A 72,089-nucleotide genomic window follows, 5' to 3' on the forward strand; every position below is an offset into this window, starting at 1 on the left:
AGTATTGTAATCAGGTATATTAGTAGAGTGACCTGAGTGTTTGGATGATAGGTAACATACCCCAATCTTCCGTAAAGAAGTTCTGTGACCCACATCATAACCACTTAGCTAATAATCCTTTATGTCTATATACTTTAGACGCATGCCTCTAAGCTTACGCATCCTGGTCGATAATAAATATGGTCTTGTCTAGTACCCTAGATAGAACACTACATTTTGGCGCCGTTGTCGGGGAGGCGTACTTAAAGGATTCAAACAAAAAGAAAAAATTTCAATACACGAAAATAAACAAAAACACAGTTAGAAATCATGTTTATTTATGCCTAGATTTAGAGATAGTCAAGGTAGATTTGTAAAAACCCCCCACCATCTAAAAACTAACCCATCATCATCAGGAGCAGACTCTCTAGGGAATACAACACTAGCTGAGGAAGTTATCTAAGCATTGGAAGAAAAACAAAAGTCAGGACAGAGACTTACTCTTATTGAAAGGAAAACTTTATTTACACATAAATCGCATAAGAAGCACTTTCCTAGACCTTCCACACAAGGAGAAAGTAGCACAGTGACCGAACAATCTTTCTTTAATCTCCTTTTTCAAACAAGTGACACTGACACAAAGAGACCTATTAGAATGGCTGAGGAAGGATCTGGATCAGTACCACGTCAAGGAGATGAAGAGGAGTCAACTTTTAAGTTTCCTATACATGAACCACAAGAAGATGATGAGATCAAAATGAAAAACATACCCCCATCCGTGCTACCAAACTTCTATGGTATGGCTTCGGAGGATCCAGACTCATTCTTGTTCGAGTTTGACACTGTATGTCGAACATATGGCTACACAGATGATGCTCATAGGCTTAGACTATTCCCAGCGACATTAAAGGCATCAGCCTTAAGATGGTTCATGAGGCTTGGTGAGCATGCTATAGTTGATTGGGATGGCATGAGGAGAATATTTCTTAGGAAATATCAGCCTTATTGCAGATCCAAAGATTCTAAAGATGATATCTTTAGAATGAGCCAGCAAGAGGATGAAACCTTAGAGGAATATTTAGAACGGTTTGTCTATAACTTACAAAAATCTAAACACCGAACTATGCCTCTTGATCTGATCCGCACAATATTCTTGAAAGGTATCCGAGAGGAATACATGGATGACCTCAACTTGATGGGCAAAGGTGACATTTCTGCCTTACCCTTTGAAGAAATCGCTGAGTTGTGCGAAAAGTATTCAAGGAGTAAAGCTAAAATGGGAAAGAGAACCCTGTCATCCAAAGTCACAAAATCTGCCTCTGCAAGTGTCACAAGGGCTGAAATAGGGAATCTTCTAGAAGAGTTTAAAACAGATCTGTTAAGCACCCTAGGGAACCAAATTGACACTTTAAAAGCCAAGAAGAAACAAGAAGATGAAGATCACATAATGGCTATCTTCTGCCCAAAATGCCGGAAGAAACATGCATTAAAAGACTGCCCTCTAGAAAACATCCAAGTTTGTGCTTTCTGTACTGAACATCATGACATGTTTAACTGTCCTAAAGTTAAGGTTTTGCAGAACTGTAATATGGCAGCCAATGCAGAGATGGAAAATGTGTATTACATGGGTGCAAAGAGACCATGGCAGCCAAGGCCAGCACCTCAAGGTATGTTTCCAAGTCAAAATTTGCAATTTCCTATGAATGATCAAATGTATGCACAAAACTCATGGAATGTACCCATGCCATGGCAGCACCAAAACCAATCACAACACCAATGGAGACCGTCTCAACAGTACTCCCAATCTTATCATACATACCCTCAATCATACCCACCATACTCACAACCATATCAGCAATACCAACAGCCGTATTCATCACATTCTCAACCATATCAGCAGTATCCTCAGCAAGTTGTTTATCAGCCCCAACCTCCTCAACAAGCACTGCCTGCTCCTCCACCAATAAATCCACCACAACTGCAATTTCCAGCTAACTCACAACCTCCCAGACCCACTCAAATTCCTGCTCAAACTGTCCCAAATCAAAATAATAGAGCAGAGAGGCCAGCCTACAATGTAGAAGAGGGAACCTCATATTCCACATTGCCTTTGCAAAATATTAACTTGAGGTCTGGTAGGGTACTCCACAAAGGTTCTCCAATAACAGATAAGCAAGAAGAAAACACAGAAAATGAAAATGAAATGACAAATCAAAGAACACCAAACAATGATACCAAAGATAAACAGATGCAACCACTGCATCCACCTTTTCCAGACCGATTGGTCCAAATAAAACCTCCACTGTCTATACCACAGTTTGATGTCTTAGATGAACTTAAGAATGTCTACATAAAAATTCCACTGCTGCAAGCTATAAAAGACATTCCTATCTATACCAAAGCCATCAAAGACATGTGCCTCAAGAAGCCTGCTAGAAAAAGGATTGATCCTCAAACCATTCATGTTTTAGGAAATTTAGCAGGCCTTATGACCAATACCATCTCCATGGAGAAGTATGTTGATCCTGGCATCCCCAGAGTGACCACCATCATTAACAACATACGGATTCCAAACACTTTGATAGATCTCGGGGCCGCAATTAATGTCATGACTCTTGAAACCATGAGAACACTCCAGCTCATAAATTTGCAACATACAACGATTGTTCTAGAACTAGCTGATAGGTCTAAAGTGATTCCTGAGGGGATCTTGGAGGACATCATTGTCTCATTGGACTCTTGGGAGTATCCAGTGGATTTCTTAGTCCTTCAACCCAAATCCAATTTAGGAGGACACCCTATCATCCTTGGTAGACCATGGTTAGCGACTGCTGATGCATTTATAGGATGTCGATCAGGCAACATGATTATTTCAAGGGGGACCGAAAGGAAACAACTCACCCTTTATCCATCGTCACAATCACCAACAGTAACACACAATCTGTGGCTTGATGATAAATTTAATGATAAAGAAGAAGTACAATCTGTTTTTAGCATTGACCAAATCTATGATTTCCAGGAACAAGACAATAATGATTTGGTAGAATTATTCCTTTCTCAACCTGATATGTCCGAAAATTTGAGAAATGAACAATATCATGCTGCAGATGTACTTTTGGCCCAAAACTTTCAGGAAACATGCACCATTCAATCTTTGCAAACCACGTTCCACGACATTTTTCCAGTTCAATCCATCACCAACACACAGAGTCAGATCATAGAGATTAGTCCAGGGAAAACTCTGAACATAGGCAATCACCTAGACTCATCTCAGCAAGAGAAATTGATTAGACTCTTGAGAAAATACCAAAAAGCCTTTGCTTGGGACTACACCGATATGCATGGGATTCACCCCAACACATGCACTCACCATATCTATACAGATAGCACCATTAAACCAGTGAGGCAACCACAGAGAAGAATGAACCCCATGCTCCAAGATATTGTCAGAGAAGAATTGCAAAAACTTTTGAGAGTTAATTTTATATATCCTATTTCTGACAGTCAGTGGGTATCCCCATTGGTTATAGTGCCCAAGAAAAATGGTAAGTGGCGCATTTGTGTTGATTACAGACAGCTGAACAAAGCAACGCTCAAAGATTATTTCCCACTACCATTTACTGACCAAGTGTTAGACACCCTAGCTGGCAAATCATCATTTTCTTTTCTTGATGGTTTCAGTGGCTACAACCAGATCAGGATCGCCTCAGAAGACCAGGACAAAACCACATTCACCTGTCCTTGGGGCACTTATGCTTACAATGTTTTTCCATTTGGACTTTGCAATGCTCCAGCTACATTTCAGAGAGCTATGCTAGCTATTTTCGCTGATTTAATTCATGATTGTGTTGAAGTTTACATGGATGATTTCTCAGTATATGGCAATTCATTTGAACATGCATTAGACAACCTTGAGAGAGTTTTGAAAAGATGTATTGAAGCTAACCTATCCCTCAGCAATGAAAAGTGCTTTATGATGTTAAACGAAGGGATAGTGTTAGGCCACTATATTTCTTTTCAAGGCATCAAGGTTGACCCAACAAAGATCCAGATCATTGCTGATTTGCCAATCCCACAGAATCAGAGAGAGGTAAGAAGTTTCCTTGGGTATGCAAGCTACTACAGAAGATTCGTTGAACATTTTAGTAAGATAGCTTTACCTTTGTTTAAACTTCTAACCAAAGATGTACTTTTCAACTGGAATGAAAACTGTCAACAAGCATTTGAACAACTCAAAAAGAAGCTATCAACCGCACCAGTCTTGAGAGGGCCTAATTGGAGCCTACCATTTCATATCTTCAAGGATGCATCTGACACTGCAGTGGGTGCATCCTTAGGCCAAAAAGAGGAATCTTGTACTTATGCCATTTATTTCATTAGCAAAAATCTAACATCTACAGAGTTAAACTACACAGTTACAGAAAAGGAAACACTTGCCATCATTTATGCTATGAATAAATTCCGACATTATATAACTGGTTATGAGGTCTTTGTACATACTGATCATTCTGCCATTCGACATTTAATGAATAAACCAATAACTAGTGGCAGAGTTACCATATGGTTATTATTGTTACAGGAATTTAACATCACAGTGTTAGATAGACCAGGCAAAGAGAACCAGGTGGCAGATTTTCTTTCTAGACTACAAAATCCAGGTGAGGTTGTTCCAGTTGAAGATTCTTTTCCAGATGAAAACTTATTTGCAATTTCCATAGTAACTCCTTGGTATGCTGATTTGGCCAATTATTTGTCTACAGGAAGGACACCTCCACACTTTACTGCAAAGGAAAGGAAGAGACTAGTCAAACAAAGTGCTAGATATTCATGGCTTAATGGCGATTTATTTTACACTGGTTATGATATGATCATTAGAAGATGTGTAAGAAATGATGAGGTAATTGATATTTTAAAATCTTGCCATGATGAATCGTGTGGTGGGCATTTTGCAGCTAAGCGGACAACATTCAAAGTTCTTACTCTTGGATACTATTGGCCATCCATTTTCAAGGATGCCAAGAAGTATGTAAAGAGTTGTGACAGCTGCCAAAGAATGGGCAGGCCCACAGCTACCGATGAGATGCCCCTTCAGCCCCAAGTTCACTTAGAGCCATTTGACAAATGGGCTCTAGACTTTATAGGACCAATTAACCCAACCTCCAATGGTAAGAAGTACATCTTAGTATGTACTGATTACGTCACAAAGTGGGCTGAAGCAAAAGCACTGGTTAGAGCCACCGAACACACAGTAGTAAATTTCCTTTTTGAAGAGATTTTTGTGAGGTATGGAGTACCAAGGGAAATTGTGACTGATCAAGGTACTCAATTCACCTCAAAGCTAGTGAAGGACATCACAAACAAATACCAAATCAAGCATAGGAAAAGTACCCCTTACCATCCACAGGCCAATGGGCAGGTGGAATCCACAAACAAAACTTTGGAGGGGATCATTACTAAAACTGTGGCAATGAACAGGAAGAATTGGGAAGAGAAGCTCAAAGATGCACTCTGGGCTTACAGAATTACGTGGAAAGATACTACCGGATTTACACCATATCAATTGGTGTACGACAAAGAGGTAATGCTTCCTATTGAGTTTCAAATACATACATTTAAACTGGCTGCAGATTTGCAAATTGACTTGGACCAAGCACAAAAAGAAAGAATTCAGCAGTTGAACCAGCTGAATGAAATGAGGCACCAAGCAGAGGAGACCACAATCCTCATGCAAAAACAAAGGAAGCAGTGGCATGATGCACATATTAAGAAGAAGCAGTTCAAGGAAGGTGACTGGGCTTTACTTTTTGACTCCAAATTCAGAGATCATAAAGCCAAGTTCACCACCCATTGGATGGGCCCATATGAAATTATTCAGGCTTACGACAATGGTTCAGTCAAGCTCAAAACTATTGATGGAGAAGGTCACTCCTTTACTGTCAATGGTCATCCCCTGAAACTATACACCAAGCCCATCAGCAAGCAATATTTTCTCCATACAGTATCTCAGCAAAGAGAGGTTGAGGTATTGCAGCCCTCAGCTGCAGTATCACTGCCTTAGTTCATTTTCTTTCAATTTCAGAGTCAAAAAGAAATAAAAAAATAAAAAATAATATAAAACAAAAACTAAAAAAATATATATATAAAAAAAAAAAAAAAAAACATATAAAAAAATAATGGGTTAGATGTGAAAACCAGCCTCTGGCACACTCTAACCCCGAATTCCTACTTGAAAACCAATTCGTTGGCGGGTATGAATTCTCTTTCTTTTGTTCACTGTTTGATTTATCAACTGAATCATGACTTGAGGACAAGTCAAAATTTTAGTCGGGGAGAGAGGCATCAGCATTTTGTTCTTTTATCTCTCCATTGTAAATTCTTAAAGATTTCTTATCCTATCTCTTCACTGTAAATTTCCAAAGCAGCTTGTTCCAGCATTCCAGACTTCAATAAATAAGTTGTTTTGTCATTGTTTTATCTCAGAGGGACCTGGTTATAAACATTATGCAGGGGGACCTGTTCTGTCCAGACGACTATGCTACCAACATCAGCAGTAATGGGACCTGTTTAAGACACCTAGAAGGGACCTGTTAAAGAGATTGACACCAGGGCTACTTCAACAGAGTTTCATCAAGTTTCTACAAGGATTTGGGCACCAAGATTCCATCAAATGCCCAAGCTCAATGAACCTGTATACATATAAGGAGCTGCATGAACATCTTCAAATTTTTCTCAAGGGACCTGTTGCATTTGATCTTTCACAAGGGACCTGTTGCATTCAATCTTTCTCAGGGGACCTGTTACAACAAGCAAAAGAACAGTCAAAAAGGGACTAGTCCTACTCAGCATGTCAATACAACAACAACCAACAAAAGAGTAATATGTTTCTTATTCTTAACATTTAATTTCTTAGATTAATTTTTAATGTAAATTTGATGACTGTGACTGTTATGATCGATTTCAAGGACACCTACATTTTCCATCATCCCTTATCCCACCGATTCTTATCATTTTTCATACTTCAACCTATTCATACCTCTAAACCCATTACCAACACATCAACCTTGTCATGCTAAATGCATCCTACAGCCATACCAACATCTTCCATTTGACTGAATGCCAACCGAAACAGGACACGTGGTGGATTGTGTTTTTAAATAAAAGGGGAAAGAAACAAATGTAAAGCAGCCTATTCATTGTATTCCACACGGCCAAATCATGACTCCACCACCCGACGTAGCCAAATGATTCAAGGGACTCCCCGAAATCATAACCAGTATTGCATATACGCTCCCAGCGCTCTTATGGTGACATCTATACAAGCGTACAGCACTCCTCTGTTCTAAAAAAAATGAATACGCTATGAAGTAAGTACAGCTGGGTATCCCGCCATCATTTTCGGTTATCTTACGCTGGAATTTGATTTCCCGTGACTTCCACAGTAAGAATCAGAAGCAGTGAGCGCCGAAGAAAATATTACCATTTGGGTTCGACTTACACAGTGAGGATTGGAAGCAGTGAGCGCCACAAAAAGGGAAACATAACCACTCGGTTTCGACTCCCACCAAAGTCATAAGACAGTCGACCAACCGAGCATCATACTGAAGATTAAGGGAGCGACACACCAGGTAACAAATTGAAATTTCTTTGTTAAAATTGTAAGACATAAACAGAGAAGGGTTAGAGCATGACCCTCTGCCACTATGACTAATAGGGTCGAGCCGAATGTGTTCGATAGTTCTCAATATCATGAAGATTTCATTGCAATTCTTAGAGAGATACAGTGGTTACCTTTTTTAGAAAAATTTCATGGAAGTAATGAAGAGGTTACCAAACAATTTGCTTTCACCTTCAATGGAGAAAAAGCCCTGATAGGTAACTTCTCATTCAGGGTTTCATAGGATACTATAGCTCAGTCAATAGGGATTAGTCCAGAAGGGGAGAAGTACTTTAAAACAAAGCAATTTAAAGAGAAATCGTGGACACAGTTTATGTCTAGATCCAGAGTCTCATCAGTTAACTGGAAGAAAGGTGTTCCAAGAAGTTGGTTGATGCATCCCTGGGATGAGATGGTCTATATCCTTCAAAAATTCATAACCTGCGAAGGCCGTTACAGTATTGTCTATCTATACCATATTAAACTACTGCTCCACTTGAAGAAACAATGTGTTATCAGTCTACCATATTTTCTATTACAAAGCTTAACCAAGATGTCCAAGACCATCCAGAAGTAGAAGGGGAATGAAGACAAGAGCCTATATCACTTTGGCTTAATTAAAATTCTTATTGAGCATGAATTGCAGAAAAGAGGGAAACCGTGGAAAGAGTTCCTAGCTGCTAACCAAATTAGAGATGAGGAAGACAAAGAAGAATTGCAGGAGGACTCAGGGTTCATGAAAGATATTGATGAAGAAATCCCAGTATCCAAAGCCAGCAAGGCACCTCTACCTGTGGGAAGCATAAGGACTAGGAACATGAGAAAGGAAGATGCTAAGAGGGCAGAACAAGATAAAATTTTCACCACTTACTCACGAAGAACAAGGAGGACACCAAAAGCCCAGTTACAAGAAGACCAGCTTGAATCCAATGCACCTGCACAAATGGATGTTGAGAGTGGTGACCACTCACTACCAGGGCCAGGAGTTGATATAGAGGTAGAAAGCAATAACAGGAAGGAAAAATGTTCACCACCTCCCATTAAGAGACAAAAGAAATTGGAAAAACAAATTGAAGAATTAAAGGAAGAGCTCATGGAGGCTAATATGCTAGAAAAAGTTATCAAGAGAGAAAATGAAATGCTCCGAGCGCAGAGTAAAGAAACTCAAAAGAAGAATGAAAAGTTAAGGGAGAGAATCAGTGAACTGGAGGCTGAGCAAACGGAGATTTCTAACTGGGCCACTAAGTGGTACAATCAGAAGAAGACCCTCAAAGAAAAATACAAAAGATTAAAGCAGGAGCTCAAGGGTTAGAAAGATACCCAGGTGAAAAAGAATGTGGACACATTGCTAAAGGCAGCAGAGATCCAGGCAGGGACAGAGTTCAAGGGAAGCACTTCGGGGTTAGCATGAGGACATGCTAATTCCTTAAGTCGGGGAGAGATGTTGGTACCATCCCATGACCTCCTTTTTCCTCCTAAAAACATATCTTTTGCCTAATCCTTTTCATCATATATCTCTTAGAATCCTTGAAAATTGATTAGTTAATAGTTCTATAGTTATTAAAATGCATTGAAATTGATTTAGGAGTTTTATGTTAAAGAATTAGAAGTTTTTGGTAAAATGGTTACAGGAAGTTCCAACATCCTGTAATTAGCTCATTGTTTGACATGTGGCACAATAGTTGGGCTAGAGCGAAAGGCATGGATGAAAAGTAGAATGTCCAAGCATGGACGAATACCTATCCTACAGCAGAATCGACCCTCCTACATGCGCGGTCAACACAGGTCAAAGCATGGCACACTGGCGACAAAGGCAGCAACAGCAGAGCATTCTAATTTGATTTAGTTTTTGTTCTTTTTGAAATCAGTTTAGGATGGAAACATTTTAAAAATCTCGATGTAGTAAAAGCGGCAACAGCCATATCATGTATGTACATTCGTGTTTTTGAAATGTGTTGTAAAAAGACATATGTAAATACAATTCGGGTAATGAACGATGGTTAATCGTTGTATCATTTTGAAACAGAGTTTTTGAACTTAATATTAAGAATCCAGTTACAGTCACGACCCTTGTCTTGTGCGTTGATTTGATAACTGGTTGAATACAGTCCAGTATACCTCTGGAATGCGGACGGGCCCTGCGTTAAACTGGTATACTGTCCTTTTCATTTTATTTGCACTTAGGGTATTATATGGTTTGCACAGTAGTTAAGATTGGTTTCCGATTTCAATAGTTAGGATTGGTTATTGACTTTCATCGAATACATATGGTTGTGTTTGTGATAATTCTTGAATAGCCCATCGCTGAGATCGTGTATCGTGTCCTGTAAGGGATTCAATCCCTGTGTTGTCTTTTGAAGCAATGTCATGAACTTTGCTTTTATTTCAAAATCTGTTTATGATCTCTGTATATTTTTATCTTGCATAAATATTAGTGAATGTTGGGTGTTTGCTGAACAAGGGTTTTATGTATAATGTCTCTGTAAGGAGATTGAAATCTTGGTTTGCAGTAGTACACAGTGTTTAATTTGGTAAATGAATTTAATGTCAGTATTGTAATCAGGTATATTAGTAGAGTGACCTGAGTGTTTGGATGATAGGTAACATACCCCAATCTTCCGTAAATAAGTTCTGTGACCTACATCATAACCACTTAGCTAATAATCCTTTATGTCTATATACTTTAGACGCATGCCTCTAAGCTTACGCATCCTGGTCGATAATAAATATGGTCTAGTCTAGTACCCTAGATAGAACACTACAGGTATGCTAGGACCTTCCATATTCCAGCTCTGTGAAGCCCAAGAGAAAACAATGGAACATCTTCTCAACAATTGTATTTTCACATGTAGGTTATGGGATGCTTTTGCCATAATTTTCCAACAGTTCGACAGGGACAAAGAGAGTATTATTAACACCCTAAGCAGATGGAGAAGAAACTTTTCAGATAATGAAGTTCTCAACCTAGCTTGGGCTCTTATGCCAAGTTTTATTATTTGGAATATTTGGAAAGAAAGGAATAAGAGAATCTTCAAAAATGAAAAGAATCCCGCTCTTTGCCTGTTTGATCAGATCTTAAAATAGATTAAGGAGACGGTCAGCTCAACAGTCAGGAATATTCCCAAAAATCCTCCCTCAGGAGCAGACTTAAGAACTCTCAGGCTGTTAGGTATGCAGGGGATCATCCCACAAGGCCAGGACAGAAAAGCAAGCAAAAAGGAATCTGAAAAGGAGTACTGGAAACCTCCTCCGAGAGGTTTTTGAAATACATCATAGATGGAGCCTTAAAAGGCAACCTGGGTATTGCTGTCTTTGGTGGGGTTCTTCAGGATGAAGCAGGTAACATCCTCTTCCTCTTCCATTGTCATTTAGGACGAGCCGCCAACAACATGGCAGAATTAATGGAGATGGAGCAATGCTTAGATTTTCTGAGGCAGGAGAATTGCCGAAATGTGATCATAGAAGCTGACTCTGAGTTAGTCGTTAACTCGGTAAAAAGAATCAATTGCGGAACAGAATCAGAGAAAGTCTCACAACACTGGAAGTTAATCCGGGTTTTCTAGAGAATTCAGGGTCACCTTCAGGGGCTATACTCAGTTAGGTTCAACCATGTGCGCAGAAAGGCTAACAAACTAGCGGACATCTTGGCCAATCAAGGTGTTAGTTGCAAGGAACGCAGAGTTTCGACAGGGTGGCAAGCAATGCCACAAGGCAACCTGAAAATTCTTTGTCATAACCAAGCAGAAGAGGATAAAGAAGTGTTTTGGGATAAAACTAAAAAGGAAAGGTCTCAATGATCAATTGTCGGCTAGTTTCTCTCATTTTGGTCAAACAGGTTGTAGGTGGCAGGCAGATCATGGTAGGTTTTAGCTGCACTAATAACATTAACTTCAGGAATCAACAATATAAGATAGGCAGTTGGCTACGTTCCGAAAATATCAAAGCAAATCTTGGTTGCAGACTCAACAATTACGACAAGGAGGAGTGGGACAGTGTGATCAGTATCCCAGAGGGAAAGAAAGGGTTCAGGATTTTACCGTTAGCCAATTTTCCCACGATTTCACCTTTCGGAAGGAAAAACCGCTTCCTCAGCGATTTGAAGGTTATCGCACTACTCTCAATCAAAAAGTAGTTTTTGTCAAATGGAAGCGATTCCATACAGCTTCCAACACGTGGCGGAGGGTGGGTGTGGTAAACCGCCCTCATCGCACTGTAAAGTTTGAGCAAATAAGCAGTGTGATATGGATCTCGTCCGTTGGATGTCGCGGAGTAAATCAACGATCAGGAATGAATGTGCAGATTGGTTAGGACGGAGCGTTATCCAGTGCGCGGCTTCTCGATGCGAATTCCTCCTCTGGTGTCGGATTGAACAATTGGATTGAACGGTCACGATTAAGAAGAAATTCTAAGCTCGGATGGTTGGGTAAGGAGAGGGATTAAGGTTTTCTTAAGAGTGAAGTGATAACTTTTGTTATGTGGGGAATCTGGCCTTATGTGGTAAATCACCTCCCTCCCCTCCCCGGGAGACAAAACCGCTCTCCGAGTGGTTTTGGTTTGATCGCTCCCCTCTCAAGCAGAAAGTTGTTTTTGTGTTTTGGGAACGATCCCATACAGCATATAATGCACGGCGGGGGGGCCAGGTTTGAAAACCACTTGCATCGTACGCTATAGTTCAGCATTTTGGGCCATGCGATATGTTTTTGAGCCGTTGGATTTTGAGGCAGGGTTCAACGATCCGAATTGATCATGCAGTTGTGTGGGGCTGGGGAGTTAAGTTCAGTACGAATTCTCGGAGCAAAATTCACCTCCGCCGTTGGATCTAGATGTGAAGTGGAAGGTCACGATTTAATCAGTTGGTTTAGAGTGTATTGGTGTGGGCTTTGCTTGGTTCATCATTAGTCCGGCCACTCTTTCAGAACTTTTTGGGTTTATGTCCCAAAGGCTTTGTCGGTTTTTTGTATGAGGTTGGGGGAACTAGCCTTTGGCGGTTTGCACCCTTGTTCTAAGTCCACATTGTCTGGTGGACAGTTGTAAATTTATGTAAATTATTTTTGGTTTATTGAATATAGAAGGAACGTCTCTTGCCTTAGCAAAAAAAAAAGATACTTTATAACTATAAAACTTATCAAATAAATTATTTAAATGAACTCTTTTTTTAGATTGGATTTTTGAAAAATGTTTAGATTACTAAATAATTATTTCTCTAGGTTGCCTCGCCATTGGGAGGTCACAGGGTCCATTTTCCTCGAAGCTCTTGGGGTTAGGCCTAGATAGTGGGCCACGGGGCTAGATTCCCTTCGGGGTCGATCAGCCCAGATTTTTCCGTGGACGTAGCGCCACCTGTTGACAAAAGTGTCCGTAAACCACAGCCTAAAAAAAATGCTATTCCTCTAACGTTATAACTCTAATATCAATTTCTTATTCTATAGCTTTTTTCTAAATCTGTAATGTTATTCTATTCTTTAATTCTTTATAAATAACCTCATCCTTAAGAAAGTCAACATCTCTTTCGCCAATTTAAATTAACAATCACATAAATACAAACTACAAATTAATTTACTTTAATTAATTTTTATATATTAGTGAAACATTATACATAAATATTATAACATTAGTTTTAAAATAAAAGTGGAAGTAATTGACATAATGATAAACATATAGTACTAGTTTAATGTAGTAATGTTGCGAATGGAAACCTATTTTTCTCAATGGCTAAATGTGTATCCATGCCATGTACACATGAATATAAATATACTTATTTTAAGTTGGAATACATTTGTTCAAAGTTTCATATATTTTTATTATATTTGTGGAGTAAGGTAATATGCATTTAATTTATATAAATTTTTATTATATTTGTGGAGGTAATATATATTCATTTTGCTTTGCCTGTGTATTAGTTTATTTTTACCAAAAATTTCTATCACTTATTCATAGTTTAATATTGGGAGTTTAATTTTATTATTATTATTATTTAAATTTATTTATTTGTAAGGTAATTGGTTGAGGTTTTATTATAGGTTGTTTAGTAACTTCCATTTCTATTAGTTACATTTTTTTTTTGTTTTTTCCTTTTTTTCCCTTTTTTATTAGTTCTATTTTCATGAATTATAGTTTTTCTCTGTATTTTCAATTTAAGATGACTTATTATTATATTAAAAAAATTATTTTAATAAATTTAATTATAAAAAATTATATATATTAATAAAAAAATAAAACACACACACACACACATATATATAAGTGTAAATATGTTAAGATAAACAATATTAGTTAATTATATTTTTTAATTTTTGGTATAGTTTTATTTTTGTGATGAAACTTTTGTCTTTATTATTTATTAGTTTAATTAAGTTATATTTAAGCTAAGTTGTAGGTACTAGCTACTATGTAGCTCTTGTTTTATTGGTGCGATTATTAAGGACAGGAAAACCAACTTTGATAATAAAAGGATTTGTTTTTTTATATTTCATAAAAACTTGAAAAGACCATAATTTATGATATCACTCTTTTTTTTTTTATGTATTATGTTTACAAATTGTAAATATATCTTTTATAAACCTTGATCTTTAAACAATGTAAACTATGAAACGGGAACTGATACTGTTACCCGTTTCGTAGAGGTAGCAAAAAAATGACCCAATTTTCAAAAGTGGTGATGCAGAATACACATGTTTTTTTTAGAACATGGTTTTTGGAACTTTAATTTTTTTCATGTGCATTAAGTTTTAGAATGGTAGTGATTTTCATGCTGATTTAAAAAAGTGAGCATTCTGCATCACACTCCTTTTTTAAAAGCCCTGTTTTTTGGCTTTAAATTTTTTAATGTATAAAATGTAAATAATTATTTAGTAAATTTGATAATTTTTGAAGTGGTCGTTTTCTCCACATTTTCTTGTTTTTTATTATAATTTTAAATTTTTATTTCGTGAGGTTTTTACTGTTTTGCATTTTTAAATTAGAAGGTCGATATTTAGACTTTTCGATATTCTACATATTTATACATCCTTAATTAATTTTTCAATCGACATGAAATAATTGTTTCTAAAAACCAATATTTTTTAACATTGGCCATAAAAATAACAATTTTTAACATAAATATAGCTAAAAAACTACAGTTTTTATAATTTTTTGTTAGAATTGACATGTCAAAATCACAATTTTTATACGATAATTTTAACTAAAAATGGTTAAATAATAGCTTTTTCTATGAATTTCACGTCAAAAAAATAATAAAAATCACTTTTTTTTTTCAAAAAATAATGATTAACTTAAAAATAGTGATTCTCAGATATGGCGGGTGGTGGGGGCGATTCTCAGAATCGCTTATTTTTAATTTTAACGTGAAAAACATATATTCATTTAAATTTGTAAAGTAATTTTATTTTAATTAATACAAGCAAACTATTTATATATTATTAACAATATATTTTAGATTAGATAATAGTGATTGGGGGCGATTTTGAGAATCTCCGGATGGTGGGGCGATTCTCAGAATCACCTATTTTTAATTTTAACGTAAAAAGCATATATTCATTTAAAGCATATATTCATTTAAATTTGTAAGGTAATTTTATTTTAATTAGTACAAGGAAACTATTTATATATTATTAACAATATATTTTAGATAATAGGGATAATAGTGATTGGGGGCGATTCTGAGAATCGCCGGGTGGTGGGGCGATTCTCAGAATCGCCCAGCCACCATGGGCGATTCAGGAACCTGCATGTGAATGATCCTCGGCTGTGATCTGTTTATTATCGGCATCGAAGAAACCGCTCGAACTACAGAGGCGGGCTTTCTGATCCTGTGAGAGTCCCTGCAAATCTTCAGAGGAGAAGGCCGGGGCCCCTGGAGTTGCTTTGCAGCCGATCCTGAGCTCGATCTTTGAGAATTCATGATTGCAATATAATTCAGCAAAATTAATCGTAATTTTGTCGATCTACAACCAGCAAAAGCTTTATTATTATGTAAAGACGGAACAGAAGTCCACAATGCTAGTCAAGTCAATACCGGTTCTTCCCCTCCAGTTATAATTTAATTCTCATGTTCACAACGTCTTTGTGGTCAATGTTCACTTTGCAGAGTGAACAAAAACTCGTTTTCCACATGGTCAGTTTTCGCCCCACGTTCCGATAAATTCTCCTTTGACATTTGACTCACAAACTGTAGACGCAGTATAAGCCATTATCATTTATTTGACGCTGAAAATAAGATGGTGGAAGGAGATGGCCGTAAAAGTTTAAGATAGAAGTTATATTCATTTAAGTATTTCTAAAAGCATAATTAAGTGCATTAGTTAGAAGTGAAAATATCCTTATCTTGTTGAATCTGGACCGACACGTTCTTTGACCTCCGTGTACGTGGTTTCAGAGGTTTTCGTTGATATTCAATATTTAACACAACAAATCATTTTTCCAAACCATTTTTCTGTATTTGAGCGGATACAATCATCAGCAGAGGCAGGGTGTTTCTGATTTCTGAGTACCTTGGTTAATTTAAACTTTGAGTTTCTGCATGACAACATTTCATTGCTAGAAAAAAAAAAGAATGGCGGCGGAATCCAGCTCCCAAAAACAGCAGGAATTTTACTTTAATTAATACAAGCAAACTATTTATATATTATTAACAATATATTTTAGATAATAGTGATAATAGTGATTGGGGGCGATTCTGAGAATCGCCGGGTGGTGGGGCGATTCTCAGAATCGCCTATTTTTAATTTTAACGTGAAAAGCATATATTTATTTAAAGCATATATTCATTTAAATTTGTAAGTAATTTTATTTTAATTAGTACAAGGAAACTATTTATATATTATTAACAATATATTTTAGATAATAGGGATAATAGTGATTGGGGGCGATTCTGAGAATCGCCGGGTGGTGGGGCGATTCTCAGAATCGCCCAGAATCGCTTCATAACGCAAGAAGCAGTAATCAAGCGAAATTAAACCGCCGGTGGAATTCCCACAGTCTTGTCGAAGGGTAGTATTTGCTTGTTGCGAACAATTGTAGCATTGTTCGATTGTTGTGTCTCCCCTGCATTGGAGGAGGCCATATACTTGGTCGGGACTTTGGCCATAAACAGAAGTGTTAAACCTAGTGTGGTTGGTGTGTCGAACAAGATTATCCAAGACTGCATTCAGATTGGTCTCAAACTTACTGCCTGTTATGGAGGTAACGTTGGCGCGGCAAGTGTGCTGTGCGTGGCAAATATGTGCATGAATAGTAATGAGGATTAAGATAACTATAATTATGTAGAATAGCTTAATACTTTGCCCCAACTGGATAGTGGAGCACCAAACTCTGCCATGGGGGATTGTCATGGCGATTAAGGGACAATGGAGAACCCACAGTGCAACCATGCCAACACTAGTACTCCCGAAAATTCTAATCTATTCTACACAGATATCATATGCTAATCAATGATCCAGACTCGGACCATATTTTCAAGTTTTGGAAATTCAGTGCATTGGCGAGGCCAGTATGGCTAAATAGCGTACACGGACCATCAGGAATCAATGTAACCATGTAAAAAACAAAAAAATGAAGAACGGGATTGAAGCACAGGTCACCAAATATTCAGCTGTTTGTTCTACCATTTCGTGTACAGGTAAATGTGAAGTGGTGACTACCTGACTTATAGGGATAATAGTGATTGGGGGCGATTCTGAGAATCGCCGGGTGGTGGGGCGATTCTCAGAATCGCCCAGAATTCTCAGAATCGCTTCATAACGATAAAAGTCCTTGCGCATTAACAACTTTCATTACAATATTTAAAGATTTCTGACAGAAATCATTTTATTTCAACGTGTAGAATAAGAATTGGCCATGTAATTTGTACTGAGCGTGTTTGAACGTATGGTGCTGTGCGATGAGTAGTATCAGTAAAACATTAACTTTATAGGTATTACGTAAAGATTAAGTGTTTAGGATAAGAATTCCGAAAGATGCCGAGAAGCCTCCTTGTGCCGACCTCACAATTTTTTACGCGGTGAAAGTGAACATTTACAGTGTCTCCCCAGGTAACGTGTGCTACGAAATTGAAATAATCTCTATGTGGTAGTTTGAATTCCGTTACAAACTAGTCAGGATTGCTCATCTCATGATTTGGTTACGAAAAATACTATAACTTCCATTTGCATCGGGTGTTGCATAGGCCCTTCCGATCCGGAAAAAAAAAAAATCTACTATGAGAGGGGAAATGAAAGAATCCACCAAGAGAGCACCGTACTACAATCAGTCTCCAGTTTCCTGTAAATGGAATCAATTTATGAAGCGAATACGTGTTATTTGCAATCTTCTAATAAACCATTTTCGTCAATCAATTCGAAAGATTCAGTTAACGAACAAAGTTCTTGGTTTTCACCGTAGTGGCAGATAAGGGTGAATCATTCATGCAGGTGTGACCAGAACAACCAAAACAATCTTTACAAAATAAATGAATTATCGTTATCGTTATCGTTACTGCTTCTTGCGTTATGAAGCGATTCTGGGCGATTCTGAGAATCGCCCCACCACCCGGTGATTCTCAGAATCGCCCCCAATCACTATTATCCCTATAAGTCAGGTAGTCACCACTTCACATTTACCTGTACACGAAATGGTAGAACAAACAGCTGAATATTTGGTGACCTGTGCTTCAATCTCGTTCTTCATTTTTTTGTTTTTTACATGGTTACATTGATTCCTGATGGTCCGTGTACGCTATTTAGCCATACTGGCCTCGCCAATGCACTGAATTTCCAAAACTTGAAAATATGGTCCGAGTCTGGATCATTGATTAGCGTATGATATCTGTGTAGAATAGATTAGAATTTTCGGGAGTACTAGTGTTGGCACGGTTGCACTGTGGGTTCTCCATTGTCCCTTAATCGCCATGACAATCCCCCATGGCAGAGTTTGGTGCTCCACTATCCAGTTGGGGCAAAGTATTAAGCTATTCTACATAATTATAGTTATCTTAATCCTCATTACTATTCATGCACATATTTTCCACGCACAGCACACTTGCCGCGCCAACGTTACCTCCATAACAGGCAGTAAGTTTGAGACCAATCTGAATGCAGTCTTGGATAATCTTGTTCGACACACCAACCACACTGGGTTTAACACTTCTGTTTATGGCCAAAGTCCCGACCAAGTATATGGCCTCCTCCAATGCAGGGGAGACACAACAATCGAACAATGCTACAATTGTTCGCAACAAGCAAATACTACCCTTCGACAAGACTGTGGGAATTCCACCGACGGTTTAATTTGGCTTGATTATTGCTTCTTGCGTTATGAAGCGATTCTGGGCGATTCTGAGAATCGCCCCACCACCCGGCGATTCTCAGAATCGCCCCCAATCACTATTATCCCTATTATCTAAAATATATTGTTAATAATATATAAATAGTTTCCTTGTACTAATTAAAATAAAATTACCTTAATATATGCTTTAAATGAATATAGGCTTTTCACGTTAAAATTAAAAATAGGCGATTCTGAGAATCGCCCCACCACCCGGCGATTCTCAGAATCGCCCCCAATCACTATTATCACTATTATCTAAAATATATTGTTAATAATATATAAATAGTTTGCTTGTATTAATTAAAATAAAATTACTTTACAAATTTAAATGAATATATGTTTTTCACGTTAAAATTAAAAATAGGCGATTCTGAGAATCGCCCCCACCACCCGCCATATCTGAGAATCACTATTATAAGTCAGGTAGTCACCACTTCACATTTACCTGTACACGAAATGGTAGAACAAATATAATGCATCAATAAAAAAAAAAGTGTATAGTTATCCACTAAGAACTTTGTTGCTAAGGCATTGAGAAGCGGAAGTGGTATGGTATCGTTCAATAGATGGGTACCTATTCAAAGAAATATTGATAAAGTATTTTAGATTAACTTTAATGTCAGGTATGCTTGTCAAGTTTTCCTGCTCTTCATGTTACTCACAATAATATAAAGGTGGTCGATAACCGATGATTATTAAAGGCGGCTTGGAGTTAGTGCTCTCAACCAGTTCAAAGGTATAAATTATGTATTTGGTGCATTGGATGGCCTCCGAAACATTCATGAAAAACATGGCTCTCTATTTACCATGTTAATTCAAGATCAGTTAACAATCAAAGAGAATTCATCGCAGAGGATAAGCACAATACCAAGATCATATCACAAGCTCATGATGAGGACGCAATAAATTTATCACACTTTGACGATAAAGAGTAGTGAGATGCATTTATAGTTAAGTATGGTAGAGATGTTGTCATTTGGAAAATGCTTACATTTTTATATGTCATTTACATTAATAGATGTTGTCTAATAATTGGTAATTGTCAATAATTGGTAAATTCACTTCGAGACCAGTAAACTTGAAATGAATAGCCAAATTGAAAGCTCATGACACAACATTGATATATAAAGTAGATTCTGTATAAGAGATTGTAGGAGCTTGTCACGTGCAATAGATTTGGATTATTGATCCGACCATTAATTCAATGGATGGTGTTTGACATGAAGAGATTGAAATATGTTACTCATGAAGTAGATGGTGGGATTGAAAAAAAAAACATAAGAGCAATAGCAAGTTTTATTTTCCTCTTTATTCATGGTTCCATAAGGGATTGACCATGGTGAAAAGTTTTATCATTACCCTTTCCATATGGTTCCATTTAAGGCTTTAAATTAGATTGTGGTTACACATGGAGATGCCAGTTTTATTTATACCCTCTCTTTATGTTTCAACATAAGGCCTGATCCATTTTAAATAAGAATTGAGTTTCTATTTATACCATATTTTATGGTTATATCAAAGGTTTTTTCATTTTAAAGAAAAGTGAAGTCCTATGGATATGGCAAATTTTATTAATAGCTTTTTTTTCCATGTTCATTTTTTTTAGATTGAATTCTAATTATATTTTAAAAAATAGTATAATTTAGTAAACATGAAGAGGAGTATTAGTTTTATAAGAGTCATAATTGTTAGGGTGATTATATGAATAATTATTATATCTAATAGTTGGATTTGGTTTATGGAATTAGGAAAAATGTTGTTATACTCCTACAGGTCAGAGGCCCCGAGGAATTCCGCAAAATGTTGTACATCTCTAAAGTATGTTGTAAAATGTTGTTATGTCCCTAAAGTATGAGCCTCTCTACAATTTAGTTTGAGAACTTAGTATGGAGTCAATGTATAAGTGTTAGATGGTTAAATGTTAGATATGTAAGAGATGTGAATATCTTTTAAAAGTTAGGCTCATAAGTATACATATGTTATCTTTTAAAAGTTAGGCTCATAAGTATACCTTATTTTCTTCCTAGTGGTTATACCTTGTTTCTTTCAATAGCCCTTGCAATTATTTCATAAAAAGTAGTTGTAGTAAATTTATATAGCAACATTGTAGCCCTAGTAATAGATTTATTTTCTACAAATAGTATATTTGTTGAATTGAATTTTTGCAGACATAAAAAACTAGTTTTATCATTGTAAGAATTTTTAATTGTTAAATTGATTTTAAACTATTGTACATATTAGTATTAACTGTTGACTAGTTTAATTGAGCCAATTATAGTATGTAATTACCTCTATATCACTTGTTAATAATTGGTAATTGTTAATAATTGGTAAATTCACTTAGAGACCAGTAAACGTGAAATGAATAGTCAAATTGAAATCTCATGACACAACATTGATATACAAAGTAGATTCTATATAAGAGATTGTAGGAGCTTGTCACGTGAAATAGATTTGGATTATTGATACGACCATTAATTCAATGGATGGTGTTTGACATCAAGAGATTGAAATATGTTACTCATGAAGTAGATGGTGGGATTGAAACAAAAAAAAAACATAGCACCGTTGATGTTGATGTTATGGTTGAGAACATGTTGAATTTATACTTAGAAAAGAAAAATGATATTCTACCAAAAACATTAATGTGTTTTTTCCTCATAAACAACTTTGTTTGGCACATAAAAATTTGGTTTTACTAGCATTTTTTTAAAAGTTTTAAAATTGACCCTAAAAAAAAATCATCGTTCCAGTATCATCACTTTTCGTTTTGAAGCTATATTTTGCACAAAAATTTCGTAGTAAATTTCGTAGTCACTGCCATTTTTAAAACATGTTCAAAATTGACCCCTAAAAAATAAAATCATTGTTCCAGTATACACACTTTTCGTTTTTAGCACTGTTTTTGATGTTTTTTCGGGGTTTTTTGGCCAGAGTTCTCGTTTTGAGTTTATAGTTCCCGTTTCATAGTTTACATTGTTTTTAACTTAATGTTAGAGAAAATATATGTTACTCTTAAAAAAAATGATATTTACATATGCACATCAAACTAAATATTTCTTAGTACCTTATTGATAGATCATTTAATTTATTAAAAAATAACAAGAAGAAATAAAACTTATATTATATCTCATATATATAAATTTTTGGAATATATCCCCACTGTAATGAAATCTTCCAAAACCAAATTTAATTAATTGATTCTGATTATCAATAAAATAATAGACTTTTTAATTTTATAATTTTAATCTTTTAAAAAAAATATTATTACTTTTCACTAATAGACTTTTCAATTTTATAATTTTAATCTTTTAGAAAAAATATTATTACTTTCCACTAAGATGGCGTTAGTATACTTTTTGTGAAATTTATGTTCTCCATTACATCTCTAATTAACAACTTCAAAATAGCTCAACCATAAGTAGCATTTAGTTTCCACTTGCCTAAAAATGCCGTATAATGCATCACTCTTCTCCATCTAAAACACTTTAGTTGCAAAGATTTAGCACTTTGCAACTGTGTACATTAGTGCAAGACCAGAATGCATAGTGCCATTTAGGGTTGAAGGGTCAATGCCCCTAGTTACTTCTCTCATTATGACTAAGTTGGATTAAAAGAGAAGCAACCTTGTGATAGAGTGGGTAATGCCTCTAATGCCCATAAAGCTTTCAAAACATTTGGTACATGAATTTTCCATTCTATATACCAAGTTTAAAATAATGAGTGTTCAGGTCAATATACTATGCCTACACATTTTATCATGCATAAATGCACGTGTACATCTTATATGCACTAGATTGTTATCCTTGTCAACCAATAATGGTATGAGACACACTTAGAGACCAATAATCACTATCTTATTTTTCATGTAAGCACCCCATTCTCTATTAAATAGGCAAGGGTCAAATGTTCTTTAGGGCTCGAGGTCATTCTATAACAAAGCTTGAAGCCATTATAACAATATACTCAATATAAATGCAACAAATTAATTATGAGAATAGAATTTGAATATGAATAATAATAATCATTCCTCTCAATCATATAATATAAATCTAATTAACTGTTACTATTATTACTTTTATAAACCAAATAAATATTTTATAACTAATTTAAATTCCACACATAAAATATATGTTTATATTTCACACACAATTCCATAAATAAAATATATAATAAACATATACCAAATTTTTCTAGTTTTCTCTTTCTCATAAAAAAAAATGATAAATATTTTTAAAACATCATATATATATATATATTTATTATTTAATTTTCTTTATGCACATTTTATAAAAAAATTATCTTCCTCCAATGTTATGTTACCACAATCATACATATTACATTATTTTTATGTCTTCCTCCCGTTGACATCCTAAATTTATATTAACGATATTGTAATAAAATATTTGAAAAGTTTAAAGATGTTAAATTAGCACAACCACAATAATAAATGTAGTTAATATACCTTGTATATTTATAATTAAAAAATAGATATAAGTGTTTGGATAAAATATTGTCATTAACTTATATAGAGTATTGCAAATACAAAATATATTACAATATTTGTCCATTCAAAAAATAACTTACCATATTTTTAATTAATTAATTATGAATATTAATTTACAACTATTGCTTTAAATCATCATTAGAAAATTGATTTAAAACCACATTAATTTAAATTTAACATTGAAATATTGATTTACAACCACTTTCCTCCGTAATTACATTTGGAAATCATGAAAAAACACGTTCTAAATGATTTTTATAAAATAACAAATCACCTTAAAGGAAATATAAAACATTAATAAAATTGTTTTTATAAAGCAACAAATTATCTATTTACCTTTTTAAAACTTTTTGCTAGCTGATAAGAGCATTTTTCAATATCTTCGAGTAATAGTCTACATCCTCCATAGGTAGGATTTTAGTGAGACTAAAGACCTCTGAACGTAAAGTTTTTCTCGTGACGAGGTCCGCTACACAACACTTGAAAACCATAAACAAGATAGTAAGGTTCGTCGACTAAACTGACATTTCTGATTATACACAAAATAGTCCTAACAAAATAGTTAAAAATAAATTACATTATATATGTGTTTTAAGAATAGTGAGGAAATTCAATGGTTTGATTTTTTGATAAGCAGTTCAAAACCAATCCTATGGACGTTCCCAAATAAGTCTCTACATTGAGTTTATACTTTTGTAGTATAGATCACAAATAGGATATCTTGCTTTATAAATGACATAATGATATCACAGATTATAGTTTGCTCGAAATCCTTTAAAAATAAATATACTAAATTCCCAAATAAGCCTCTACATTGAGTTTATATTTCTTGAAGTATAGATCACAAATAGGTTATCTCGCTTTATAAATGACATAATAATATCACAAAGTATAGTTTGTTGGAAATCCTTTAAAAATAAATATACTTAAGTGTCTAAGATGATTAGGAGAATAAAACAAAAATAATTTTCCAAAGAACTATAGATTAATATACAACCTCAAGATTAGAAATAAGTAAAAATATTAGATTTGATAACAAACTTTGAAAGTTGAATAAGGGTTTACCACTCAATCAAGTATAGAAATGATGTTTTATTCAACAACATGAATATCCTTAGCTTCCTTCTATTGTAAGGTATCAACAACTAGATGGGAGTCCTTTTTTTGAGAGAGACGTCTTCAATGTTGACTTCTCTATAAATGCGAGCAAATGAAATTGAGTTAAATAAAAATAAAGATCTTTTCACCTCCTCAAATATAATATTCAAAACCATATTTTCCCTAATTGTCCTCTCATCTAATTTATTATCACCAATGAATCTCCAAAACCTTGAAATTTTGATGCTCACCTCTTTGCAACCAATTTTTAAGGAAACTTTAAGCAAGAAGTTCAACATAGTTATTTGCCCCCACTCCCAATCTATCCTTAAAGCAAATATAATGAGAATCATCAAGGAAGAAATACCACTTGTCATGTAATACAATGGTGTGCCATGACTAACACCATTGAAGTACCAACCTACCTCATGCTTGTTAATGGGTTTATGAGATAATTATCTCCAAGGAGCGATTTTCGTTATATATTTTTTATCTTTTAAAAATAAACCCATATCGACAAGTACACTAGAAAGGAGGCATGCATATATTCTGAAAAATGTCCACATTTGTAGACAACCATATGATTGAGAAAATAATCAAGGGAAGGGATTTATATTTCTTTAATTCTATCTTGTGTTATCATTTCTTAAAACAATCTACAATTGTACTCGCACACTAGTGATCCCTTACTCTAGTAAATAAATCCATTTATTCCTAAACCTTCGTAGTATATGACTATGATATACGTAGATGGCTTATAGTTCACCTTCTCCTTGCATATTGTACATCTACTTGGGCCTTTTCTATTTCTTTTTCCTAATACCTTCCTAGTTAATGATTTATTCATGATAATTAACTATATAAATATCCTAGATTCAAAAGGTGATCTAATCTTCCACGGTGTTTTCCACCACTATTGAATATCATTAGCCCTTTCTAGAATAAACATGGATTTGTATCATAATATTTAAATGTCCATATCCATATTAGGATTCCTAGATTAGACAAGCTCCTCCTCCACCACTTTAATACACAAATGTTACTTACCTTAATCCTTGTTGTGTAAGTCTCCCGCTACTCACTTTCAATTCCCTCTAAGCCTAATTATTCTATCCTCTTCCATTCTTGCTATCATATAATAATGAGTTCTTATGAGATATTCAAAACCAAATTATATATGCTTTTCCCTTGAAGAGAAATAATTAAATAATCATGTAACTTGAAATTATCTCTACTCATGACCCATGGATTAGGTCATACCCTTAAAATTTTCCCATTTCCTGCCTACCAAACTAACCAATTCTCAATTAGAGGAAAATAGGAAAATATTTTTTCAAAATATGGATGCGTCATGGATTATTAACTTGACTGGTCCTCTCCCACCTCATTAAAATAGATACAAGATTTTTGAATATTAACATCCATGCTATAACTATATATTTTCTTTAAAATTAGATGCATTTATCCATGAGCCAAAACAAAATCACAATACAACACCCACAAAAAGAAAATGAGTCAAATAAAGAGGTCTTCCTATATTAATACCTTTCAATTATCTTGGGGTGGTTGGAGGGGGAGGGATTCTCATTAATCCCGAAGGAATCATTGAAGACATACATGCTTGAGGCCTGGGTAGGAAGACAAACAATCAAGATGAATCTTATGGTTTGTTTTTTGGTCTAACATTGGCTCAAAAAAAGGGCATAAGAAAGATCTAGGTCTTAGGAGACTCAATGTTTATCATAAAGCATATGAACTATATTTGATCAGCAAAAAATATGAACCTAAATCAAATTATTAATAGATCCCAAGGGATGATTCCCTTATTTAAGTTTGTGTCATTTTTTCATGTCCTAAGAGGGAATAACCAAGAAGAAGATAAGCAAGAAAATTTGGCTTTCCAGTTGAATGCATAAAAAAGTATAGTGAACGAGGTTGAGGAAATGATATGCATTCCCTAATATTATTCATGGGCTTCAACTATTGGTCTAAGGATGGCATTCTTGGTGCATCCAAGAGGATAGAAAGTATCAAAAAGTTGGATTTTTCTAGGTTAGTTGGTCTTAAGCTTTCCTTACCCCGCTCCCTCGGTCCCTTCCTCCCCCTACCATTTTCTCCTTTATACCCCCCCCCCCAATCCTTCATCACCTTTCTTCCTCTCACCCCGCTATACCTCTCATTCTTATCACTCCTCCTCTTCTCCACCTTTTCTTTCAGCCTCCCGCTTCTTGGTCCCTGTTGCATTGGCCCATGCTTGGCCCGTTATCTCCTTGTGCCTCGTGGCAAGGGTTACCTTAGTCTATTGCAACAAGGTGTTTGCGTCCTTCATGATGGTACTACACTTGGGCTTTCGCAATCACAGTTCGTGAGAATCCAGCCCCCACTACATGAATTTTGTTGCAAAGGTCGGCATTCCAGTACAGGTGAAGGCAGGTTAATGGAGATTGAGAGAAACATTTATTTCCTTTGCTTAAATTTACTCTGGTGCTTGTGGGAAGAAGTTGTCGGTGAGGATGAAGGAGCGGGAGAAGAGTTGGGAAATTATGGTTGTTAGTTGGGAAAGTAAGGAGGAGCATGGGGATCACAAATCCATGTGTACTGATCTCCAGTACAACATTAATATCCAGACCTGCACCTTCTATTTAAGGAGTAACAGTTTGATATTTTATTATGGTTTAAGGTTAATCTTTACTCAGGTGGCCTCTGCAAAGGCTTGATGACTAAAGCTCAGAACTCTAAGCATCTGTAGCGGGTCATCGTCAAAGCTCCAGCATTTAGGGGGGTCTCTAGATGTGTTGGTTGTCGCAAAGGGAACCTGGGTGTTAATTTACCTCTATGTGTCGATTTACAGAGTGTTGGATGTCTGAGTGAGGCCAAAACTTATGTGGAGAAGCAGCGCCAGGTGGGGGTTTTGGAGCAGAATTTCGCGGGCATTCTGGAGTTGGGGGTCTATGGTATATTGGATTTGTGGGTCTATGGAATTTTGGAGTGGGGAGTCTGTGGAATTCTGGACAAATCCATGAGTGTGCATTCTGCAGAGGAGAATTCTATGTCCTGCTCCTCGGGCTGCCGCAGACTTAGGACAGGGGGATCGAGGGAAGGAAAAGTTAGGGACGATGGAAGAAACAGGCAGGCCTGCAATGAATGTGTGCATGAAAATTTGATGATTCGAGATGGATTGGAAATTCTGCAGCGATGTGTCCAACAAAAACAATTTGAGACTTTGGCCATGTAGGATCAGTAATTGGAAAAGAAGGGGCACATCCGGCAATTGAAAGATGAGGTGGATGTGTTGCGTCAGCAAATTGTGCAATTGAAGCTCAAGATGGAGGAGAGCAACAAGAGCAAGGAAGAAGAATTCATTGGCCTGGATTTGAGCACTTCTGTGCCAATGGAAGAATAGTATGTTCTCACACTCTGTTTTTGAAAAATGTTTTTGAATGGCACACTATAAATGTATATATTTGCTATTTCAGTTTTGTCGATTGTATATCTACAGACTACCAGAAATGAGAATTTTTTGTAAGAAGCATGAGAAAAACTCTTAGGGAAGGGATAGGGAAACATTGATGTATCAAAAGCCCTTAACAGGCTCAAAAATATGATGTAAAATCCTAATTTAGCACGCAAATGAGTGTGATATATATATATATATATATATATATATATATATATAAACACTACTCATTCTGGTTAAAAAAAATACCTTTCAATGATCCATATATTCTTTCCTCTATTAATGCCATATCAAGGCCTTTAGTTATCATTAATCAGAAATAACAAAGATGCCAAAGGGCATCCTTGCTCGATCTCTTTGGAAGCTATTGAAAAACTAGAATTTGAATCATTAATTAAAACTACAAAGGAGACTTATGCTAAGTACCTAATAATCCAATTCATCATATGCACACAGAAGTTAATGTGAATTAATGTTAACCTCAAATATAGACAATTTACTTTATCATAATCCTCAGAAAGGTCCAACATCAATACCAAAAATGAGAATTTCCTTATTTTCATAAAATATATCCCTTCTTATGCCACCCCAACAACATTATGGATTTTCCTTCCATGAAGAAACCAATCTTAGAAATAAGTTTTTTAACCCAGAGTGTAATGGTTTTAGTTATTACCTTATAGATACAATTACATAAGGAGATAGGTCTAAAATCATCAAATAAGTTAGTACTATCCTTCTTCTATATTGGGGAAACAAAAGTGGCATTGGATGCTCCCAACGCTCTCTCTATACTTCTTGATTCTTGAACTACCCTTAACAAATATTCCTCTATAACATTATAAAATCCTAAGAAGAACTCATTTGTCCAACCGTATAGCCTTAGAAAGTTGTCTTACTAAATATGAACGACCATTTGCAATTATTCCTAGAAAAATCCTCCAACTACCTTTCATGATTGCCTCATCCATAAAACTAGGAAAAAGTGGTCGACTTGACAACTTATGATATATTTTCTCTAGCTTTCTCCTTATATATCCCTTGAAAATGAGACGCTCCTAAATCAATTCAAATTAGAGGAAATTTGATTTAAATAACTAACACTGAATTTCCATGTCATAATGTGTAAGCCAATCAAAATCCTTTATAATTCAAAAGAGATATAGGTGTGACTCGGCGCTGACAATTTTTTTAATAATATAATTTACCTAACATAAGTGTGAATGGTACCTAAGTGACCCAAAACTACATTAACTATTAAAAGTAAAATAGATATCTTATTCTATAAAAGGTATAATATCGAGAATATTTTTAATGAAGGGTAAAATATGGGCCGAGTGTGTTTTTAATGACGCGTAACTAATTTAAATTTTAAATTTACTTTTTTCATTTAAACTTATTTAATTCTTGTGTTAATATATCAATTTAAATATAAAAAATATATATACAGTTATTTTGATAAAAGTGCATTTATTTGGGTAATTTAAATTTAGCTTTATAATTAATTTAAATTGTATTAAACCTTGTGTTAAAAAATTAATTTAAATATAAAATTAGGCATAGTCTAACTTATAAATGAAATGGCCTTTTTCACAACCTTTTTTCCTAGTTAATTTTAATCAAAATTTGATAGAGATTTTTAAAAACTTGAGTTTAAATTGTTTAATCTGCATAATTTGAGTGCCCAAGGGTTTTTCAGAGTGTTGAATCCATTTATGCATTCAAAAATGTATTTTAAAGAACAAAAAATCTTGAAATTGTATTGCCAAATTTTGGTGAATTCAAGTGAAAAATGTTATTTCGTCTATAAGTTAGACTACGCCTAAAATATATATTGGTATTTTGATAAAAGTGACGTTTATTTGGGTAGTTTAGATTTAATTTAAATTTTAAATTTGGGCAATTTAATGTTAAATTTTAATTTAATTTAATTTTTTTTATTTAAATTTTATTAAATCTTGTGCTAATACATTAATCTAGATATAAAATATATTACAATTATTTTGATAAAAGTGATATTTATTGGGGTAATTTTGACAAAAGTAAACTAATAAAAATGATATATTAAAAATTTTTCTACATGAAATTATTTTATTAATTTCTTAATTTTTTCTTAGGTGGCTATTTTTGACTTGAAATTTCCTCTAATGATTTCCTTAAAGGTTGTTCCTTTAAATCCATCATCTCTCTTCATTTCCCAATAGTGTTAGCAAACTTGTGGAAGTATTTCATGTTCTCATAACCCTTGGCCAATTAAAAAGCTTTACTCTTGAGTCTCCATAAGGCTTCCTTCTCTACTAATTTTTTCCTCTTATTTTGTTGCAAATCCCTAAGTATTCCCTTTGAGTCTTCATAAATATATCATTCTATCTCATTTCCATTAATTTCAAAATTTTGATATTTGATTGAAGTTGAACTTCTCTCATCTTTCATATGCTTAGCATGTTCCCAAAATGATGTTTCCTTTTTACAACCTTAATTATTTAAGAAAACTAGATACTAACAAACTCCCTTAATGAGGCATCATAATGTTTCCATTTATATATGACTAATTTAATAAAGTCATCTTCCTCTAACCATGCATATTTGGATTTAAAAGTGCTTGGAAGATTGTGCTCCTCCAACAAACTGAAGAAAATATGGAAAATTATTTGATTCTCCTCCAAAATCCACCCATGTCCTAATCATCACCTGATCAGTCATAAATAAATAAGGACCAGAGAATATATTTAGTGTTTTTACCACTTTAGCATCACCTATTATCATGTTCCTCCAAGTAGGGACTGGTTCAATATGTTCCACATTTAGTAAGCCAATCTCCATCTTGTCTAAGAAAAAAAATATAAAGGGAAAATATCTAAAAGCACTTCCCCAAATTTCTACTTTATTAATAGTAAAATTTAAATCCTCACTCATGATAGCATTCCTCCTACATATTCATGTGCAAACAAGGACTCTCATAATTCCATCCTCTTCTCATATGGATCATAAATGTTCACAACATACAAAGATTCCCCCAAATCCATAGAGATGAGTTGCACTCCAATAAATTAGGGATCATAAAATTAGTTAGTCTTATGGTTCTCTTTTCACCATATAGTTACTAAATCTCCTTATCTTAAAATCTACACATAAAATTATATTTTTCTATGAATTTAGAAAATTCTCCAAAGTTAGTGGCCCCTTCCCCCATGTTTTCTTATATCAAGCCACGTCAAGGTTTTGTAAATAAAAAATATTTTTAGGGCAATTTTTTAGATTAGTTTCCCAAACCCCTAACATTGAATGTCACAATAATAATGGGTAACCCTTCTCAAGGGATCAACCTTATCTAAGCATCCCCTTCTAAAGTCTAAAGTTTAGCTTGATGTATTTCTTGCTTGGTTGCTTGAACAACAGGTTCTACACATATTTGGATATTATGGAAGTTTTCATTCAATAATCAATAGTTAACCAAGAGAGAAAAATCAATAGTAATTTGGAAAATAAACGGTATTTGACTAGTCATTCAATCAAGCATGGCAATTGAATGATGCATATGTTGAGGAAAAATTCAAGGAGTTTGTTACACAACCCAGCCAATCAAAGTGGAATGCATCCTCCTTAATTCAATGGATTCAGCTACACTTTGATGCTATGTATAGATGGACTCATGGAGTTTATCATGAACATTTTTTGGAACTTCCTTTGTTCCTTGTGTTTTCTATTGTATGATGAGCTATGTTCACTTAAGCATAACTTGTATATTGATCCTTAGATACTACTTCCTTTTGGAATGTTTATGTTGTTGATATACCTAATTATGTGGTTCTTAATCATGGTATCGAAGTTATTGGTATGAAAGCTAGCCTACTGTTTACAATTTTTTGGGAAGCTGTTAGTTGCACATGCTCCTAATAAGTCATATCTATCAAGTAGATTAACTCTAGGTTTTTATTTGCAAGTTAAATCAAGGTTCACATCTGTAGATCAAGGCAATGAGTGCCAATCAAGAATGTGTGGTTTTTAATATCCACAATTATGGCATGTGGGCACAAGATATGGAAACATTATTGAAGAGTAAAGCAGTTTAGTAGTTTACAAAGATCGTGTTTCTAGATCCCAAGTAAGATCGATTGTAGTTTTTCATTAATGGAAAGAAGGTCAATTCTATAGGAGTTATAATGATGTAGATCTTCAATGATGTTCTCTTACATATGCTTAAGGTTGACTATTAAAGAAAATTTTGGAAGAAGCTAAGAACTTTATTTGGAATAAGCTAGTAACTCTATTTGATAAGACCAATGAAGGTTAGGTTATGTAGATTCAATATTTGGGCTCTCCTAATCCTCTCTCTTTTGAAAAATTGAAGATCATTTGGCCACTATAAAGGAGCTTCAAGTTAAAATTGGGTTGCAAAGCAAGTTTTTTGAAGAGAAGTGGTTAACTCATAAAACTAGTCCTCATAAATAGGAAGGCACCCTATGATGTACTATATTCATTATCATGTGCTAGTTGTAATTCCAAAAGAGAAGATAGTAATGAGTATACATTCAATTATTTCTATATTTTTTAATTAGGGAAAAAGGAGAATTACTTAATCAAGGGAAACTTGAGGTTAATAAACAACTCCATTTGTTGAAAAAAGCAACAAAAATAGACAGAGTTTGAGTAGAAAATCAAGAGAAATATCAATCTTAAAAAAATTTGACCAAGATATTAAAAATAACAACGATGATTATATTTTAACTAAACATGCGAGGAAGAAGAATATTCATTGTGGAAATTAGGACATATGGAGAAGGCTTGTTGTAAAAGTATAAAGACTTTGAGTAGAAAGTGAAGAATCTTGAAGAAGACAAGTCAATTGGATAGTTGGTCGAATTCCAATGCTAAAGTCTAGAAGTAAGGTAGATAAATAAGGCAAATAAATTTACATTTTTTTTATTAGTGCTGCGTCTCATGCCTTGCATGTTCAGAGTTCCATAAGTGAGTGGATAGTTAACTCTAGTTATACTCATCATATAACTAAAATTGCTTCTCTGTTTTCTTCATTAATTTATGCCATAGATAGATAAATATATATGAAAATGAGTATGCACTTACTATTGCTAGTTGTCGCAAGAGTGATTGATAGAATGGTGTGATCACTATTATGTATCATGAACCTATTTTGAGTGTCAATTTTTTATTTATACTCCAACTAATTTAGAGTAGCAAGAAGATAGAATTTTGGCCAAATTAGTTTGTGCAAGATATGAAAAATAAATTTGGGGTTGCTTTTGAGGGGTTTCTTGACACCAAGGACATTCTATATAAATGTTGTAACTAAATTCCTAGAAAACATCTAGGATCTATTACACTTGTAGAAAATACTAGCAATCAAAGTTGTAAGGAAAGCCTCAGACACCTAAATTTATGAAGGATGAAACTAATGGTAAAACATGACATGGTTACAAACCACTTGTGATTATTCCTCTTAATGATATATGTGAAGGGTATGTTCTTGTAAAGAATCACCATGCTACATTTGAAATATGGAAGTGATAAGGTGCTCAAAATTAGGCTCAAAAATCAAAGTGTCATAATCTTGATAAACTTAGCTTCAGATCGAAGAGCTTGTCATTCTGATTCCAATGGTACGAATGACACTCAAATCCAAGCTCATATGCAGAAGTTAGAGCAAGTCAAAGTTTAGGTTTGACTTGCTCACATGGCAGGATGGATGATATGGCAAGGTCCTTCAACGAATGAGGAGGCAACAACTGGCAAGCTGCCATTGGCTCCCACATTTCACAAATCACAATCGCATGCAGGTTGGCGTTAGAAATCGGCCTCGATCAAGGAAGGGTGCGATGTGATAAGGCAGGCGAGAATGTTTTCAAGAAAATATCAGAGGTGTGATGGATGGATCGCAATCGCATATCGACGAAAGGTTGGTGTTACAGAATCATCCCCCGGTAGGTTCCGAGTTACGATGCAATATTGCAATCACAAATCGCAACAGTGCAAATTTCTGCATATATAAAACCCTGGTTATCTACCAAATTGCAAAATGCGATAAGTCCCTGCATGCGAGATGTTTAACGGTTCTAGTTAATACTCCCATCGGGTCCGCCACATTGCAATCACACAACACCCACCATGTTCACAAGACATAAGCTGCAGAACTCCGCCGATTGTGATTTGTGATAAGAAAGTTGGTGCCGACAGATTTTGGCCTGCCACGCAGCGAAATTTTCACCCAATTAGCGGATTTTTGGAGCTAATTTGTAAGATCATGTCGGGTTTGGAGCTAGTTGTGGAATGAATAGTGCGAAAACAAGGAGAAGTCATAACTTCTTCATTTTTCCACCAAATTGGTTGCAAAAAGAGGATAGATGGCCATTTTTGAGTATTCTGAACTAATTGGAGCAGGTTTTAGAAGCATTTGAGCATTGTAAACACATATTTTTACACTTTTGAGCATAATAGAGAGGCCCAAACCATTGGAAGCTGGACGAAGGAGACGTAGCCCAGGAGGGGTGAAGTCCTTTATCATGTGCTTGTTGTAATGTGTTTTTGATGATGTTCTGTAAATTTTTATGTTGTTGTCCAATTTCTGGTTTATGTTAAATTTCTCATAAAATTAACATAAAAACTCTTCATTTTACTTGCAAAAATTGGTGAATCCTTGAGCACAATGAAAGCATTTTGTTTATAATCTGAGGAAGACCTTAGCACTACAAACAAATATTCTAAATCAGATCAATTTGGTATCAGAGAATTAGGTTTTCTTTCTGAAAGAAGGATTTAATTGTTTGCAAGTTTATGTCATGCTTACAAGTTTAAAACTCAAAAGAGGTGAAGGAAAGATGTTTGAAAGCCTAGAAGTTGGGTTAGGGGGAAGAAGAGAAAGGTTGCCACAATCTCCAACACCAATTCAGCCTAAAGTTGCAGTTGAGACTCTAGAGATCATGTCTCATCAAGGATAACCTACAAACATGACAGAAGATGAGAAGCCCTTCATAAAGGATTTTGTTGATATGACAAAGATTGTGAAGATCCTCTATGAAGAGAGGAATAGCAGGTTACAAGGAGAAAGTTACAAACCTCCCAAAGGAGAAGGCTCTTCAGGAGGAGGTAATGGAAAAGGAGGTAATGGGAATGGAGACACACCTCCACCCTCTCCACCTTCTTCTTCATCTTCTTCTTCGCAAGCATATTCACACTCTTCCACTAATACAACCCTTACTCATACTCATCATCATTCTTCAAAAGGAACTGGTAAATCACCTTTTTTAAAACTTGATTTTAAATTCGAGTTGCCCATGTATAATGGTGAAGTGAATGTAGAGAAGCTTGATAATTGGATTCGGCAGTTGGAGGTCTATTGCAGGATTCAAAACCTTCAAGAGGATGACATAAAGATTCAGTTAGCTTACTTGAGAATGGAGGGTGCAACACAAGTATGGTGGGAATCAAAGACCCAAGGGGAGATTAAAAAACACGTTAATATCTCTATTTCTTGGAATGATTTCATTGTTGCAATCAAAAGACAATTATACCCTCTAGCTTATATGCAGAATTCCATCATGAATTGGCAGAACTTTAGATAACTAAAAGGTCAAAATGTGCAAGATTACACCCAAGAATTTAGAAAAAGGTCTCTGATGTTAGGTGTATAGTTACAATCACATGACGCTTTGTTGAAGTACATAGGGGGTTTACACTATTACCTTAGGAATACTATATTAATGTTTGATCCTAGTAATCTATATGATGAGTGTGTGCAAGCCACTCATCTTGAGGCAAGAGGGAAAAACACCCCAGAAGAAGGTAGTAAAAAGCCATTTAAGGGTAAAGAGAAAGAAAAGGGTTTCCAGGGGAAGAAAAATGCATCCATTAAAAAGGAAGGAGAGAAAACAATATGTAAACATTGTTTTAGAGAGGGTCACGATGAAGCACATATTTGGAACCTTCATCCTGAAATGAAACCAAAGAAATTCAACAACAAAGGAAAAGGAAAGACAATTGTCATCACTCAAGAGGATTTGGGATCCGAATTAGGTGATGAAACAAAAATCACAACCATGGGGTTTCAAGGAAAGGAATCCATTGCCAACACTAGTTCTTCAGGCTCGCAAAATGAAACTCCAAAGGAAAAGAGGATAATAGAATTGTTTCACACAAGGGTGATCTCAAAACATAACAAGATTGATACATTGTTTAATAGTGGCTCTCAATCCAATCTTATCTCAAAAAACATTGTAAAGAGTTTAAATATGGAAATTGTTCCACATCATAAACCGTATCCACTTGGATGGGTATGTGACAATGCGCAATTGCAGGTTAGGAGAAAGTGTAAACTAAAATTCACAATCACTGCAAAATTCATAGATGAAGTGGAGCTTGACATTGTGTCATTAGATATCTGTGGCATCATTTTGGGCAACCCATACATTTATGATAGAAAAGATATCTTCCATCGACATGAAAACAAATATCATTTATTCAAAAGTGGAGTAGAATATATTGTGAGAGCTCACAACAAGAAAACAAATATTTCTCTTGTTAATGTAGGATAGATGAAAAGACTGGTGAATTCGAGCAAGAATTTCATGCTTATCATGATCAAACCCAAAAATGATTTTGATAATGAAGATTTTAAGGTTGTGATTCGAATTTGAAATATGAATTGGTTGACGTAGTTAACCAATATGATGAAATTTTTTAGGAACCAAAGGGATTACCTCCCAAGAGAGGAATCCAACATGAGATACAGTTGCAACAAGAGTGTCTTCTTCCCAACATTGGCATGTACATGATGTCGGTGATGGAAAGCATAGAAATTAAGACACAAATCCCAAGATTGTTGAATAAACGGATTGTTCGGCCTAATCCTTTACCATGTGGTGCACCTCTTGTTTTGGTGCCCGAGAAGAATGGTAAGCATTTCCTTGAATGAGATTCAAGAAGTGGTTTTCATCAAAGTAGGGTTGTTGAAGGAGATATAGGAAAGACGATATTCAAAACCAAGCAAGGTTTATTTGAATGGCTTGTTATGCTTTTCGGCCTTTGCCATGCTCATACTACTTTTTTGCATATGAAGAAAGATGTGTTGAAGCCATTTCTAGACACGATAGTCTATTTGGATGACATTTTCATTTTCAGAAAATTTCATTATGAACATGTCATGCGTGAAACAAAAATACGTATTGTCGTATTTCAAGAAAATTTATTTATGTAGATGTTAATTATATGTTGGATAAAACTTCTTTGATGTACTTGAGCTGTGAAATTGGTTCTTCCAAGCGTGTTCAGGTTCCCAAGGGATTTTTGGTAGTCTGCGTGGGATGTGGAGAAGGTGAGCTAAAGTTATACCTCTCCAATATTGATTCTGCAACAGTGTATGATGGTATTGACTCCATTCCTGCAGACACAGGTGAAAGAATAATACATCCTCGTGAAGTCGCAGATGCCTTTTATTTGTTGCAATTTACGTAGGCAGGCTCAAGATAGTCATTCGGATAAGAGGTTTTTTGGGAGCAGCCCAATGTTGGAGGAGAAATTTTGTCAATTTTTCTTCTATTGTAGTTCATTTTCATTTTTTAGCAGTTGTGCAAAATGTCTTGTAGTGGGGAGGAAAACAACGAGAGGCATTTGATTCTTTAAACAAAAGATCAGTACAGCTCCAGTACTTACTTTTCCAGACTTGAGACAATCATTTAAGTTTCAGGTTATTGTATGTGACTATGCCATGGGCACAGTCTTTTTGCAATGTGGTAAGCCCATTTCTTTTCATTCATAAATTTTCAAAGCCCATTTCTTTTCATTCATAAATTTTCAATGATAAAGTGTTTAAGTTGTAGCGACAAAGGAACTTCCATTGGATGAGTTTTCTTCTACTATTCCACTCGGTCAAAAGGTGTAAGAAAGGTATAAGCGAAAAGTTTGTTGATGTACTTTCTAGGCCTATAGTTTATATAACTACTGTACTCAAGCATCGTTTTGTTTTACATGAAAGTTATGTTAAAAAATATACATATTGTCAAGATGTATATTCAAGCTTGAGTCAAGGGAATCAAGTGGAGGAATTTGTTTACCATTTGCATCATAATGTATTGTATCATCTTGGAAAGAAGGACGTTTCTACTGATAATAACATGGACAAGGCCAAAGAGTTCATTGAATGTCTCCAAATGGTACATAAAACAGTGCAAAAACAACTTGAAAGGGTTAAAGGCAAGTATACAGAAAGGCAGGACAAGAATCGTGGAATCACAACTTCCAATTCAATGATCAATTGATCGAGATTGGAAAGGTGAGAGAACTGTACCCTCACCTGCTGGTCAATTGAAAATGATCTTTTGGGGTCCAAAAGACTTCCAGTGGAAAGGAGTGATTAGGTGCTCAAAATTAGGCTAAAAAATAAGTGTCAGAATCTTGATCAAATTAGCTTCAGATCGAAGAGCTCGTAATTTTGATTCCAATGGTGTGAACGACACTCAAATCTGAGCTAATATGCAAAAGTTAGAGCAAGTCAAAGTTCAGGTTTGACTTGCTTACATGGAAGGATTGGATGATGTGGCAAGGTACTTCATTGAATGAGGAGGCGCTAAGTGGAAAGCCCTCGCATGTCACAAATTGCAATTGCAAGCGGGTCAATGTTAGAAATAGGCCCTGAGCAGGGAAGGGTGTGATGCGATAAGGTAGGCGGGAAGGTTTTCAAGAAATGACTAGAGGCGCGATGCGATGGATCGCAATCGCAGATCGATGAAGGGTTGGTGTTATAGAATAGGCCCTCGAAAGGTACCGAGTTGCAATGCAATATCACAATTGCAAATCGCAACGGTGCAAATTTCCACATTTACAAAACCTTGGTTATCCTTCGAATTGCGAAATGCGATAAGTCCCCAGATGCGAGATGTTTATCTGTTCCGGTTAATACTCCCATTGGGTTTTCCACATTGAAATCACACAATGCCCACCGTGTTCACAAGACATAAGCCGCATAACTCCACCGATTGTGATTTTCGATAAGACAGTCGGTGCCGACAGAATGGCTTGTCGTGCGGTGAAATTTTCGCCCACTTAGTGGATTTTCGGAGCTAATTTGTAGGATCATATCGAGTTTGGAGAAATTTGTGGAACGAATAGTGGGAAAACAAGGCGAAGTCATAACTTCATCATTTTTCCACTAAATTGGTTGCAAAAAGAGGTTATATGGCCATTTTTTAGTATTCTGAACTGACTGGAGCAAGTTTCAAAAGCATTTGAGCATTGTAAACACATATTTTTACACTTTTGAGCATAATAGAGAGGCCTAAGCCATTGGAAGCTGGAACAAGGAGACGTATCCCGGGAGGGGTGAACTCCTTTATCATGTGATTGTTGTAATGTGTTTTTGATGACGTTCTGTATATGTTTTTGTTGATGTTCAGTTTATGGTTTATGTTAAATTGCTCATAAAATTAACATATAAACGCTTCATTTTACTTGCAAAAATTGGTGAATCCTTGAACACAATGAAAGCATTTTGTTTATAATATGAGGAAGATCATAGCACTACAAAATAATATTCTAAATTAGATCAGGAAGGGTTGGAAAGAAAATAAATAGCCAAAAAGCCATCACTAGTAGGTGCAAGGCATGTTTTAACTTTCATTAATGACTTTTCTAGGTATACTTTGGTATATTTCTTGAAGGGTAAGGATCACGTCTTTGAAAAATTAAAGGTATCTAGACAATTGGTTGAAAAACAATGCACTAAACCTATCAAATTCTTAGGTTCAAACAATGGAGGACAATATGTTGGAAACACATTTGAAACTACTTGTAACATGATGGTATCTCTTGGTAGATATTTGTACATTAAACATATTAATATAATGGTGTTGCTAAAAGGAATATTTATACGCTGGTTGAAATGGCATGTTGTTTACTTTATGCCAAAGGATTATTGACTAGTTTTTTGGTAGAATATATTTACTACTCAAATTATCTTCTAAACTTGATTTTGACCAAAGTTGTATTGGATATGACCGCTTTTGAGAAATGGGTGGGAGAAGGCCTTTGTGCAGACACCTCAAAAAATTGGACGAATATCATAGGATTGTAATCTAGATAATAAAAGGAAATAGTTGGATGCAAAGAGTCATGCTTGTATTATGATGAGCTATTTTGAAGAGTTGAATACCTATAGTTTGTTTGATTTAGTATAACAATACATTATTTGTAGAGATATTTTTTCATTAATAGAATTCCTCATGTATTGCTTTGTTGAATTCCATTTCTAGATTGTTATGTAATAATCCCATAATGCACTCCAAGGTCACTTCTGGGCATATGTCACTGAACTTCAATATTTGTACACATGAAATTTTAAATGGTCCTTAAACTTGTTCATTAATACTCTGATACCATGATAATTATGCCAACAAAGGTTTTTCACCAAAAATAACATTTCCATTTTCTCTAATACCAAATCTATTATAATATGTCTTATATGAAACATTTATATAGTCCCAACAATGTGAAAACCAATACATAACAACATATATACAAAAAATCATTGCATGCACACCATAACAAAATTAATCATGTAAATGCACATAATACACATCATATAAGAGAATATAATAAGAACACTTATATTTTTGTAAAAGTGCCAACTAGATGTAGACCTTAGACATTCCACCAAGACACAAACATTGTTGTTTTATTCTCTCAACAGTAAGTCACCCACAATCTAGGGCTATGAATCCACCAACACAAACGACAACTTAGCTAACTAGGTCTCACAATCAAAATAAATAATGCCTAGGCTAAGTTACCAAAGTCTAGCAACAATTCCAGCTAAAGCATCCCATTCCTCATCAACCTACACGACCCAAGGAAGTCTACTACCTTTTCTACTCAATATTCCCTCAAGTTGTACCACTTCCCTTCCAATAATCCAGTGAAGGCTAGCTAGGAAGTCAAGCTCTATGGGTCTAGGAACTATAACTATTATAACGAAATATCTAAGCACCCTATAGTTCTCACACAAGGGAAACCTATTCCAAGCCATTCTCCCTCCAAGGATCCAACATTCCCTATTGCAACCCAAACAAAATTGTCCACCCAAAACCAACTAACATTTTTATGGTTTCACAAGTTGAAAATGTTATAATATCTCCCTAGGTCACACCCAACATACCTAGACCAAGGATGATAGGAATGGTTGGATTTCTTATGAATTCCAAATTTTATATTTTCATTTTCCCTTGTTGACAAGTGGTAAGCAAAGAACTACTTCCCCACAATAGGTACGTCATCCCACGACTTAGAAACTTAGGATAAAATCATATGAATAAGACTTGGGCCATGAGATATACTTAATTTAATTTTTGGCTTAAGCCCTTTCGATGAGCCCTTATCTCCCTTCCCTTTCATGGATTCCTAACCCCCATACTCTCTTGTAAAACTTGGTTTGCAATATTGATGTATGATTCATTTTATAATTCACAATGCTAGGCTCACTGACCTTTTAGCTTACGGATTTTTCAACCGAAAAACCATACTAGCTCAAAAACCAATAACATATGTACATTCACGACCTATGGGTATTGCATTCCCCTCCCCTTTGCTTATGCACTATCATCAATGCAATATATACATGTACAATAAAAATCCTCAAAAAACTTCAAAATGCTATGGGTACTCCTCCCACATGCCATCCCCATGCTCCTACATAGCATCTTTAGGGTCATAGTATCTCCATTGAACCTTTATAATGTGATGTCTCAATTTCTAAGCACTTTGACCTTCTTGTCCAATAAGTAGACTAGTTAGATCTAGATGTCACCCCCATGTTACACCTAGATTATATTCCAATGAATTACATGGTTAGGATTAGAAACATACTTTTTTAAATCAAAGAAACATGAAACACATTATGTATGTGTAGTGATTCCAATAATGGTCTGGCATTTGAAATAATCCACAATATCTTGCTACTAGTTTTGGGAAGCTTCATACTCTTAATGAACTCTTTTTAGCTTTGACTTTTAAGAAGAAAAGCTTTCTCACTTTGAATTATATGTTTTTTCTTCCTTTGTCCACACAAATTTTCTTCCTATCTTGTGTTTCCTTTAATCTCTTCTTTTTTTTCACCATTTTTTCTTCTATTTCCATAAGAAAACCTAGCCCAATAATGGCTCTATCAACTAGGTTATCCAAACAAGTGTGTTTCATTTCCTGCCATACAAGGCTTCAGATGGGCTCATCTTCAATGATTCCTAATACCCATTATTTTATGCAAATTCAACCAAATGTAAATGCTCTTCCCATTTTGATGGCTTATCCATCACATACATACTTAGCATATACTCAATCACCTAATTGATCTTATCTATTTTTACATCTAATTTTGAGTGATGCGCTATGCTAAATTTGTCCCAAATCACATAAATAATCCCTTCCAAAAATTTGATGTGAACTTGGGATGTCTATTAGAAATAATTGCCTCAAGCACGCCATGTATCATCACAATTTCCTTAATGTAAATATTTGCAATGTTGGTTTCCTTATGTGTTGGCTTCATTGGAATAAAATGGGTAGCCTTTGTTAATTTATCCACCACTATAATGATGGAATCATGATGCCTTATAGTCATAGGTAGTTTAGTAATGAAATTAATGGTACTAACTTCCTATTTCCATTCATGAATAGGTAATGGTTATAGCAATCTAGCTAGATATATATTCTTAGCCTTTAGCTTTTAACATTCTAGACATTTTTCTGGCTATGTATTCAACCACATATTTATGCATACTTCACCAAACATATTGGCATCTTACAACTGTGATATCCTTTTGATATATTGGATGTATAGGATAAGGTACATTATGCATTTTTTTATAGCACTAAATAGCTTATCTCTTGAAATTCAAGAACATATACCTTGGCCCGGTACATGATGATTATATCTTATGTTATCTCATATTCTTTATATCTATCTATAGTTTACCTTGTTTCAATGCTTCATTTACTTGTAAATAATGCTAATTTGAACTTGCAGCTCCCAAAATTCTATCCTTTAAATCATATCTATACATGGTTATGTTTGTAGCATGCATCTCATGCACTATTTTTCCAAGAGAATTAGCCACTTTATTTTCTTTCCCTTGATATGTTTTATATTAAAATCATATTCACTAAGGAATTCCAAGCATCTAATTTGTTTGACATTCAATATTAGCTATCCAAACAAATATTTCATATCAATATAATTTATCCTCAACTTAAATTTATTTCCCATGCTAAATAATCCCTCCATAGCTCTAATGTATGAACTATGACTAACAAATATAATTCATGAGTGGCATAATTGTTCATGCTCTTTTAAATTTTGTGATTCATAACATACCACATGCCCATTTCTCATAAAGGGCTCTGTCAAGCCCTTCCTTCCATGCATCAGTTCACATAATGTTTTTTCCCTCTAGATTAACAATTTTCAATATTGGTGTACTTGCAAACAAATCATTTAAATGGTAACAAGCCATATGATAGTAGATATGCGAGATATAAAAAGAACAAATACTACTAAGAAAAATTGATGTTGTATGTTCCACATCAAGAGGATGAAATCATTTTCAAGAAATAGTACTCTACATGGGAGCACGCTTACATTCACTAATATAGATCATAAATAATAATGAACAAAATTTTACATACAAAACAAATGTGACATGGGGTGATATATAACATACAACAAACAACATTGAAAGTAAAGAACAACAATTAATCAACATAAAAATCAATAATTAGAATGAATAATTTGACAAACATTGTATTCAAATATGGCCAATGATTATCATAAATTGCTTGGGTGCATGCTACATTCTTGCATGACTAGCCCCATATGTGATTTATATGCACCAAGCACAACAAGGTGCCATACGGGAGGCAAAGTCCCCCAAAAATAATTTTGGGTAGTTTTTTTGCATTCATTTTTTATGGTTTTGGGCACATGATTCTTTCTTTAGGTGGTTTTGTGGCACATAGTGGTTCCACCCATGGTTTTATAACTCTGGTTAAGGAATTATGGTTTCAATCTAATCTAGTTTAATGGATTATGGGTTTTGGATGCCATGGGATCATGTATATTATATTGTAAGCAATGAAGTTGATCGATGATAAAAATTAGAGTTGAGACTCTAAACAATCAACTAGTTTTCCCTATTTGGATTTCCAAGATAAACCTCTATTCAATGTCTTATTTCAATTTTTTGAATTTTTGGTTTATTAAGAATCTATTTATGCATTGTTTTATTGTACAAGGTTTAAAACTTATAAAACATGACTTTAAAATGACTTGCAACACTTTCAAAGTAGAAGAAACATAAAAATAAATGGTAAGCACATATATTAAATAATGCAATATTCTTTAATATTACAAAATGATTAAACCAAGAAAAAATAGGAATAGTGAAAGACATATTAACAAAGAAAAAAGGTGAGCCTAATAGACTAGTACACTTATTTCTAACAAGGGGTGTAGGAATTGGGAAAACATTCATCACTAATGAAATATTCTAGTCACTAATTTGTTTCTACAAAGTGGAAATGAACTATGACCCACTACAACTAAAAATACTTATACAACCTATACAATAAAAGTAACAATTAATGTAGGGGTATCACATTGCATTCTACATTGTATATGTCTTTTAACAGATCAAAATATGTTCCACTGAATAGTAAAAATTTTGATATATTAATAAAATATTTTCAACAACTTTATGTATCACTTATCAAAAAAGCATTTCTAATAGGAAAAAAAATATTATATGAAGTTGACATGCATCTACAATAGATAATTCACATGTTGATATCTTACTTTGGAAACAACAATTTAATACTTTCTAGAGACTTATACAAAGCACAACTTATAAATGATTCATTGATACTTGAAGAGCAATTGTTAATAAGAAAAAAATGCCATAATCATTTTGGCAAGATGAGATCAAGTGCTATGAATTGCACACTACAATGTGCCACAAATACAAATTTCATCAACATCTTAAACAAAATGAGTCTTAACAACAAATCAAACCAATATATCCAACACATAATTGCTCATTTCCATAGAACACCACCCCTAAATCCATTATTTCCGTACATTATTTTAAAGGAACAAATATGTAAAGAAACATAATGACTAGATGCTTTCACTAACCAATAAAAATCTAGTAGTCCTTGATGTTATTGATGACAATGAAACCTATCAAGGTACTATGATATCTTATGAGAAAACAATATCCTTACCAGCAAGAATGGTCGTTAAGAAAAATATGCTAGTTGAACTATATGAAAGGAACTACATCATAGAGGATGTTCTACTAAATGACGTTGATTGAATTATCAAAATATATACAAGAAATACAAAGATGTAGATGTTATTTGTATATAATCTTTAGATACAACAATTGGATAAGCCCAAAGAAATAAACATTGTCAACTATATGAACAAGACATTAAACCAACTCATACAGTAATACTATGAATTGCAAAACCAATTGCTATAGAAATAACTTTCAATCAATTATTTGAAAGCCATATCCAATACAACTAGTATGTGCTAGGACAATAAATAGAACCCAAAGTATTACTCTAAATAGACAAACGCTCAATCCAATAGGAACTAGAAGACATGGATTTGTGTATATGACGTTGTCAAGAGTAAAAAAAATTAATTCATTGTACATACTCAAAACATTGTTGCAAAATAACTTGCTTGTAGCAAATAAAGTGCTATATGAAATAACCATCTAACCACAAATGCATCATGGATACTAGAAAACATACAAGGGCCAATATCCTCTATAAACACTTTCTCAAATTCTACATTGAACACACATAGCCTATATAGTCATCTTGAGGACATTGTACAAGATGAATATTTGATTAAAAATATGGTTCCTTGCTTCCAATATCCACTAATGACTAATCAATTAAGAAAATTCAGTTTCAACTTTTAACATTTTTTGCATGGAGTTTATTATAACTTACATAGGACATACTATAAAAATAAATAGAATAAAAAATGATTGCAATAAAAAAGTCAAACTCGTTATGTCAAAAGTACATGGTCAAGATTCAATTTTCATATTCAACATATATGATGCACCTTTCACATCTATTTCAACAATATTTGATACAATCACACTAGCAAGAATGGAATCAATATGAAGTGAGTCCAAATTTGAAATAATTAGTGATTTCAACATTGGTGTCTATGCAAAGAATCAAAAGAGAACATTTCTATAATAGTATATGCAACAACTGGAAATGCAAGACATAACACATATTTTTTTGCAAAAAAATGTATCATTGATCACATTTGGATTCTACTAGAACAATTCGTCATGGTAGATATTATAATATTATGAAATCTTAGATTATGTAATTTATTTCGTCATATCTAATGATGGCCAACTTATTGCGTGAATGAATGGAATAAATACAATAAAAAATGAAATAAATGAATAAAAATACACCATCCCTACCAATGAACACAAGGTGTATACCAAGAAAACCCATCTATAAGGTTAGACCCATGTTCTTCTCTATTTTCTCTAGTTATGGAAATGAAAGTACAAATAAATAGGCACTCACTATGGAGTTTCCTTTGACGAGGTGGCCCGAGTGGCTGCCACACAATCTTTTCCTTCTCTGTTATGCTCTAAAATCCCACTCCTAGGTTATCTTCTCAATTATGGAATGGGTATAGTGCTAAAGAATTGAATCTATTTTCCTCCTAGCAACCTGATATTTAACGTAGCTTGATAGTTATCTAAGGTTAGTGTTTTGCATCATCAATACTCAATTAGTGATAATTTTTTATACCTTCTAGAGTTTTCCTAAAATTTCACGTGTGGCTACCCCCACATGTGTGAGTAATGGGGGATAATGTGGAATACACTCGTGTACCATGGTGATCAACAAGTTAAGTAAACTTGTGAGATGCATAACTTCTACATATAAGCTTTGATTGATGTGAATTTTGCACCATTGGAAATTCCTTAGCATGTAAAATAGTGTCAAGGGCCTTAAGCTATGCTACTAAAGCCAATTCATCTAGTTTTTCCACCCATAAAGTACCAACATAGATGACTTATATAATGATTCTACATATGAATTGAAAAATGTGAAATCCATATATTAGACGCATATTAGACTAATCACAACATAGTTCATTCCATGCTACACTTTGTGTGAAATTCACATCATAGTAACACACTTTTTGAAATTTGTGATGAAGAAACATAAATCTATCTATATTGTGTCGAGTGTGTGTAGCTTGGGTGGTAGGGAAGAGTCACTCTTATCCTCCTCACCCGCATTCCAGTCCCACTGAGATTGACATGCTCGCTCCTTGGGAGTAATTTCTACATGAAAGATAACTAGCTCACCTATATATGGGTGGGTTTTCTGTGAAATTAGCTAGTATCGATCTCCAATATAGTGAACCACACTAAAAAAAAACTATCTATATCTCAACTTCATTCAACAAAGTTAACTTTTCCTTGTTGGCTTTAAATTTTTGTCACATATACTAATATAAAATGTATCAATATTATGCTATAAAGAATTAGTCATGGTTGAGCACCTTGAATTGTAATTTCATTAATAACATAATGAGTGTTCATGTTATTAGCTCTTCATAGTCACACCCTTCATCTATAGCATCAAATATGCTCTCCTCAATATTGAAAAACATGAAGTTCTTCAATAGTTTCATTTTTATTTTCTCACTCATGTTGGGTGTATGTTATATTCTTTCCACGACTAGTCACATGCATGGGGGGGTCACAGGGGGGCGATAGTCCCCCTTATTCATTACATTGGGTGCAGCAGGGGGGCTAGCCCACCTGCACAGGGTTCGGGACAATGCCCTGAGAATTTTTTTGTACCCTATATTAGGTGGGAAGACCGACCTATGGTTTTGCGCAGGTTTTACACATGGTTTTGGGCATGATGGTTTTCTGCCCATGGTATTTTGTAGATCCGGTCAAGGGAACTATGATTATGTTCTAATCTAGGTTTAATGGATTGGGGTTTATGAATGCTTCAACATGTATATATATGTATTGTAACATGGAAAGGAACATAATGAAAAATCAATCTGGTAGTCCCAGCTTTGGGATTCAGGGGAAAATCTTTGTGTATTTTTTGTGTTTCTCGTCATTGTATATTTTCTATTTTTTAAGAATTCGTTTGCAGGTAATGTATGTACAGGGTTATAACCTACAACCCACATCTATATCTATAATAACTAATATAATCAAAATAGCAACATAATAGCCTTATAAAACTAATAAATATGGAAGAACTTAGTGAATAATAGAGAAATCAATAGCGAATTAACATGTACAATATTTCTAGAATTGTTCGGACATGCAAGAATTTGTCCTTAATTTTTATAGTGATGCTCACAAATATTTCTTTTAGAGCACAACCTACTCAAATATTCATTGTTTACCTTGCTTCAGCAGATTGAAGGTAAACTTATCTTACCCTTGGATTGGTTTGGTAAACATAGAGATTAACTTTGGATTAAATTATATTCTTTGCAAAGAATAAATGAAAATTTTCTCTTTCTATGTTGACTGCAAATTCTTGTCATAGTTGGCACTCACAACAAAAAATTGTCTGTTTTGAATTCTATAGATAATGAAATGAAAGATAGGAATACACATAAATATTATATAGATAACAACAATATAGTGCGAACCAAATTATATTAAAAACTCAAATTGTAAAATACCATGAAATGCAAAGCAATACAAACTAGCTAGAATGGTCATAGCTTATCTATGAAGAGAGATGTGTTATCTACACTCATTTCCAAGTTGCTAATTAAAGATGCCCAAATGGAATAATAAGATAAACTAATAAACCATAAGAGAAATCCCTAGAGATAAAAAATTGTTAGTTCTAGAACTTCTAAAGATTCAGCTCCTCGAAACGAGTGGTAATCCAAAAAAAAGACCTTCCTCCAAAGGGAAAGGTGGTGCCAAGTCCAATAGACCTTCTACCCAGAATGTGACCTCTACCTCAGCAAATCCTTTTGACATCTTGTCACGGGATGGGGTTGTGTAGGTGGTTCCAACATCTAGCAATGTTGAAACCGCACCAACGGAAGAAGTAGAAGTGGAAGAAGACAAGGAACTTCGGCTGAGTTGGACCACAAGTTTGGCTTAGTTTAAGAACTTGTTTATTGTTTCGAGCCCTCAAGTTTAGAAGGGAGTAGATAAATGTCTCGAATCACTAGAATAAACAAAAGAAGGCACTGGTAAAGTTATCACAAGGAGCAACAAAAAGAGATTAAACTAGAACAATGACTCATATAGTTAGGAGATAGAAAATCATAAGGCCAAAGGAAAACCTATCAACAAATACATTAGAGAAGCTGAGGTGGAGCAAAACATCAAGATGGGAAATCAGCCTCAGATAATGGAAATTTTGAAAAATGTGAGAAACAAGGAGCAAGCAATTGCCAAGTTAGGAGGTGGTAAGTCCAAAGTCTCCAAGTTACAATGAAAGTTATTTATTGGAACATAAGGGGACTCGGTAACCCCTTTAAATCCTAGGTTGTAAAAGACCTCATAAGGTCAGAAAAACCTCAATTTCTATTTCTTCAAGAGATGAAGATAAAAGAGGAAGATATGTAAGTATTAGTCAAATTGTTTTGGGACTCCAGTTTGGGGGTTGCTCAAAGATTGTTTGGACCCTATGAAGGTATTTGTACTCTCTAGATAGACTCTATGTACACAATAAAAGAAAGTATCAAATCCAAGTATTGGGTTGTTGTTAAACTAGAAGACAATAACAGTGGATAAGTAATGTCATATATTAATATATATGCTCCAGTAAATAATGGCAATAAAGAGGAATTTTGGGATTCATTAATCATGTTAAAGTAGGATCAATGGCACAGTGACTCAATGGTTGGCGGTGATTTTAACACTTTACATTTATCCATGGAAAAGCGGGAAGGATCTAATTCCAGAGACTCATTCTAGGAGAGAATGGAGGATCTCCTTAGTGAATGGGACCTTGTGGATGGTGTGCCAAAAAAATGGAAGTTCACTTGGACCAATAGAAGAGTTTTGGGTGAACATATCGCGACTAGACTTAACAGGTTTTTAATCCACAACAACTGGTTGGTCATGGGCATTGAGAGTTTTTTATCAATATTAGCAAGAGAAGAGTCTAGCCACCATCCCGCGGATATCATCATTGACACTCCGGAGGACTTGGGACCTATCCCATTCTGCTTCAACCCTGGTTGGATGCACAAAGAAGGGGTAAAAGGAATAATTCTCCAAGCTTGGTCCCTTCCAATGAGTGGTTCTCCAACCTTCATTTGGGAAACTAAATTGATGAATGTTAAGTAGGCTCTTTTATCTTGGGTGAAATCCAAATTTAAGTCTCCAGACCAAGAAAAAAATGATCTTCTAAAACATCGTGCATCCCATCAAGCTTTGATGGAAGTTGAAGAGGTGACCGAGGGTCTTATTGAATAAGAAAAAAGACTAAGCAAACAAATTTCAATCCTTTCTAGGTAAGAGGAAGAGTATTGGTAGCTCAAATCTAGAAGCCTATGGCTAAATTCGGGAGATAGGAACATGGACTTCCTATCTTCCACTTTATTTCGTCAAAGGATGACCACTCAAAAAGGCCTTCTTTAGACTCGAAGATGGTTTTCCATACATCATTTTGTTCACTTAGGACCTAGATGGCATCTTTCCTTCATGTTAGTCTTACTAAAGGACTTAACAACCTTAAGTAGATTAAGAATATTATGAATATGGGGGATTGGGTATCATTTCTTGATAGTGATTTTTTCCAAGGTCCTATAATCAATACGTAGTCACCATGTTCTATTGTTCTTGTACACCAATATAATTGGGTTCCCACAAGGTGAGGAGCTTGGTCAAATGTGGCCCTATTATATGAGGTCCTAAATTTTTCATTTTGTTTCTTCATCCTTAAAAGAGAGAATATATATATTGGGTCATTAGTTAAGGGAGCACTAGGTATCAAATATATTAAACATTTGACTTGGTAGTGTAGAGGCACCCCTACAGTTGAAGAGAATATGTCTCTATATTTTTCTATAATATTGTCCACTTGACTTTGCAATGTAGAGAGGCCTCATGTTAAGGAACTAGTGGTTGTAGTTCCTTCCATTAACTTGTTGAAAAAACCATGACGAGGAAAATGTTTTTCTATTATAGATATTTCCTTTTGGCATTTCTCTTCCAAGATCAAGGAAATTGTAGTAGTTGGAACTATCTCTAGAATCTTGTAGAGTTAGCATCCCAAAGTAAAAAGGAAAGTGGACTCACAAATAACATGATGTTTCCATATATAGGTTTGTCCTAAAATAACATCACATACTTCAATTAGGGAAATAAGACAAAATGCTTCATATTTTAAGGCCTTGATGTCGTAGGACAACTAACATTGTTAGTTGTTACAAATGTCTCATCCCCAGCCTAACCAACCAATGGTGAAAGGTTGTGGGTTTGGTGTTTTCAATAGCTTCAATCTCTTAATGACCCTAGGGAGGGTCAAGTTATTCTAGTTAGTGTTGTCAATAATGAATTGCAATGGAGTCTCTTTCACCTACATCTATTAGTGGAAGAGGCACACCCCCCTGGCTCATTAGGATCCTTTGACTTTTCTAAATCAATATTTGTAGTTGCAATGGTAGCACATGGTTCTACATCAATGATCTTCTTTCCCTTATCCTTCTCTAAATTATATTTTTAGCCATGGTTCATTTATTTTTATTTTAACTCCACTAATAATGCTTGTATCAAGTGACATTCATTAGTGTTTTTCTATGGGATTTTGTGGAACTTACACCACTTTCTAGTGTCCTTCTTCAACTTCTCATTACAATTCTCTACCTATAGCTTGGAATTGTTGTATTAAAGTTGGATATTTTTTATTCATTCTTTTTTTAATGTAATAGGCTACCTTTACCATTCTTCTATGTACATGAAGTTGAAAACACAAAATCCTTCTTATTTTTCTATTAAAATTTGAAAACATATCAATAAGTAGCTCCCAACGAAGAGATTTCGAAAAAATCCATATCTATTTGAATGCACATATGTAGACCATTGTTGTACTTCCAAACCAAGGGTCACTTGGAATCTCTGATATGCAGTTTTGAGCACAAAGTATGGAGGGTATTTGTGTACTATGGCACCATCTAGTCGATCACCTGACTTAGTTATCCATCTTGTGTACTAGTCGTCATAGTTTCCAAGAGGGTATAATTCCTCCTTAAGGGAACAAAAAACCCATCTAAGTGGCTTCTTCCCTAAATGTTGTAGAATCACCTTCGTCATGTCTCTCCCAGTAACCTTCCCACCAAGGCTTCGATATGGGGAAGTACCTCAATGAGTACAAAGGTGATCTTTTTGATGTTTGAATTTTTTTTAATAAAGTAATAAACCTCTAAAAAATTTCATGATTTCTCCAAAGTGTCTACATCTATATTCTCTTCAAACAAAGGAATGCAAAATTTAACTTATGGATTTAAGGGTACTACATCTCTGAAATGGTTGCTTTCTGAAGGTGTCTTGGCCACCATTGGCAATCATCAATGTACTTGGGTGAAATTATCCATCATCTCATTCCTTTATCTTGTAAAGGCTTCCTTGAGCAACAGATTGATAGGATATCCTACTCTATCATTTCTCTTTTCATCTACCATGGTAAGCCACTTAGGCCAAAAATAGTGGTCTTCCCCAAGTGAAATCAGTTCAAGACCCAATTGTCTATTCCTTGACCTCATTGGGGACATTTATCGAGAAAAACATAAAGAAAAATGCTCTAACATCATTGATCTAAATTATATAGATAATGAAATGAAAGATATTAATATAGACAAAATCATTATAGAGAGCACAATAATACTATGAGGGCCAAATTATATCAATAAATCAAATAGTATAAGACTATGAAATGCAAAAAAATACAAACTTGCCAGAATTATGGTAGCTTATCTTTGAAGAGATATTTTTTTTTATGCTCAATCACAAGCTACTCATTACAAGAGGCATAAATGGACTTTTAACATAAACTACTACACCCTAAGAGGAAGAAACCCTAAAGGTACAAAACCCTAAGCCTAGGAGATGAAGCGGAAAAAAAGAATGTGATCCCCACTGAGTTTAGTTGATATGTCAACTTATTGGGGATTCCACATGCAAACTCCATTTGGGGCACACAATAGCTCCTTCGAAATATATTGATGAGAAGAAAAAATTTAATCAAGGATTGAAAATTTCATGGTAACCCAAATGGATTATAGGGCTAAAAAACATTGTTTATGGATGCCTAAATTTTGGGACTTAAAAACATAGAGAAAAAATACTAAGATGGGGAATTATTCATTATGACCTAGTGGAAGAGGCAGGTAATCACCAATACCCACCTAGATCTTTATCCTTAATTTTGACAGTGGTGCTAACAAAAATTTGTTTTGAGAGAACAATCTATTCATACATCATTTCTTACTTTGCTACATTGTATTAAAGGTAAATTTCCCTTACTCTTGGGTTGACTTTGTAAACGTATTTATTAAATTTTAGAATTTAAATTGTTTTCTTTTTGAATGGAAAATGAAATTTTCTAACTAGTGTGTTGATTAAAAATTATCATCACCATTCTTTTAACTTTGTCTCAGAGGAATGATTTCACATAGAGTAATAAATAGTGTGTATGAAATAAAGTTTAGCTTTATTTGATTGGTTTTAAATTAGTATTTACTTGAATATTTAATCTAGCTTATGAAAATTTGTCCTTCCATCCAATCTTGCTTCCATATTAGATATTTAAAGTTTTAAATAGCAGCATTCTACCGTTTAAATGTCTACCAAGATTTTATTGAGTCTTTCTGTTGAAAATGGCAACAAGAAATTGCTAAAAATAGAAGTGCTAAAAATAGCACTTCTAAAAATCGCAGTTTGGGTACCAGTGCTGGATTGGGCAACAGGGAATGAAAAATGGAAGTGCTAAAAATATAAGTTCTATTTTTAGCAGTTCAGGATGGATTCCTATTTTTAGTCAGTCCCTAGACTAAAATAGGAAGTAAAATTCGAATTTGATATTAACAACAGTTTGAAAATTAATTAATTAATTCAGTTTGAGTTAATTAGTTAAGGAATTATGAACTTGAAGTCTATGTGAGGACATGCAACAGTTTCTCCTTTGATTGAGGGATTTAACCACCAATTAAAGGATGAGGATGAGTTGTAATTATGAGTTGTAATTAGTTGGCTCAGTTAACTGAGTCAAGTCCAGTTAGATTAATTTAACAAGTTGTTAAATTAATGAGATTCAGTTTGTTAATGCTTCCATGCATGTAACAACTGGTATTTTCAGATAACTGAAGATTCACTCATGGATAACTCATGCATGTCAGTTCAGACAGAGACCCAGTTGAGATCAAATGGAGGGACAGTGTACTATCAGTTGCTAGGATATTCCTTGTGAATATTCCTTGCATGCAGAAGGAATATTATTCCTTATGGATTGCGTAGTTGGACCTGAGGTTACAACAGGTATGATGTGGCCAATTCACACATGTTATGACATTGGACCCCAATCAAAACTGCACAAGGAAATAGGAGCTTGGAGGACTTGTGTAGCCTATATATTCAGGCCTAGGTAGTCCATGAGCTTGATCATCAGAGTACAGAGAGAGCAAGATAGCTTTTGAGCTGATTCTTTTTGTATGTTGTTGAGGATTTCCACTTGATTGATAATACAGAGATGGGGTTTTAGGCTGGTGCTTTCCCCAAGTTATATCTTCTATGTTATGGTTGATTACTTCTCATTCTCAGTTATATCTATTCATGCTTGATGTTGCTCATGTTCAATTAAGCTTCCACAAAGTTTATGGTAGATGTAGATCTAGTATTATGCTTTAGTACATTGCATATATCAGTTTGATCTGCAGGTGAAATTTCTACATGATATCAGTGAGCTAGCTGATTTGTAGAGAAAATTCTACATGGTATCAGAGCACAGGTGATCAAGGAAGAACAATATACAAGAAGGGAGAAGTTGAAGTTTGTGGTTTCTGAATATTGAATTGAGTTCTTATCACATCTATTTCACCGATGGCATTCTATGGTTTGAGACTCGAATATGCCCTTGATGGTAGTTCGAATTATATAGCCTGGAAGGATTGCATGGAGGCAGTATTAGAAGAAAATGGCCTTAAGGATTTCATTGATCAAGAAGTCCCGAAGCCGACTAATGCTACTCAACTAGTGGAATGGAAGAAGTGTGTGGCTAGAGCAAGGAGAATCCTTCTGGAGGGAGTTCAAGATCACATTGTCTCGAGCCTCCATGGGAAGGAGACTCCATTTTCGATGTGGAAAACATTGAAAGATCTTTATCAGAATAGTAGTGATTAGAGGAAGCTGGCACTGAAGGACAAACTTCGAAAGATCAAGTGTGAAAAGGATGACACGATCTCTATGTATCTGAACAAGCTCACCTCATGCAGGGATGAGCTTGGAAGTGTAGGGATCGTGACAGCTGATGATGACATGGTGAGTCTTGCACTCCTTGGTCTTCCTAAGAGCTGGCATAACTACCAGGACTTGGTTAATGGAAGAGAGAAACTGCCAGATTGGGAACGACTTTGGTCGGATTTGATGCAGGAGGAGATAAGAAGAAGCACCAGAGATGGTTCTTCATCCATGGACAATGAAGAAAATTGTGCCTTAGCAAGTAAGGTGAAGAAGGGGAAGGAGAAGGTTTCTCTTTCCAAGTCCAGTTCTTCCCATGGTGGGAAGAAGTTTGACAAATCGAAAGTGCGATGCTTTCGTTGTCATGAGGTGGGCCATTTTGTTACAAATTGTCCACTGAGGAAATCCAAGAAGGGATCCGGGGAAGGATCTAAATGTGAGGCACTTGCTTCACAGTTCGAGTTGGATTTCACACTCTTCGCATGCATGGTTTCATCCATGGTCGGAAGTGGTTGGTTTCTTGATAGTGGAGCTTCTTTCCACATGACCGGCGACAAGAGTTCGTTTAGTACTTTGGAGGAGAAAGATCTCCAGATACTCATAGCGATGGGTAATGATGAAAAGTATGGTGTCTTAGGTGAAGACACGGTTATTTTTCAGAGGGAGCATGGAGCTCGTCTTACCTTGACCGATGTCAAGTATGTACCAGGACTGAAGAGAAACTTGGTGTCGATCACGATGCTGGAAGACAGAGGCTATGATGTAGTCTTCAGTAAGGGAAGGGTTTTCCTTAGACACATCATCAGTAGACAGGTGAAGTAGATTGGTTCACAGGTCAAGAACCTGTATGCTCTTGAGGTTCAAGATGCATGCAAAGCCTTGAGCAGCAAGGCAACTGATGGAGACTTGGTGGTTGACAGGGAGAGTATATTACCTCTCAACATGTAGCGCCAGAAGAAGTCTTAGACGATTATGGAGGAGCCACGATTGGTGAAGCAACTTCAGGAGGTTGTGGAGCAGCCACAACAGGGGAAGCTAAGAGGAGATTGAGTAGAGACATCCACTCATGCATAGACCTCCAATAGGGGGAAACTCCGAGTCAGGTGGGCAGAGGGATCACATGCAGCCATACCTCCAGGTAGGAGGTGGGGTAATGTGGAGTGATCATCCCAAGGAGGAGGGGCAGGATCCTTGAGGTACCCAACCTCTTTGATTCGACTTTGCTACAAGAGCCCCGATGAGGAGTAGAAGAATTGACTGATTGGGTAGAGATAGATGCAGATGGAGTGGCAGAGAGAGCTACAGTGTAGGGAATCCCAGGACAGCGCAGAACTAGCAGGCTGCAACAATGTGAGAGGCACAAGTGTGTTGCACCAGTGCAGGGTAGCACAGAGAGGTGTGCAACGGTGCAAGATGCATGAAGATGTTGCAGTAGCGCAGAGGTCAGAGAGGGAGCACTTGTCAATAGTAGGTAGAGCTTCAACTCTAGAGTATGTTTCTAGCCCAACAAAGAAGTCAGTTGGGAGTTTTTTTTGTTCCGAGAGTTGCTAGAGCAACCACACATGGTATAGGTGTTGCATGCAGAACATTTTGAAGGTACAAGATCGGGTTCGAGAGGAAGCCTTTCTTGTTGAGAGGGAGTTTTGAAAATGGAAATAAGAAATTGCTAAAAATAGAAGTGCTAAAAATAACAGTTTGGGTACTAGTGCTAGATTGGGCAACACGGAATGAAAAATGGAAGTGCTAAAAATAGAAGTTCTATTTTTAGCAGTTCAGGCTTGATTCCTATTTTTAGTCAGTCCCTGGACTAAAATAGGAAGTAAAATTCGAATTTGATATTAACAATAGTTTGAAAATTAATTAATTAATTCAGTTTGAGTCAATTAGTTAAGGAATTATGAACTTGAAGTTTATGTGAGGACATGCAACAGTTTCTCCTTTGATTGAGGGATTTAACCACCAGTTAAAGGATGAGGATGAGTTGTAATTATTTGGCTCAGTTAACTGAGTCAATTCCAGTTAAATTAATTTAACAAGTTGTTAAATTAATGAGATTCAGTTTGTTAATGCTTCCATGCTTGTAACAACTGGTATTTTCAGATAACTGAAGATTCACTCATGGATAACTCATGCATGTCAGTTCAGACAGAGACCCAATTGAGATCAGATGGAGGGACAATGTACTATTAGTTGCTAGGATATTCCTTGTGAATATTCCTTGCATGCATAAGGAATATTATTCCTTATGGATTGCGTAGTTGGACCTGAGGTTATAGCAGGTATGATGTGGCCAATTCACACATGTTATGACATTGGACCCCAATCAAAACTGCGCAAGGAAATAGGAGCTTGGAGGACTTGTGTAGCCTATATATTCAGGCCTAGGTAGTCCATGAGCTTGATCATCAGAGTACAAAGAGAGCAGGATAGCTTTTGAGCTGATTCTTTTTGTATGTTGTTGAGGATTTCCACTTGATTGATAATACAGAGATGGGGTTTTAGGCTGGTGCTTTCACCAGGTTATATCTTATGTGTTATGGTTGATTACTTCTCATTCTCAGCTATATTTGTTCATGCTTGATGTTGCTCATGTTCAATTAAGCTTCCGCAAAGTTTATGGTAGATGTAGATCTAGTATTATGCTTTAGTACATTGCATATATCAGTTTGATCTACAGGTGAAATTTCTACATGGTATCAGTGAGCTAGCTGATTTGTAGAGAAAATTCTACACTTTCATCTTGATTTTCCAGGGAGCCATGTGTGTTTATTAACATTGAATAAATGTTTTCATGTGAGAGCCATTATTTGTATATTCCTAGATGGAACATCAAGCGTTGTCTATCTAAAAGTCTAGTAGTGTTGAAGAAGTGAAACTAAAATATGCTTCACCAAGTTAAGGTTAATAGAGACTCAATTAAACAAACTTATGGCATACTATTATGTTTTCCAAAAACAAATTTAGGCAATGAATTAAATAATGTAAAAATGAAATGAACTTATCAAATCTATCATGTAATCTATATGTGTGTTTCCTTTCAACCTTTTGAATGGTAGTGGTGAAGAAGTCATTCTAAAATATGCTTCATCAAGTTAAGGTCAATAATAGAATTAAATTAAACAAAATCATAATATACTATTATGTATTGTCTCAAAAAACAAACTAAAGGCATGATTAAATAATGTAAAAATGAAATGTTATCCTTTTGGGAGTTTTTTTCTGAGTTAGATACAGTTCAAAACAAATTGGACTGCTCTTTGTACATTTATATCTTATAAATATATATGATTTTTTTTTTTAAATGTAAAAATGAAATGAGTTTATCAACTTTATCATATATTATATATATAGGTTTCCTCTCAAGCCCTCAATTGGATTTGATTGTGAACTAGAAGGCAACACTTAATTAACAACTATTTTTATAAAATATAAGTAAAGAAACAACAAGAAGAAATGGGGAAGCACCTACAGATCAATAAATTTCATATACGCGTCTATGTATATTTCTAGAAAATTTTGTCTTTATTTTCTCTTTTTCCAAGCTCTAATTGTAGTTCTACATGTAGGACCAATAATTCTAGCTTGATTTATCATTTTCCAAACTCTAATAGTAGCTCTACATGTAGGCCCAAAATAATAACCATCACACTTAGCCGTGTGATCTAGATTGTATAGAGAATGAAATGGAATGAAGGAATATGAATGGAATACACACATAGAATATTGTAGAGAGCATAGTAAAATAGTGAGAACTAAATTTTGTTAATAAATCAAATAGTACAAGACTATGAAATGTAAATAAATATAAACTAGCTATAATGGTCATGGTTTATCTTTGAAGAGAGAGGTGTTGTATATGCTCACTCACAATTTACTTAATACAAGAGGACAAATGGAATTTAAATGTAAATAAATAAACTCTATTTGGGGCATAAAATAGTCCATTGGAAATATTTCAATGATAATATACAATTTTTTCCAACGATTAGGAATGCCAATGCAACCTCATTCTGTCGCAGGGCCAAAAAACCTTATTTACAGTGAAAAAAAAAAAAATATTGTACCCCCTTAGGAAGAAACGGTCCCTGTTAGGTTAAGTTCCTCCATTAGATGGAAAAACTTATGTTGAATCTAACTATTGGTGAGCCACTTACCCTAGTGAAGAAGTTGTCCTACTTTGGTGACCCAATAGAGTTGCATGTTTTATTAATAGGTGTCATTTTTCATGTTGTCTATGATATGGTCCACTATATGCTACTCAATGTAGCCAATATTGAGTTCTCTAGGGGTCAAATGCACAACCATATTTGAGGTGTCCAATAGAGGTGGAAAATATGGTAAACACAACTCCACATTAAATATAAGATGCAAGCCAAGGAAAGTGGGAACACTTAATTCAAAAGAATTCTCACCCACAACCTTTGTGATGTTGTAAGGCCCATAATATAAGTTTTATTAGCTTCTTCCCTGGGCCTACAATGCACTCTTTCTAAAATACAACCACACATTATTATCAACCTAAAGCTTATGTGGAACCTAATAGTGTTCATGTTGCTACTTGTACTTGGGATTGGTTTTTTGTAGGATATCATGAACCTAGTCTTGGATTTTATAGGTCCACTAAACAATTTTAGTTTCACTAGCTACCTCAATCCAAGCATGGAAGGACTCTTCCTATGTAGATGTAATGGGTAGAGCTATGTCGATGGGGTCCAATCACTGGAATCCCAAGCACAACTGAAAATTTCCAATAGAGCTATGAAGGGATTTGTTGTAGGTAATTTGAACATATAGAAGGCTCTCCTCCCATGTACATGGATGCATGGAGTTGCACATGCATAGGATATGCACAATCAACCTATTGAGCACCTATAGTTTCCCATTAGTTGGAGGTGGAAGGAAATCAATTTGGTTAGCTTGATGTCCATTAGAGACCATATGCTAGATCAATAGGCACTAGGGAACATACTATCCTTATATTAAATAATAATCCATGGTATCCCATAATTAACCCAACCATGCTCAAAGAAGAGATTAGTCACTGACCTCTATTATAATAATTTTCTTGCTTTATTCCAAAGTGGCCATCTTAAAGAATCAATTAACAACCATAAAGACAACTATTACCATGCTTGGTGGAGGGAAAATTTGACATGAAATATATGGAGATTGATTCCCAAAGCTTGTTTAGGGTACTTATAGGAGTGCACAATCCTTTCTTCTTAATGGTAGGATTAACGATGGCATAGGTAGTACACAGTCTAATATATTAGTTGACATGTTATTGGAGTGTTTTCTAATATGAATATTTATATAGGATTTTCTACTATCTTCTCCAAAATTAAGTTATCTACCATTAGACTATAATGTGCCTCCAAAATTAACTTTGCATGCTTTCTTAAAGGAACATAAATATGGCCCAAATGGCATAAAAGTGCACCATGGAGGTGAAAGTTTGGAAGTTGTTTACCAACATCTTTGGTATCTAGCTCATCCTACCAGTTCACCTATGGTTGATGTATATGGATATCATGTTGAAGTAAAGGTGGTATGCTAAATATGTAACACACCACCCCCAATCAAGTCATTAGTGAATTAGGTACTTGTTGTCATTATGATATCATATAATGTTATACTACACAAGGGAATATGCCACTTCATTCTTTGTTGATACTCTATTAAGGGTAAGATCCCATGTTTTCCCAATCCCTCAATTCAAAGTTAGGGGATCATGAACATAGACAAATGAAATAATGTTAATTGAGTAATGGTGAACAAATCAATTCTTCACAATAAGAGTAGCTAGAGGGTCCGATAAGTCGATACATAGTATCCATTTGATCTATAGTAGCAAGATCAAATCCATACAATTGGGGTGACCCAAAAGTCTCATGCCAATGAGAGTTAATAATTGTGGTTAGCACCACAACTAGGGGCCTATTAAGGAAACTTGTAACATGGTTTGTGCTACCCTTCTTGTACTTAATGTTAAAGTGGAATTGTTGCAAGTGCATGGTTCACTTCTAATATTGTTCATTTTGTAGCTTTCCTTATCTTTTCATGAATTTAAAGGACTTTTGGTGGTGCAGATGATCATTTCCTTTCCCAAATATAATGCTTCCATTGTCATTAGGTCTACATAATGAATTACATCTCCTTACCATAGGTGGGATACCTGCAAATAACATTTGAGAGTGTATTACTATGATTAGCCACTATTGAAAATGCAACAAGATGATGGAGCTTAGTGAAAAGAAGTCGCCTTCACTAAGTGGGCCCGCAGGCTATTTTTGGCACAAAGTCTATTTTTAGACATATGGATCATGGTCTATGAGTTGCAGGATGCTATTTATGGATGATTGGTCATGTTGGTAAAAATAGATGGACCTCTATTTTTAGACATATGGGCGGAGTCTATTTTTAGACCGCCAGTCAAAAAAATAGAATAGTCGAATATTATTAGCTCTTAATAATATTTGGACTATAAACATTATCTTATCCTCTTGTAGCACTTCAGTTCGAGCTACGGATGTGGCACATGCAACTGCCAGAAGGAAATACGCTTTTCCTATGGGTTAGTTGAGCTATTTCATGATGGACTTCAGTTAGAACTCAAGTGATTGAGTTTGGTGGAGTTGATTGAGGAGTTGATGGAGTTGTGTTCAGTTTGACTTAGTTGAACTAGTTGTATTTAGTCTAACTACCAAATACACTAGTGATGAGCGATGTGAATTAATTATTAATTAATTCACTAATTATTAACTCATAAATCAACTAAAGAATACATCAGTTAACTCAGTGCATGGACAGTTCAGTGGAGACAAGTGTTAGAGGTGGGTGAAAGGGTGAGACTACTATCAGTTGTGACTATAGCTGTGCATGAGATTTGCACACTCATTGATTAAGATTGCCAATGAGGATTGCGCAGTACAAGAAAAATGGAATTTGAACTCGGATCTGATCTATTCTCAACTTGGATTGCGCAGTAGAGGCAGGGAAACAGTGGAGGAGATTTGAACCCGTGACTTGTTCAGATCTGAGCTAGTTTTGTGTGTAGCATGTGGAGATAGTACTGAGTACTTGTGAGGAGTATTGTACTATGTATTGTTACATGTTCTCGATCATTATAATATACAGATAGTTGGGGGTTTTTAGCTGTATGCTTTCCCCATTACATACTATGTTGATATGCGTGATTGATGTTTCAATGTGCGCATGCAATTGTTTTTTTTAATTCCGCAAATTGATGATCAATGGTAGAGGAGGTTATGTATTATGCATGCATTCCGCAAATAGTGTATAATTAGGATAATCTTTGTGAATAAGTGTTATATTATTCAAATTTCTACAGCCACTAGATGCCCATGTTAGATTAGGACTACATTGATAACATAACTAAAGGCATTTGTCTCAGACTCAAATGATTGTTGCAGATCTAGAAAAGTGAAGATTGGTATTGAGAAGAGGTAACATTTAAAATACTTAAATGCTTTATGTTGGGACTCAGATTAGGAAAACTTGTATTTATCTCCACTCTTGATTACTTGGCACAATGGCCAAGTGATATGAGAGAACCCCAACATGCTATGATATAATTTGGCAAGGCCAAAAAATTTGTGGAGCTTTGTTAGAGGCTTTTGGGATAACTAATCACATGACTTGGATTTTGGATGGGTCCATATGCACCCCATGTTTATCCATGATCTATCCTAGATATTGAACTATTTGCATAAAAAATGAACATTTGGCAATAATGGAATATAACTTGGGTTGGCACAAAGTGGTCAATATCTGTTGAATGTGCTACAAATGTTCTAACCAATTTCTACTAAAGATGATGATGTCATCCAAATATACAACCACAAAATATTTTTTGAATAGTTGTAAGATATGATCCACCATCCTCATGAATGTTTCTATAGAATTAGTCAATCCAAAAGGCATGACTAGCCACTCCAAAATACCATCTCTAGACTTGAAGATAGTATTTCATACATCATTTTGTTCAATTAGGACCTAGTGGTATCTTGAATTTAGATCAATATGACTAAATAACTTGACACCCTTAAGTTGATTAAGAAGATCATCAATAAGATGGATTGATTATCAATTCTTGATCATGACTTGTTTATGACTTTATAATCAATATAGAGTAGGCCATGTCCCATCCTTTCTCCGCACCAATACAAGTGGGTTCCCACAAAGTGAGGATCTTGGTTAAATGTGGCCCTTTGTGATGGATCATGAATTTTTTTCTTTGTTTCCTAATTCTCTAGATGAGAGCATCTGTAAATTGGGCAATTAGGTAAAGCCACAGCAGTTATCAATTAAATTGAATTTTTGATTTAGCGGTGTAGAGACACCTTTATATGTGAAGAAAATATATCTCTATATTAATCTACAATCTTGTCCACTTGTCTCTATTATGTATATAGGCCCCATGTTGAGGTGGTGGAAATTAACATGACATTCCATTCACTTTTCAACCAAACCATTAATATGACATATTTTTCAGTCTAAGATTACCTTTTGGCATTGTTTTTTTAAGATCAAGGAAACTGTAGTGATTGAAACCATTATGGTACCCTATAGAGCTAGCCTCCAAAAGTAACAATAACATTATGAGGCATGGACTCATAAACAACATGATGTTTCCACATATAGGGTTTTCCTAAAAGAACATCACAAACTTAAAGGGGGGAACATAACACAATACCTTGTCTTTTAAGGGCTTGATGACTTAGGATGGACAACATTACTAGCTTATGCAAATATCCCATCCCTAGTCAACAAACCAATAATGTATGTTTTGGGGTGTGGTGTTATTAACAACTTAAATATCTTGATGACCTGGACTAAGATTAGGTTCTTCTAGCTACCACTATTGATAATGAAGTGCAGTGGAGTCCCCTTCGCCCACATATACCAATGGAAGAGATAGTCCCTTTCCTTTGGATCCTTTGATTCTTCTAGTTGGGTATTTATACTTACAATGGTAGTATTGCGTTCTACATCAATGATATACTTTCCCTTGTCATGATATAAATCAAAGTCCAAGACGAGGTTGTTATAGACATATTTGGGCACATCAACCCCAAACCTATATTTCGATGTATTAGGGCTCATCAACCCCTCAAAGAGTTGTTTCATACCCTAAAGGAACATAGTCATCTGAATACATCATTCCCCAAAAGTTCCATCTGAGAAACCATCCAGAAATTGCGTAAATTGAACCATACTGACTACTCCACTGGCAAAGTGCGATGCATACTGAGTGGTACACTGCCAGGGTGCGATGCATACTGTTTAGGCCTTCTATAGGCTGTGATGGGCGAGAATGGACAAATGTCTGAGACATTTTGCTAAGTGGATGCTCATGGAATCTTCTAGAAACTTCTCCTGTGCCACTTGCCTCTCTGAATTCGCCCAAGGATGAATAAGGGATCTAAAACCTTCAATTATCCCTTCTCTTGTGGAACCAATTGTAACAAGTGGAATGACACTAATCAAACCCCATGGATGACTCACACCCTTGCACACATCTATAAATGGATCCCTCATCCAAGAGATCTAGAGGCTAGAATGTTGTGAATTGCAAGTAAGTGCTGATAGTTTGTAATTTAGGAGAGAGCATTGTATTCTTGTTGGAATGATCTTGCTATTTCATGAGGTGAAGAAGGATTGAAGCTAGGAGGATGATGCTGGATCAAACAACTGGGTTGTAATTCTCCTTTCTATTAATAAAGCTCTTCAACTTTTCTCCCATATGATTGTGCAATTGTGAATGTTATCATTTGTGAATGCTATCATTTGTTCATTATATATCTGACTTTGTAATGTTTATGTTGTAATAGATCATGATGCTTTCACGATTCTTTGTTGTTGTACCTGTGTAGGTACTCTCCAAGCGTGTTAAGTACGGGGAGGAGTTGCGGGATTTGTCAAAGGAGAGAGAGATCAAGCAAGGGATTAAGCGGAAGTTCCAGGTTGGTTCCATTATCTTTCTCTTATCTGTTACACATAGGAGAAATCATTGAATTACTTTAAACTATTGTTTCTAGGGTAGCTGCCAAACCTAGAGGGCTAGCATTCTTTAGGAATACTAGTTTTCCCAGAAACAAATTGGCGACTTCGCTGGGGAACGAATAGATGGTTGTTTGTTGTTATTGTTTGTTTTATGTTCAATTCAATAAGCTATAGACAGAGTCTAAAGTCAGCTAGGTAGCCTTCGAACTGCTCTTGCTCTACAATTGCATAGTAGATGAATGCTGCTTCAGTCAATCTCTGGTTTAGTTTATGAATTAAACATCTGACTTGCAAGCACATCTAGATGCCCTTTTGGTAGCTCAGTAACCTCTCAAGACATTCCATCATACTTTGCTCATCATTGTTCATCAAAACCCACCTTAACTCATTGAAAACAACTCCACATTTGAGCCAAAACCCATTTTAGTTGCGCTCCCTGGACCATCGCACTGTCTGCACCTCCCAAGTGTAGTAAGTGCGATGCATCTCAATTTCTGTGAAGCCTAGGTGCGATGACTGACTGGACTCTTTTTCCATCTAGAAATTGAGGGATTTTGACCTTGTTTTCAGTTTTGTTTGGTTGTTTTGCTGTATATGAACAGTGCCTCTTTACTTAAGTTTACTTGTATCACTTAGATCAGCCTCAATTACATTAGGATTAGTTAATGTTTTTTGTGTATTTGTTCATCATTTACAATCCTTTGTCGAAAAGTTGTTTAAATCGATTTGTCGCTTTGGTACAAAAAGTATCGTAATTGTTGTTTTTTATCAAAAAGAGAAGTGTCATGAATTCTTCCTTCCTTTGATAGTCGATTGAACTTTTCTTCATTATTTGGTTTGATTTGTTTATATTCGAAGTGTCGAAAGCATTTTTACTGAAAATTAAAAAGTGTCGTTGAGTCTTCCTTTCTCTTTTGAAGAAGAAATTGTCGAAAATGTCATTTTGAGTGAAATATTTCAGACCTTTGCAGCATTTAGTTTTCCTTTTTGGCATTTTTCACATTAAGGAGAACAAAAACAAATACATGCATTTGTATTTAGCATTTTTTAGGTTTGTGTGCGAAAAGATGATTTAGGGAAATGCACTAGTGGGTGCTCTTTGCTCTTTGCTTAAAGGCATTGTTATTTTCTTCCCCTAGTAGCTAGGATTTACATTGCTCAAAATAAACAAAGATTGTTTATCATTGTAGATTGCATCTTAGGAATTTCAAATCATCATCACGCGGTGAAACATTGAAAGGCAAACTCTAAACAAGACCAACTTTAAAATAAATTTCAATGAACTTAACAACGCTTTGGAACTTAACGCAACATATCTAGAGGTCTAGGCTAGAGACGTGTTCCGACGTCATTAAAACTAATGGCTATCGTTTTCATTGAAGGTTGGGTGATTCCTCCTCCTTGATACGACAAGTGCTAGCACGTATTTGTGCTCCCCGTACCGTCGCGTATATATTGGGAGACCACAATAGGCTTATATCCTTTATCCATAGGAAGCTGAGTCTTTTGCCTTATTGATTGCAATGCACTGAACATAGCATTTGAGAAGATTGACTGCCGTACATAAGTCCTTGGTAATTTCTCTTTAATTTATCACCAAGGTGTATATTGCAGTTTTGCAATTGGTTTGGTAATCCCTCTGTCTAGATTTCCCAGAGTAGTCACTTTCATTCCTTTTCGACTCTTTAAAAGAAAAGGTCCATCTGAGCACTTGTCCTTTCAAGCTCATTAAAAATTGAAGGAGACTAGAGTCATCTTTAGCTTTTTCTCGACTCTTAAAAACTGAAAAAGAAAAGTTGTGTCCAAGCATCATTAAAATTAATTGAATTCGGAATAACATCATTTTCCCCTTAATTTTGAGTTGATCAAATAATCCGCAATAGAAAGTCAATCAAAACCCCGTCGTTTGCATAGACTAACGAGTCAACCGTCTTTGCCCCCGAAAGTGAAGCCAATCGAAACAAAGCGGTCTTGTTTGACTGAGTTCAATTCATCTGGTTTATTTGAAACTTTTGTTTCAACATCTTCAGAGACTCCAGTTACCCCAATTATTTCTGGTACATCTGCCTTCACAGAAGAAGTTTCGTGGTTACAAGAGGACATTAGAACTAATCCTAGTATAACGGTAGACACTTCTATACTTGAAACAACTCCATCTAGAATTGATCCAGAACCCATCTCAGTTCAAACCGAGGCTACATTTGAATCAGTAGTTGTTCAAGAACCTCCCTTTGAGACTGAAATTCATTCACCTGAACATCTGGGCATTGAGTTTCAGTATTCAGAAGGCATCACCCCTCTAGTACCTGTCACTGCAGAAGCTATACCTTCTTCGGCTCCAGAAATCTTTTACGGACCTGACGGTCTACCTCTTCCACCTGGTCTGATTGTTATAGAGGAGATAGTAGAGGATCCCCCATCTAGTACCCCGTTTCATTTTGGAACTGGGATTCATTTGTATCCTTCTACTCCTGAGTTTGGTTCTTTTAATCCTCCTTCATTGCAAGTTCTTGTCGAATCGCTTGGAGAGATTTTGGATAGACTAAACATGTCTGAGCAACCATCAACATCTAGGAATGTGTCATCTGATGCAGCTACAGCATAACCTCCTGTTGCTATTCCTACAATGTTTTCTGGTACACCATCTGTTCCAGTTGGTTATCAATCGCTAGCTGGAGTCCACTCAAGGGCTGCTTCAGCACCATGGTCTGCTCCTATTTGTTCATCCAGAGTCCCATCTGGTCTTTCTTATGTTGAAACTCAGCAATTTGATCCTGCATACCAGTATCAATTTGGGCAAACCAATTTTCAAAGACCGATATATCCTTTAAATACTAGACTACCACCATATGGAGACTAGTATTCCTTTTCACTGTTTCCTCCTAAGGAACAACCATATGAGAGTTTCCAACAATATTCAGGTCAAGCTGGAATTACATCTAGTGGTTGGATACCAATACTGCCAGAACAACCAAGGGTTGTATATCCAATGCAACTGATCTGACCTGTGTCGAATATTCCCACTACACCTGCTATTACGACTGTGTCACAAGCACAAGCACAACCTATTGTGTCTCAACCTCAAGTCTCTCAGGTTGTGATACAACAGCCACTTGTCTCAACGGCTCAACCGCAACCTCAGGTTAGTGCTCCTTTATATGGAACAACTCAGGCATTGATGGGTATTGTCAATCCACAACTTGGTCAATCTTGCGGTATTGGGCAACAGCAAATGGTCCAACAACCGTGGCTGCCACAATATCAACAACCGCAATTCTAGCAAACCCAACCACATTTTGGACTTTGTTTACAAGCTCAAACTGGATTTGGTCAATATCAAGCCTATCGAGGACCTGGGCAACAAGGCTTTGTAGGTTATGGACAGCCGCATTTTCAAACCAGTTATCAACAACCACACTATATTGGTTATGTCCAACAACCTTATCAAAGTTACCAACAACAGATGCATTATGCTGGTATGCAAAGACCTACTGCTCAGGCGATTCCATCTTATCTTGGGTATGCTCCACCCAACCTGAATCAGCAGTTGCCTTTTGTAGCAACTCTAGAATTACCAGATTTGAACCGGCTAACAAATGATCCAATTGCATATGCCCCTTGGTGGCTGGCGATTCCTCATAAACTCCCCTCTGATATTCCTAAGTTCAATGGAAATCTAGGTGAAGATCCATCGAATCACGTAATGACTTTTCATTTGTGGTGCTCATCTAACACTTTGAATGATGATTCGATTAGACTTTGCCTTTTCCAGAGAATGCTCACTGGTCCAGTAGCGAAATGGTATATTTTATTACCTAGAGCTTTGTTTGACAACTTCACCCTCCTTGCCACTACTTTTCTAACCCACTTTCAGTTACCCATCAAGTACGAAACTGGGACAAAACTCCTTACCAATTTTAAACAGACCACGTCCACTCACATATCTAATCATATTCATGAGTGGAGGCGTCATCGTCGAATGGTAAAGACGTATGTTCCTGATCAAGTATTAGCTGAGTGGTTTATTAAGTCCTTATTGCCATCTATAACTGAGGATGTGGCGAAAGGAGTAGTTGTCACTGAAGTGCAAGTCATTGCTTGTGCCCAATATTTAGATTTGACCTATACGCAGTCTGGCACACTCTACGACAAAATTCCTAACGCTCCTAGACCATATTTTTCCATTCCTCCTCCTGCTAAATCGAATAAGGACTCTCATGCCAGTGATGGTGTGATCGATGCCTCAAGCACACAAACTGCAAGAGGTCCATCTGGTCAAGCTCTTGCTATTTCTAGTCAAAATGCATGACAATTCTCTTGCCTCGGAGATTAATGCCGTGTCATCTGACAAGGGCAAAAATAAAAAACAACCAAGGGGCAAGAAGAAAGGGAAAAATAATAAGAAGAAACAGGAAAATTCCGCTCCTGAAAAATCATCTGAAAACCCTACTACGGCAAGGAAACCTCCTCGTTATCCATGTTTGATATGTAAAGAGGAGCATTATATGAGAGAGTGTCCACTTCGATCTGAGGTTTCAAAATTTTTAAGGCTTCGAATACCTCAACGGTGTTGACTCATCCATTTCCAAACCCGGAAACTAACATGGTTGCTACCGATAATGCTTCCACATCCCAAGTACTAATGTTAGCCATCGCAAAAAAGCAAAATGATGCTTTGGTATTGACAAGGAGTAAATATTATGGGAATCCATCGTCGTCGAACAGTCAAGCTACTGATCAACCTAATGCTTTGACAACGATTTCGCCAGAAGTTGTTCCACCCATTATTCCTGAATTAACCATTGAGCCGCCAAAGGGAGTCGTACATAAATCAACATTTAATCCTTGTGCTCGAGCTGTTCAGAATTATAATATAGTGGAGGATCTGGCTCAATCGCCATCCACTATGTCAACACTTGAGGTATTGCAAAATTGGCCCTCCCAAAAGCAGGCTTTGTTATCAGCAATAGGTGGGATCGATCCAACGGATTCCAATCTTGTGGCCTTTGATCATAAAGGATATACACCACAGTTACCGACCCAACTCGCTTTCCTTATACAGGTAAAAGCCCTCAATAAAAATGTTCATCAAACCAGCATTGATGAGGGGGCATCTACTTGTATTATGTCAATGAGTTGCTGGAAAACTCTTGGTTCAGCACCCTTATCATGATTTTCCAACAACATTAAAAGTGTTCGATGGAAGAACGTACACTCCATATGGGATTTTAAGTAGCTTTCAAGTTGAACTGGGGGGCAAGACAATGGAGATTGAAGTTGAGGTCATTGATGGAATCCTTGACTACAATATTTTACTAGGAAGGCCCTGGGTTTATGCTATGGTTGCCGTTGTGTCTACATATTTCAGAAAGATTGCATTTCCCTTCCAAGGTGGAATCACAATTGTTGACCAACTAGCCTTTTTTACTAACAGTTCACAAGCTACTGGAAGCATTCCATTGATCCATGGAAGTTCACAATCGCTTCAAAATGTTGGAGGATGTCTCCTAAAAGACCCTTCCTTAATAGGTGCTTTTGCCTTCCCGTCTCCATCTAGTTTCGCAGAAGTGGCCACAGTGGAAACCTGTCATATGATCTCTTCTACATCATCTGAAATTAAGAAGAATTCTGACCATTTTGATAGTGAGGATCATCGCGAGGAGTTGCCACCAAGCCCCATTGAATCTTTGTAGCAATCAATTTTTTGGGCTTGTGCGGCAAATCCGAGTCTGCACTCAACAAGTATTTGGGTAGATAGGTCTTTAGAATATGGTACCTCTTCTGATCCTTGGTCTCGTATACATTCTACAGACGAAGGAATCATCCAATCAATGATGATAGGAGAGAAGCCGTGGGAAAATTATCATCATCGTTCCCACCTTCGAGATGACAAAGAAGATTATTCAAACGACCTCAGTCACCCTTCAATTGTTGATTTTTTATTAAATTCTATAAATATAGTAGATTCCAAGCGAAATCTGTCCAACATTGAAGAAACTATAGCCATTAATATTTCGACCAAACCTAATATTGTAGAGAATATTCACGTTGGCAAATCTTGTTCTCCATTAGAACTAGATAACTATTGTGCTCTTTTTCACGAATTCAGAGATGTCTTTGCATGGTCATATGAAGAAATGCCAGGCATTGACTCGAGAATCGTTGAACATGAAATCAAGATGTATCCAGATGTCAAACCAGTACGACAACGGCTTCGACTTGTTCATCCGAAGAAAGCCGCTGCCATTAAAGCAGAGGTTGAAAAAATTTTGCGTGCTGGCTTCATTTACCCTGTACCTCTCACTGATTGGGTATCGAATACTGTTCTTGTGATGAAAAGCAAGGAACGATTAGAGTGTACGTCGATTATAGGGATGTAAATCAAGCATGTCTGAAGGACAACTATCCTACACCCTTTATTGACCAGATTATTGATGAATGTGCCAGATGCAAAATCTTTTCATTTATGGATGGATTTTCGGGCTATAATCAAATCAATATCCGCCCACAGGACCAATCAAAAACTGCATTTATATGTCCATGGGGCACATT

The sequence above is a fragment of the Pinus tabuliformis genome, chromosome 9 (genome assembly GCF_031772625.1).
Source record: "Pinus tabuliformis cultivar Carrire ecotype Pingquan chromosome 9, CPIR1, whole genome shotgun sequence".
Taxonomy (NCBI): Eukaryota; Viridiplantae; Streptophyta; class Pinopsida; order Pinales; family Pinaceae; genus Pinus; species Pinus tabuliformis.